The sequence below is a fragment of the Loxodonta africana genome, chromosome 2, assembly GCF_030014295.1.
Source record: "Loxodonta africana isolate mLoxAfr1 chromosome 2, mLoxAfr1.hap2, whole genome shotgun sequence".
NCBI classification, from domain to species: Eukaryota; Metazoa; Chordata; class Mammalia; order Proboscidea; family Elephantidae; genus Loxodonta; species Loxodonta africana.
In genome coordinates this window covers 194,612,415-194,684,503 of record NC_087343.1, presented here as the reverse complement: position 1 = coordinate 194,684,503, position 72,089 = coordinate 194,612,415, and the positions used below count along the sequence as shown (strand labels likewise).

General features: G+C 41.6%; 1 protein-coding gene across 6 annotated transcripts; it reads right to left on the bottom strand.

Moving 5' to 3' along the window:
* Positions 1-21,102: 21,102 nt before the first annotated feature.
* On the bottom strand, positions 21,103-71,428 carry SFXN1 (sideroflexin 1). Of its 6 annotated transcripts, none has more exons than XM_023551524.2 (11): positions 71,295-71,428; positions 60,119-60,291; positions 54,079-54,249; positions 52,708-52,806; positions 49,387-49,462; positions 48,054-48,139; positions 46,657-46,784; positions 41,670-41,719; positions 28,824-28,873; positions 27,989-28,036; positions 21,103-23,059 (listed from the first exon to the last, which is right to left on the bottom strand). In XM_023551524.2, the coding sequence occupies exons 2-11, from the start codon at positions 60,280-60,282 to the stop codon at positions 22,963-22,965; spliced, it is 969 nt and encodes a 322-aa protein (XP_023407292.1). In that variant the 5' UTR covers positions 60,283-60,291; positions 71,295-71,428; the 3' UTR covers positions 21,103-22,962. The 6 variants fall into 6 exon arrangements, with proteins under 6 accessions (XP_023407292.1, XP_064135229.1, XP_064135228.1 ...); XM_064279159.1 differs by lacking the exon at positions 71,295-71,428 and adding an exon at positions 70,765-71,213; XM_064279158.1 differs by lacking the exon at positions 71,295-71,428 and adding an exon at positions 62,600-62,980.
* Between the last annotated feature and the right edge of the window lie 661 nt (positions 71,429-72,089).

The following is a 72,089-nucleotide window of genomic DNA, read 5'->3' as shown; positions in this document are numbered from 1 at the left end:
CAAGAAATTAGTGCCAGGAGCAGAGCATGTCCTTTGGACCTGAGGTTTCTGCTCAGAGAAGCTCCTAGGCCAAGGGAGGATTGATGACACAGACCTTCCTCTAGAGCTGACAGAGAAAGCCTCCCTCTGGAGCTGATGCCCTGAATTTGGATTTGTAGCCTAATAGACTATGAAAGAATAAATTTTTCTCTTTGTTAAAGTCATCCAGTTGTGGTATTTCTGTTATAGCAGCACTAGATAACCAAGACATATGAAAAGAAAAGAGGCCCTGGATAAGTAAAGTATTATTGAAGAAGAAGGAAACAGAAGGCCTCACATTACCTGATCTCAGAACCTACTATACAGCCAAGGTAATCAAAAGAGCTTGGTACTGGTGGGACAACAGACACATAGACCAATGGAACAGAATTGAGAACCCCAATGTAAATCCATCTACCAATGGACAGTTGATCTTTGACAAAGGGCCAAAGTCTATTAAACGGGGAAGAGACAGTCTCTTTAACAAATGGTGCTGGCATAACTGGATGTCTATTTGTAGAAAAATGAAACAGGATTCATGCCTCACACCATACACAAAAACTAACTCAAAAATGGATCAAAGATCTAAACCTAAAACTATAGAGATCATGGAAGAAAAAACAGGCACAATGCTGAGGACCTTAATATATGGCATAAATAAACATAACTAAAAATATACAAAAAACAGATGATGAACTAGATAAATGGGACTTTCTAAAAATTAAACACTTTATGTTCACCAAAATACTTTTCCAAGAGATTAAAAAAAGAAACCTACAGACTGGGAAAATTTTTTTGGCTATGACATCTGAAAAACGTCTAATCTCTAAAATTTATGGAAAGCTTCAACACCTCAACAACAAAAAGACAAACAATACAATTAAAAAATGGGCAAAGGATATGAACAGGCGCTTCACCAAAGAAGACATTCAGGCTGCTAACAAACACATGAAGAAATGCTCGCAATCATTAGCCATTAAAAACAAACAAATCCACTGCCCTCAATTCGATTCCAACTCATAGTGACCCTATAGGACAGAGTAGAACTGCCCCATAGGGTTTCCAAGGAGCGTCTGGTGGATTTGAACTGCGAACCTTTGGGTTAGCAGTCATAGCTCTTAACCACTATGCCACCAGGGTTTCCTAGCATTAGCCAATTAAAAAAAAAAAAAAAACACAAAAACCAGTGCCGTTGAGTAGATTCCGACCCATAACGATCCTATAGGACAGAGTAGAACTGCCCCATAGAGTTTCCAAGGAGCACCTGGTAGATTTGAACTGCTGACCCTTTGGTTAGCTGCCATAGCACTTAACTACTACACCACCAGGGTTTCCATTAGCCAATTAGAGAGCTGAAAATCAAAACTACAATGAAGTACCATATCACCCTGGCAATGATGACACTAAAAAATAAAAAAGAACAAATGTTGGCGAGGTTATGGGAAGATTGGAACTCTTATGCAGTGTTGATGGGAATATAAAATTATACACCTGTTATGCAAAACAGTATGATGCTTTTTTAAAAAGCCAGAAATAGAAATACCACATGATCCAGCAATCCCACTCCTAGGAATATATCCTAGAGAAATAAGAGTCATCACACTAATAGACATACGCACAGCCATGTTCAATGCAGCATTGTTCACAAGAGCAAAAAGATGGAAACGATTTAAGTACCCCATCAATGGATGAATGTATTAAAAAAACTGGGGTATATACACACAACGAAATACTACGCAATGATAAAGAATAATGACAAATCTGCAAAACATCTCACAACATAGATAACTTTGGAGGACATTATGCTCAGTGAAATAAGTCAACAACAAAAGGACAAATATTGAGGCCACTATTATAAAAAAAATAAAAGATTTACACACAAGAAAAAAAACTCTTTGATGGTTACCAGTAATGGGAGGAGGAAGGAGGGAAAATTACTAACTAGATAGAAGACATATGTTAATATTTGTAAAGAAAAGGCAATATGCAATATGGGAGAAGTCAGCACAACATGACCAGGGCAAAGGAGGACACTGACAGGAATGAAAGTATAAAGTGCAACTACAGTAATTACTATAACATGGACAATCCTGCAACAATAGTATTAACAAACAATAATTTGTGGGTACATAGGGGAATGCAATCAAGGTCATGCAGCCACTTTATGGACAAACTATTGAATGGTAAACTAGTTTGCTCTGTAAACTTTCACCTAAGCACAGTAAAAAATAAAATAAAAGTTGGAATCCACTCAAAGGCAACTGAGTGGTAGTTGGGTAGATTTAAAAGAGAGAGTATATTTAAATGTGAATGCTAGCATTCGAAGCATCACTGTAGTGCATTAAAAAAACATCGTTCAGCACCACAAGGTCATTAATGTATTTCAAAGCAATACTGAATCTCTAGAACACCAGCTCTCAATCCTGGTTGCATCTGAATCCTGGGGAGCATAAAATGCTGATTTCCAGGCATCTCTCAGATATTCAGATGCAACCCCTGAGCAATGGCTTTTTTTTTTTTTTTTAATGCTCCCCAGGTGATCAAGCCAGGGATGAGAAACCCTGCTCTAGGTGAAAAAGGGGGTGCAAACTCCATGCTCAGCCAGCTTTTAAAGGTGGTGTCTCCCTGTCTTAGTTATCTAGTGCTGCTATAACAGAAATACAAGTGAATGGACTTATCAGAAAGAAATATATTCTCTCACAGTCTAGGAGACTAGAGGTCTGAATTCAGGGTGCCAACTCCCGGGGAAGGCTTTCTCTCCCTGTCTGCTCTGGGGGAAGCTCGTTGTCATCAATCTTTCCCTGGTCTAGGAGTTTCTCAGCACAGGGACCCCGGGTCCAAAGGACACACTCTGTCCCCAGTGCTTCATTTTTGGTGGTATGAGGTCCTTTTCTTCTTTGCTAGTTTCTTTTTTTATCTCAGAAGAGACTGAATCAAGATACAACCTAATCCTGTAGATTGTGTCCTGTCTAATTTTGCCTCTTTAATATCTTAGAAGTTAGGATTTACGACACATAGGTAATTACACCAGATCACAAAATGGAAGACAACCACACAATACTGGGAATCATGGCCTAGCCAAGTTGACACACATTTTTGGGGGATGCAATTCAATCCATAACACTCCCCCTCTACCCCCTCAACCCAAAACCAAGCCACAGCAGTTACTGTTAAGTTGACTCTGGCTCATGAAAACCCCATGTGTGTCAGAGTAGAACTGTGCTCTGTAGCATTTTTAATGGCTGATTTTTCAGAAGTAGACCTCCAGGCCTTTCTTGAAAGGTGCCTTTGGGTGAATTTGAACCGCCAACCCTTCTGTTAGCAGCCAAGGGCATTAATTGTTTGCACCACCCAGAGTTCACCCAACCAAGCCCTTTCTTGCTCACCCTCAACTCCCAGACTTAGAAATTTGCTGATGACACTCTGTCCAGGCAGCTTTCTGTCCATGTCCTTTTCTTACTCCCTCAGCTCTTTACTGTGACGGTCTATTTAGCTGCTTGGGAGCCCTTTGTTTTTCCTCCATTTCCCAGATTTTGCTTCGTAAAGGAGCGCTGGGAAACTGAGGTTCGCTGGGAAGTGGGATGCAGTCCCAGTTTCTCTCTGGGTTACAGCATCTTCTTCCTCCTCATGCGATCAGCCTGGCTGGGTTTCCTGATGTGACTCATCGCCTGAGTTAGAGGCTGGTTGGAGGAAAAAGTTCTGCTTAGGGAAGCATTGTTCTCCATTCTGAGGCTGTGCCCATGGGATGTGGGTCTTGATACAGTGCTTCCTGTCCTTCCTGCATCTGTCCTTCCTGTGTCTGTCTTTCCTGCAGTCTGTTTGTTCCCAGAGCCTGTCTGTCCCACTGTCTCACTCAGAAAGCCACCCAACGTCTAGACCCTCCTCCACCTTCTCCTGACACAGCTCTGCTTGGGAAATGGGTTCCCATCATCCTTCCTCCTACATTCTGGACCAAAATTATTATTCAGCACTCGTGTCATGAGATTGTGTCTTTTCGTATTTCGATGGAGTTGACATTTTCTTCTCTATTTTTAAAGTTGTTGTTTTTAAAATTGTTCTCTTTTGCTACCATCTCTCCTGGAGATTGCACATATTATTTCTATAATCAGGATAAAATACACTTTTTTTTTTAAAGAGGAACTAAGAGGGCAGACCTTGTTCATGATTGCAATTGAACATGATAAAAATGATCTCCGGCTCCTGGAAACCAACTGGGAGGATTCTCCTGGACTACTAATTTTTGCCAAGCTGACTGTGCAGCCATACGGGGAAATGGCCTGCTTCGCTGTCTTTTCAATTTGAATATTATTGCAAAGAAATAAAAGGACAAGGGAAGGAAAGTCAAGTGTATTGGACACTGACTTAGTGTACCCCATTTTCTCCTTTTTAAACTGCACAAGAAGACTGCAAAGGTAGGTTTCATTGGTCCATTTTACAGATGAGGAAATTGAGGCTCAGAGAGGAAAACTGGCTTGTCTCATATCATACAAATAGTTAAGTGGCAGAGGTAGGATTTGCCTACTGTTTCCCCCCTGCACAAAACTCTTCAAATTAGCTCAGCTTTCAGGATGAAGTCCATGATCCTTTGCTGGATCCTGAAGGGCCCTCACAACTTGACACCCTGCCAACCTGGCAGTGTCTTCCTGCACTGCCCCTTTCCTGCATACTATATTCAGTGGCACCTTTCCTGGCCTCCAAGTCTCTGCATGGGCTGTTCCCTCTACCTGGAAGCCCTGGTTTCCTTCTTGCCTGTTTTCTCCTTCCAGTGAGTAATTCTGGTGTCAACTGAGGTGTCACTTCTAAAGCCCTCACAATTTCCCACTACCTTTCCCCCATAGGTTCAGAACTCATCTCTGGGTTCTGGGCTCTGGAAGCACCTAATATCATTGACTGGTGTCATAGTACTGATTGCACTGAGCAGTAGGGCTGGGTCTGGTCCGCCAAAATTCTGTGTTCTGCCCCTCCCACCTCTCCCATCCCTGAACCAGGTGCCCTCTATGATGCCCCCCCCAAAAATGCATATGGAAATGATAAATCCATTCCTGCTTGTCTGACGCCCAACCAGGGCATCTTTCCAATTTGCTGCAGCTGGAGAGACCACATCTTTCTCATGGCTTCCTTCAGCCCCTTCCAGACTTTGCTAGGAAATCCAGAGATCCACATTCATATGCCACAGTCTATAACCTTGGGCCGCCTGCCAAGGACTCCCAGGAGCGCAGAGCTCCAGCCTCGCGATCTTGCAGGCAATGCTGCACCCTGGCGTTGCTTCTCAGCACTGCGCCTCTTTCCTGGCCCAGAGCTCAGGAACCACAGAGCAGGGCTTACATCTGACAATCAGTATTACTTCCATGGCTTCCAGGTGGGGAGGTGGGCTCTACAGGGGGCTGATGATGGCTCAGGAACCCAGGCGTGTGAGTGGGGGAGCTGGGCTTCGGCCAGGACTGCCTGCTCCCATGCCTGAGCAGAGAACACCGCTCATACACTTCTGGGGAGGAGTACCCGGTGGGTCAGCTGCAACATTAAGAAACAACACTGAACTTGACTTTGTTCTGATTATAAAACAAATGCAGGTGTATTCCAGAGACTCTGAGAGACAGAAAGCTGCGAAGAAAATAAAGGTTATCTGTAAACACACAAAAAAAAAAAAACCTAAAGACACCAATTATTAACAATTATGGTTCATATCCTCCTAATACGGCTTTTATACATATCAACACATGTATTATTATAAAATTGGGATTATAATGTATACAGTTTTTAAAAATAGCATTTATTATGCCCTGAGTTCAGAAGCAGAAGACAATCTGGAAAATCAGAAAAGCATAAAAGAGAAAATTAAAAAACTGTAATCTCATCATCTAGACACAGCCTTTCTTTCCAGTTTAATTTACATCTGTCATGATCAACTGTTATTTATATATACATCTATTTCACAAGACATCACCAGGCCTTTCTTCTGAGTTGCCTCTGGGTGGATTCAAACCTCTAATCTTCCAGGTAGCAGTTGAGTGTATTAACTATTTATAACACCCAGGGACTTATTAATACTCATTCAATCCTCATGATAACCCAACAAGGGAAGTAGTATTATCTTCATTTTACAGATGAGGAAACAGAGCTTTAGACAGATTAAAAAAAAAAACAAAAAAAAAACCCATTGCCAGCCAGTTGGTCCTGGCTCATTGCAACCCTATGTGTGTCAGAGTAGAACTGTGCTCCATAGAGTTTTCAATATCTGAGTTTTTGGAAGTGATTGTCAGGCCTTTCTTCTTCAGCACCACTGGGAGTATTTGAACCTCCAACCTTTTGGTTAGTAACAGAGTGGAAACCATTTGCACCATCCTGGGACCTTAAGAGACATTAACCTACTCAATTTAAAAAACTGAGCTGAATTCAAGCCCAGAGGTCCATCTCCAGCATTCAGCCTCCTAACCAGTGGTTCTCAAATTTGGATGTTCATCAGAATCAGATGACTTGTTAAAAGTTGCCTGGGCCCCCCTCCATGGCTTCTGATGCAGTAAGCCTGGGGTGGCCCTCAGAATTTGCATTTCTAAGTTCCCAGTGATGCCGATGCTGCTGGTCCAGTACTACCTGTGGAGAACCGTTGTTCCTAGTACTCTAATGTGGGGCCCTACCTGGTACCTTTGACCTTTGTTGGGTCTTCATTTTAACTATATGTGGCCTACAAACTTTGTGTATGTGTGTTGGGGGCGTAGTTGATTAGAACCTTTTCATAATCCTTTGAACGCCCCAAGTAAGATACGTGGCTCTGCCAAATGATCTTTGAGATTCAGTTTCTCCACCTTTTTGATGGAGATGATGCTCAGTGAACCCTTGGGGGGTTACAAGGCATAATGTATGCACAAAATACTTTGCAAGTTATAAAATGCCATATAAAAGTGAGTCACAGTTACTCCTACTGATTGAGAAGTTGTGGGTTCAGTGGAAAGCACTTTGAAGTTGGACAGGCCTGAACTGAGGTTGTGGTTTGGACACCACAGGACATAAGACAAATCCATTCACTTCTCAGAGTCTCAAATTTCTTTTCTTAAAAAATGGAGAGGAAGTGGGGCCAAGAAGGTGGAGTAGTTCGTTGCTTCCTGTGGTCCCTCTTACAACAAGACCTGAAAAAACAAATGAATTGATTATATGTGGCTATCTAGGAGGCCTGAACATCAAAAACAAAGTTAAGAAAATTGGACCGAGCAGCAGGGGAGGGAGAGACAGTTCAGAAGCAGTGAGGAGTTTCCAGGCCTGACCTGGCTGGCACTAGCACCCTGCAGGTTGGATCAGCTGGTGCATGCAGGGCGAGGCAAGTAGCGGTGCTCTGTATGCATTCTCCACATCGAGAGAAACCAAGTGGTAGAGAGTCTGCTCAAGCCTTCAGAACCAGCAAGAAGTGGCACTCAATTGGTGAAGGATAAGTGCAGGCATCTAACCTACTGTGTGGATCAAAGCCTCCCTTTTGGGAAGTACCTCTCCCCCTTTTACCTGCCCTCTCCCTGCTCTGTTCTGGGTCCTGGTCCAGCTTCAGTGATTGCTGCACACCCTGGGCTGGAAGGAGGACCTGTCCTGCACCCTGAGCCATTCTTCCAGCTTTGGAGAGAGAACAAATTAACAAACAGGAAAAAATAATCTGCCAGCTCTCCTGAGGTGGGAACTCAGGGCAGGCACAGCCCCTTTGCCTACACGTAGGCATAAGGGGTTCATGGACTCTGAATGCCTTTCACCCCTGCACAAAACTGTGTGGGCCCATTTCAACAGCGTAGGCCCTCATTAGCACAGTACAACAGGGTATATATCTGAAGCCTATTTTCAATTACATCAGCTGTAAGGGGGAGTGGCTGATTCATGACATTTGACACTGCCCAGCCCATTAAGCAAAGGCCTCTCCTACCCACATCAGGGGCCTGACGACTGGTGGCTTCACACACTCCACCTGGACACCCACAACAGGGGTCCAAGAATAAGTGGTGCCTCCCAGTCTTTTTCCCAGTCCTTACAGCCAACAGCATTGGGTGCCCATAGTCCAGCTACAAAACCCACCCATCTACCCACTATAGGGAACAGGGACACACCTTCCAGACACTCAGGAGCAACCACGAGCCCCCTGCCTTGCTCAGCGCATAACCCCCTACTGCAGCCAGAGACCTGTACCTACTCCAATCACCCTTGCCCATCTAAGACTGGAGGTGAGAGCCTGCACCACACACTCTGTGACCAACAACATGGACATCTGAAATGAATTCACATAAGAAAAGTAAATGGACTCCTGGCTCACATGCCTAGTAATAGCTCTAGCCACCTGGTGATAGGAAGTAAGAGCTTCAAAGACACCAATAATCAAATCAGCTTACACAAACAGCCTATTTGGGCATATCAAAACAAAACAAAACAAGAAGCTAGGACACAGTAAGCAAACATAAAATAAATAAATATAATAACTTATTGATGGCTCAGAGACAACAGTCAATATCAAATCATATAAAAAGGCAGATCATGATGGCCTCAGCAAGCTATCAAAGAATCAAGAAACCTTCTGGAGGAAGATAATTTCTTGGAATTACTGGAGGTAGAATTCAAAAGATTAATATACAGAGCTCTTCGTCAGATCAGGAACGAGATCAGGAAAAATGCATAACAAGCCAAGGAACACACAGACAACGCAATAGAGGAACTTAAGAAGGTTATACAAGAGCATAAGGACAAATTTAACAGGCTGCAAAAATCCATAGAGGGACAGCAAAAAGAAATCCAAAAGATTAACAATGAAATTTCAGAATTAGACAACTCAATAGAAAGTCATAGGAGCAGAACTGAGGCAATAGAAGTCAGAATTAGTAAGACTGAAGCAAAGCACTTGACACCACCATATTTGAGGAAAAATCAGTTAAAAGAATTAAAAAAAAAAAGAAACCCTAGGAATAATGTGGGACTCTATCAAAATGGAACACCCTACGAGTGACTGCATTACCAGAACAGAGGGGGATAACAGAAAATACAGAAAGAATTGTTGAAGATTTGTTGGTAGAAAACTTCCCTGATACTGTGAAAGATAAGAAGATATCTATCCAGGAAGCTCATCGAACCCCACACAAGGTAGATCCCCAAAGAGAGTCACCAAGAAATATAATCAAACTTGCCAAAACCAAAGATAAAGAGAGAATTTTAAGAGCAGCCTAGGGATAAACAAAAAGTCATCTATAAAGGACAGCCAATAAGACTAAACTCTGACTACTAAGCAGAAATCATGCCGGCAAGAAGGCAGTGAGATTACATACATAAAGCCTTGAAGGAAAAAAAAATGCCAGCCAAGAATTATATATCCAGCAAAACTGTCTCTCAAATATGATGGCGAAATTAGGGCATTTCGAGATAAACAGAAGTTTAGGGAATTTGTAAAAACAAAACCAAAATTACAAGAAATTCTAAAGAGAGTTCTCCGGTTAGAAAATCAATAATATCAGATAACAACCCAAGACTAGAACACAGGACAGAACAACGAGATATCAACACAGATAGGGAAGTCACAAAAATAAATCAAAGCTAAAACCCTGAAAATAAGGAAACAGAGATGCCAGTATGCAAAAGATGACAACATTGGAACAAAAAAGAGGGACTAATTTTTTAAAAAATGTAGTCATAGATATTTCCTTTGGAGAAGAAGCCAAGGTGATATCAAGAGAAAAAAGACTGGTTTAAACTTAGAAAAAATAGAGGTAAATATTAAGGTAACGAGAAAGGAAACTAATAATCCTCCACACCAAAATAAAACACAAGAAAAATATAAAGACTCAGCAAATACAAAATCAACAACAACGAAAAAGATGAAAAGAAAATACATAATGAAAAAGAACTCAGCACAGGAAATTAAGTGGAACAAAGAAACTGTCAACAACACATGCAAAAAATACACCAAAATGACAGCACTAAACTCATAAAAAAAAATAATTATGCTGAATGTAAATGGACTAAACGTACCAATACAGAGAAAGAGAGTGGCAGAATGTATTAAAAAAAAAAAAAAAAACTATAAGCTGTCTACAAGAGACACACCTTAGACTCAAAGAAACTAAAATCCAAAGGATGGGAAAAAATATATCAAGCAAACAACAATCAAAACAGAGCAAGAATAGCAATATTAATCTCTTACAAAATAGACTTTAAAGCAAAATCTACCACAAAGGATAAGGAAGGACACTATGTAATCATTAAAGGGTCAATACACCGGAAGGACATGACCATAATAAATATTTACCCACCCAATGACAGTGCTCCAAAAATACATAAAGCAAACTCTAACAGCATTGAAAAAAGAAATAGACAGCTCCACAATAATAGTAGATAACTTCAAAATACAACTTTCAGTGAAGGCCAGAACATCCAGAAAGAACCTCAGTAAAGACACGGAAGGTTTAAATACCACAATAAACCAACGTGACATCATAGACATATACAGAACACTCTACCCAACAGCAGCCAAGAAAACTTTCTTTTCCAATGCACATGGAACATTCTCCGGAATAGAGCACATATTAGGACACAAAGCCAACTTGAAAAGAATCCAAAACATCAAAATATTACAAAGCATCTTTTCTGACCCTAAAGTCATAAAAGTAGAAATCAGTAACAAAACTATCAAGGAAAAAAAAATCAAATACACAAAATGGAAAAAAATCTAGCTCAGAAACTACTGGGTTATAGAAAAAATTAAGGATGGAATAAAAAATTCCACAAAACCAAGTGTGAATGAAAACACATCCTACCAGAACTTTTCCCCCACGAGTCTGTCAGTTTGTAGTACTGTGCGTGCTTGTGTGTTGCTGTGATGCTGGTAGCTATGCCACCAGTGTTCAGATACATGCCACCAGTGTTCAGATACCAGCAGGGTCACCCATGGCAGACAGGTTTCAGCTGAGCTTCCAGACTAAGATGGACTAAGAAGAAGGAACCGGCAGTCTACTTCAGAAAAGCATTAGCCAGTGAAAACCTTATGAATAGCAGCAGAACATTGTCTGATATAGTGCTGGAAGATGAGCTCCCCAGGTTGGAAGGCACTCAAAAGATGACTGGGGAAGAGCTGCCTCCTCAAAGTAGAGTCGACCTTACTGACGTGGATGGAGTAAAGCTTTTGGGACCTTCATTTGCTGATGTGGCACGACTCAAAATGAGAAGAAACAGCTGCAAACATCCATTAACAATTGGAACCTGGAATGTATGAAGTATGAATCTAGGAAAATTGGAAATCATCAAAAATGAAATGGAATGCATAAACATCAATATCCTAGGCATTAGTGAGCTGAAATGGACTGGTATTCGCCATTTTCAATTGGACAATCATATAGTCTACTATGCTGGGAATGACAACTCGAAGAGGAATGGTGTTGCATTCATCGTCAAAAAGAACATTTCAAGGTCCATCCTGAAGTACAAAGCTGTCAGTGATAGGATAATATCCATATGCCTACAAGGAAGACCAGTTAATACAACTGTTATTCAAATTTAAACACCAACCACTAGGGCCAAAGATGAAGAAATAGAAGATTTTTGTCAGCTGCTGCAGTCTGAAATCGATAGAACATGCAATCAAGATGCATTGATAATTACTGGTGATTGGAAGGAGAAAGTTGGAAACAAAGAAGAAGGATCAGTAGTTGCAAAATATGGCCTTGGTGATAGAGACAATGCTGGAGATCGAATGATAGAATTTTGCAAGACTAATGACTTTTTTTTTTTTTAATGACTTATTCATTGCAAATACCTTCTTTCACCATCATAAATGGGGAGTATACACATGGACCTCGCCAGATGGAACACACAGAAATCAAATTGACTACATGTGTGGAAAGAGACGATGGAAAAGCTCAATATCATCAGTCAGAACAAGGCCAGGGGCCAACTGTGGAACAGACCATCAATTGCTCATATGCAAGTTCAAGCTGAAACTGAAGAAAATCAGAGCAAGTCCATGAGAGCCAAAATATGACCTTAAGTACATTCCACCTGAATTTAGAGACCATCTGAAGAATAGATTTGATGCATTGAACACTAGTGACCGAAGACCAGACGAGTTGTGGAATGACATCAGGACATCATACATGAAGAAAGCAAGAGGTGATTGAAAAGACAGGAAAGAAAGAAAAGGCCAAGATGGATGTCAGAGGAAACTCTGAAACTTGCTGTCAAACTTCAAGCAGCTAAGCAAAAGGAAGAATTGATGAAGTAAAAGAACTGAACAGAAGATTTCAAAAGGCATCTCGAGAAGACAAAGTAAAGTATTATAATGACATGTGCAAAGAGCTGGAAATGCAAAACCAAAAGGGAAGAACACCCTTGGCATTTCTCAAGCTGAAGGAACTGAGGAAAAAATTTAAGCCTTAAGTTGCAATAGTAAAGGATCTATGGGGAAAATATTAAATGATGCAGGAGGCATCAAAAGAAGATGGAAGGAATACACAGAGTCATTATACCAAAAAGAATTAGTCAATATTCAACCATTTCAAGAGGTAGCATATGATCAGGAACCAATGGTGCTGAAGGAAGAAGTCCAAGCTGCTCTGAAGGCACTGGCGAAAAACAAGGCTCCAGGAATTGATGGAATATCAATTGAGATGTTTCAACAAACAGATGCAGTGCTGGAGGTGCTCACTCATCTATGCCAAGAAATATGGGAGACAGTTTCCTGGCCAACTGACTGGAAGAGATCCATATTTATGCCGATTCCCAACAGAGGTGAACCAAACGAATGTGGAAATTATAGAACAATATCATTAATATCACATGCAAGCAAAATTCTGCTGAAGATCATTCAAAAATGGCTGCAGCAGTATATTGACAGGGAACTGCCAGAAATTCAGGCCAGTTTCAGAAGAGGACGTGGAACCAGGGATATCACTGCTGATGTCAGATGGATCCTGGCTGAAAACAGAGAATACCAGAAGGATGTTTACCTGTGTATTATTGACTATGCAAAGGCATTCAACTGTGTGGATCATAACAAATTATGGATAACATTGCAAAGAATAGGAATTCCAGAACACTTAATTGTGCTCATGAGAAAACTTTACATAGATCAAGAGGCAGTTGTTTGGACAGAACAAGGGGGTACTGATTGTTTTAAAGTCAGGAAAGGTGTGTGTCAGGGTTGTATTCTTTCACCATACCTATTCAATCTGTATGCTGAGTAAATAATCCGAGAAGGTGGACCATATGAAGAAGAACGGGGCATCAGAACTGGAGGAAGACTCATTAACAATCTGCGTTATGCAGATGACACAACCTTGCTTGCTGAAAGTGAAGAGGACTTGAAGCACTTACTAATGAAGATCAAAGACCACAGCCTTCAGTATGGATTGCACCTCAACATAAAGAAAACAAACATCCTCACAACTGGACCAATGAGCAACATCATGATAAACGGAGAAAAGATCGAAGTTGTCAAGGATTTCATTTTACTTGGATCCACAATCAACAGGCATGGAAGTGGCAGTCAAGAAATCAAAAGACACATTGCATTGGGTAAATCTGCTGCAACGACCTCTTTAAAGTGTTGACAAGATGTTACCTTGAGGACTAAGGTGTGCCTGACCCAAGCCATGGTATTTTCAGTCACGTCATATGCATGTGAAAGCTGGACAATGAATAAGGAAGACCGAAGAAGAATTGACGCCTTTGAATTGTGGTGTTGGCTAACAATGTTGAATATACCATGGACTACCAAAAGAACGAACAAATACATCTTAAAAGAAGTACAACCTGAATGCCCCTTAGAAGCACGGATGGTAAGACTGCGCCTTATATACTTTGAACATGTTGCTATGAGGGATCAGTTCCTGGAGAAGAACATCATGCTTGGCAGAGTACAGGGTCAGCGGAAAAGAGGAAGACCCTCAGCGAGGTGGATTGACCCAGTGGCTGCTGCAATGAGCTCAAGCATAACAACGATTGTAAGGATGGCTCAGGACTGGCCAGTGTTTCGTTCTGTTGTGCATAGGGTCACTATGAGTTGGAACCTACTTGACGACACCTATCAACAACAACAACAACCAGAACTTTTGGTACACAGCAAAAGCAGTGCTCAGAGATCAATTTATAGCAATAAATGTACACATCCAAAAGGAATAGAGGGCCAAAACCAAAACATTAACCCTACGATTTGAACAAATAGAAAGACAGCAGCAAAAGAAGCCCTTGGGCACCCGAGGAAAGCAAATAATAAAAGTTAGAGCATAATTAAGAGAAATAGAAAAACAATTGAAAGAGTTAATAAGACCAAAAGGTATTTCTTTGGAAAGATCAACAAAATCAATAAACCACTGGCCGAACTGACAAAAGAAAAACAATAGGGAAGCAAATAACCTGAACAAGAAATGAGGTGGGTGATATCACAACACACCCAACTGAAAGTAAAAGAATCATAACAGAATACTACAAAATTTGTACTGTAACAAATTTGAAAACCTAGAGGAGATGGACAAATTTCTAGAAACATATCACCTACCTAAACTAACACAAACAGAGGTAGAACAACTAAATAAACTCATAACAAAAGAAGAGATTGAAAAGATAATTTAAAAACTGCTAACAACAACAACAAAAAGTCCCTGGCCCTGACGGCTTCACTGGAGAATTCTACCAAACTTTCAGAGAAGAGTTAACACCACTACTACTAATGGTCTTTCAGAGCATAGAAAAGGATGGAATATTCCCAAACTCATTCTATGAAGCCAGCATAACCCTGACACTAAAACTAGGTAAAGACACCACAATAAAAGAAAATAACAGACTGAAATCCCTCAAGAACTTAGATGCAAAATCCTCAACAAAATTCTAGCCAATAGAATTCAACACGTATCAAAAAAATAATTCACCACGACCAAGTGGAATTCGTATCAGGTATGCAGGGATGGTTCGACATTAGAAAAACAATCAATGTAATCTACCACATAAATAAGACAAAAGACAAGAACCACATGATCTTATCAATTGATGCAGAAAAGGCATTTGACAAAGTCCAACACCCTATTAATGAAAAAAACTCTCAGCAAAATATGAATAGAAAGGAAATTCCTCAACATAATGAAGGACATTTATACAAAGCCAACAGCCAACATCATCCTAAATGGAAGGGGTGTGAAAGCATTCCCCTTGAGATTGGGAACCAGACAAGGATGCCCTTTATTTCCACTCTTACTCAACATTATGCTGGAGATTCTAGCCAGAGCAATTAGGCAAGAAAAAGAAATAAAGGGGTAAGGAAGAAGTACAAGTACCCCTATTTGTGCATGGTATGATCTTATACATAGAAAATCCCAAAGAATCCACAAGAAAACTACTGGAACTAATAGAAGAGTTTAGCAAAGCATCACGATACAAGATAAATATACAAAAATCAGCTGGATTCCTCTGCACCAACAAAGAGAATGTCGAAGAGGAAATCACCAAATCAATACCATTTGTGATAACCCCCAAGAATGTAAAATACTTAGGAGTAAATCTAACCAGAGGAGTAAAAGTCCTACACAAAGAAAACTACAAGACACTACTGCAAGAAACCAAAAGAAGCCTACATAAGTGGAAAAACATACCTTGCTCATGGATAGGAAGACTCAACATTGTGAAAATGTCAATTTTACCCAAAGCAATCTACAGATATAATGCAATCCTGATCCAAATTCCTATGACATTTTTTAAGGAGATGGAGAAAAAAATCACCAACTTCATATGGAAATTGAAGAGGCCCTGGAAAAGTAAAGCTTTACTGAAAAAGAAGAACACAGTGGGAGGCCTCACACTATCTGATTTTAGAACTTATACCTCCATGGTAGTCAAAACGGCCTGGCATTCATACAACAGACACATAGACCAGTGGAACAGAATTGAGCATCCCAATGTAATTTCATCCACCTATGAGCAGCTGATATTTGACAAACGCCCAAATTCCTTTAAATGGGGAAAAGACAGTTTCTTTAACAATTGATGCTGGCATAACTGGATATCCATCTGCAAAAAAATGAAACAAGGCCCATACCTCACACCATGTACAAAAACTAACTCAAAATGGATCAAAGACATAAATATTAAATCTAAAACAATAAAGATCATGGTAAAAAAATGTAGGGACAATGCTAGGAGCCCTAATACATGGCATAAACAGAATACAAACCATAATTAACAATGCACAAACGACAGAAGAGAAACCAGATAACTAGGAGCTCCTAAAATTAAAACATTTATGCTCATCAAAAGACTTTAACAAAAGACAACCTAAAGACCGGAAAAAACTTTTTATTACAACATATCCAATCAGCGTCCAATCTCTAAAATCTACAAGATACTGCTAAACTTCAACAACAAAAAGACAAATAACTCAATTAAAAAATGGGCGAAGGATATGAACAGGCACTTCACTAAACAGGCATTCGGATGGCTAACAGATACATGAGGAAATGCTCACGATCATTAGCCTTTAGAGAAATAGAAATTGAGACTACAATCAGATAACATCTCACCCCAACAAGGCTGGCACTAATACAAAAAACACAAAATAATAAATGTTGGCGAGGTCGAGGAGAAACTGGAACACTTATTCACTACTGGTGGGAATGTAAAAAAGTTCAACTAATTTGAAAATCGATTTGACACTTCCTTAAAAAGCTAGAAATAGAAGTACCATACGATACAGCAATCCCACTTCTCGGAATATATCCTAGAGAAGTAAGAGCCATCACACAAATGGATATATCCAGACCCATGTTCATTGCAGCACTGTTCACAACTGCAAAACGATGGAAACAACCTAGGTGCCCATCAAAGGATGAATGAATAAAAAAATTGTGGCATATTCACACAATGGAATACTACCCAACAATAAAGAACAAAGACCTCATAACATGGATGAATCTGGAAGTCGTTATGTTGAGTGAAATTAGTTGCAAAAGGACAATTATTGTATGAGACCACTATTATAAGAACTCAAGAAAAGGTCTAAGCACAGAAGAAAACATTCTTTGATGGTTACAAGGGTGGGGATTCAGGGAGAGGGGAATTCACTAACTAGATAATAGACAAGAATTATCTTAGGTGAAGGGAAGGAAAACATACAGTACAAGAGAAGTCAGCACAACTGGACTAAACCAAAAGCTAAGAAGTTTCCTGAACATAACTAAATGCTTCGAGGGACAGAGTAGCAGGGGCTGGGGTCTGTGGACCATGGTTTCGGGAGATGTCTAGGTCAATTCACATAACAAAGTTTATTAAGAAAATGTTCTGCATCTCACGGCATCCCAGGGGCGTCTGGGGTCTTAAAAGCTAGCCAGCGTCCAACTAAGATGCATCAGTTGATCCCAACCCACCTGGAGAAAGGAGAATGAAGAACACCAAAGATGCAAGGAAAATATTAGACCAAGAGGCAAAAACTGGCCACATAAATCAGAGACTCCATCAGCCTAAGACCAGAAGAACTAGATGGAGCCCAGCTACCACCAATGACCATCCTGACAAGGAATACAACAGAGAGTCCCTGACAGAGCCGGAGAAAAGTGGGGTGCAGATCTCAAATTCTAGTAAAAAGACCAGACTTAATGGTCTGGCTGAGACTGGAGGAACCCTAGAAGACTCGGCCCCTGGACTCTCTGTTAACCCAGGACTAAAACCATTTCTGAAGCCAACTCTTCAGACAAAATTTAGACTGGACCTATAAGACATAAAATGACACTTGTGAAAAGTCTGCTTCTTAGTCCAAGTAGGTACACAAGACTAAATGGGCGGCTCCCATCTGGGGGCTAGATAAGAAGGCAAAAAAGGGATAGGAGCTGGTTGAATGGACACGGGAAATCCAGGGTGGAAAGGGGGAGTGTGCTGTCACATTATAGGGATAGCACCTAGGGTCACATGAAAATGTGTGTATAAATTTTCTTATGAGAAACTAATTAAAAAATTTTTTTTTTTTTAACTAATTAGAGCTGTAAATTTTACCTAAAGCACAGTAAGAGAGCAAAAACAAAACAAAACAAAAAAAGGGAATATTACAGTTTCCTTGAGGGCAATTGTGGTTCAGTTGGTAGAATTTTTGCCTTACATGTGGGAGAGCCCCGAGTCACCTGTGCTGTCACATGAATGGATTCACTGCCAATGCACCTCATGTGCAGCCACCACCCATCTGTCAGTGGAGGTTTTCATTTTGCTATGAAGGTGAACAGGTTTCAGTGGAGCTTCTGGACTAAGACTAGGAAGAAAGGCCTGGGGATCTACTTTAGAAAATCAGCCAATGAAAACCTTATGGATCACAACAGTCTGATTCAAATCAATTGTGGGGATGGCACAGGTGGGCAGCACTTCGTTCTGTTGTGCGTGGAGTCGCTATGAGTGGGGACCAATTCAAGGGCAGCTAACAACGATGGCTCTTTGAAGTTTAAACAAAACCCTACGTGTATTGTCCCTAGCCCTCTTTCCGCTCTAGAAGCTCCCGAAGCCCTGGTATCCTTAGTGAGGAAAGGACAATGCTTACTACTTGGTTGCTCACTGCCATTTCCCCTCCAGATTCCCAGAGTAATGGTCATTCCCAGCTGTGTTCCCAGGAAAACTTCATATTCTCTGTTCTTTCCAGATCTGGGTGAGGTCTTCTCCGAGACAAAAAATGGGTTCTTTTCTACAACTAGATAGAATGTGAGGACATTTTTCAGATTTGTAAACAGAGTCCAATTTGAACCCAGTGGCCACATGGATGATTAGCTAAGGGAAGCTGTTCTAGATGCTGGAGATAGGGCAACAGGCAGAAGTCAGTAAACTTTTTGATAATGTGTTTCCAAGGATGTCAGAACTTGACCCTGATGCTTTCTTCGAATCTGAGGAGGAGTAAGTACTCATATTTGTAGAAAATCACAAGTGGACCTCACATTGACCCAATGAAGCTCCCTGACCACTGGGAACACCTAGGTGTGGTTATACGTGGCACTTCTCAAGCTCTGATGGGTGCAGAGGTCACCTGGGGCTCTTGTTGCTATAAAGATTCTGGTTCAGTGGGTCTGGGTTGGGGTCCAAGAATTTCTGTTTCTAAGAAGCTTGGATGCTGCTAGTCCTGGACCACACTTTGAGGATCTAGGGTTTAGGCGATGCCTATATCATTACCCCAACACCCGTCTGTCAGTTTGTTGTACTGTGATGGCTTGTGTGTTGCTATGATGCTGGAAGCTATGGCACCGGTATTTCAAATACCAGCAGGGTAACCCATGAGACAGATTTTAGCAGAGCTTCTGGACTAAGACAGACTAGAAAGAAAGGCCTGATAATCTACTTCTGAAAATCAGCCAGTGAAAACCTTTTGGATCACAGAACATTGTCTACTTGCTTCTAATGCCTCAATAGGAAGGATCAATCCCTGGAGGAGAACATCATATTGGGTGAAATAGAGGGCCAGCAAGGGCAAGGGAGACCCTTGGTCAGATGGATTAACATAACAGCTGCAACGGGATGGACTCAAGCATAGTGGCAATTGTGAGGATGGCACAGGACTGGGCAACATTTTGTTCTGTTGTACATAAAGCTGCCATGAGTGAGAGTCAACTCGACATCAGCTCTCCAACGATCTATCTATCTTCTGTCATTTCACTACCAACAAATGTAACCTTATTTTTCCTCTACTTGCCGTGAAACTATGAACATTGTTGTTAGTGGTGTTAAGTTGGCTCTGACTCAGACACTATGACTACACAAGGGAAAAACTGAATTTATTATTCTAGTGGCCCACATTTTGGACAGGCTGCATGTTGAGTGTCGGCTCTGGGGTCTGTGATAGTTTCCAGGTGATCAGGAGCAGCCTTGAGCATGCGCCTCAGTCCTGGAAACCCCAGCTTTTTGATCTGTGAGCAGAGACTTTTCCTGCCTTTGTCTCAGTCAGGGAAATCTTAATTGTTACGGCATTTTTAAGGGATGGATTCAAGTGTCTCCGTTTGACCATTCTGACGTTATTTTTCGTTGTTGTAGGTCACCTCTAGGGAAGTTGCTTGGCTTTGAAATGTTAGCATTAGCGATGACATACTGGCACTTTGCATGTCCTGTGTCCCTAGGCTAAGTATACAGCAGGCAAGCATTTACTGAACGTTTACAATGTGCCAGGCAATATGCTAACTGGTGTACAGGGATCCTCTTGCTTCATGTTGAAAAGTCTATGAGGTAGATTCAATTATTCCCCGCCCCAACACAAACAGAACAGACAAAACCCAAAAAACTGCAGGTTACAGAGAACGTCACTAGCCCAAAGGCATGCATTTTATAAGCGGGTACTGCCAAGGCTGCACCTGGTTCTGACCCCTAAACCCATGCTCTCGAACAGAGTCAAACCATTTAAGTGACTAACAGAGCGGTAGGAGCAAATGGATGCTGAGACCTGACCAAACACTCAGTTCTTTATTAAATCTATTAGTGAGGCATTCCCTAATCTTGGGTTAATTTAGACTTTGTTAACCTCAGCAAATGCTATTTCCGTGTCAGAATCTGATAAACTACACCAAAGCAAACTGAATTCACCCCTGTGAGCAGTGGTGTTCTCAAGATCTGAAGCAGAACCTCCTGTCTTCCCTGTGCTCATACTTACTGTTCCTTGAATGACATTGGTGTGCTGCTGGGGGTGTGAGCCTCTGTGTGTGTTGTGTTCAAGAAGGTGGGTTACTGGTAGCCAAAACTAGAAACGATTCCTGCTGAAGGCATAAAACAAAAGTATTTTTTTATTAGGAGTTACTGATGGTACCCCTGGGTATTAAGTTTGAACGGGAGGGACCATCGACTGCAATATAGAAATTTCATGATTCTTTAAATACAAATAAAAGACAGAATTTAATTTCATTCTGAGTTTATTTAACATTTCATCCAAGTTGACCTGAAACAACACATTGGCTCCAACAGTGGCCAGACATTGTGCTAATACTGAAATAAACACTGCCAGTAAGTACTTACAATCATAATTCTTTATATCCTGTTAAGAGAAATATCAATGACTATTAATCTTTACAAACTTATTGCATTTCATGTGAATTCTTCCCCTGAAAGGTTATGTCTAGATGAGCAAAGGTTGCCAATCTTGGTTCATTTGTTCTTCTTTTTTTTTTTTTTAATTATAAACTGTGATTAAACTATACAGTTAGTATTTCTATATAAAAGCATTGAGAGACTGAAGCTTCAACAAACAACTTTTAAAAAGACACATCTCCATTTTCAGTATCCCTCATAACTATGCTTTGGTCCTATCTTCCTTGTGTGTGTACAGTTTTAGTTAGTTCATCAATCTTTCAATGACGATGGTTACCATTCTGAAATACACCTACAAATTAACTGGTGTAAGGGTTCTGAGATTAGCTGCAGTGAGTAGAGTAGGCAGACACTCAAGTGCTTTGAATGCTGCCTTTTGCTAAAAGCACCTTTTAAGTACCTCATGGAGATCCGTCTTGAATTCCAGGCCTATATACTACTTTTTAAAGAGAAAAATCTATGGCAACAAAATACACTCAAGGCCAGCATGTCATGGAGAAGCCATTTTGCTTCAAAAGGTTTAAGACAGAAATTCTAAAGGAGAAAATCCTAGTGGCATAAAGGAAGGCTTAAAGTCATCCAAAGCTTCAGATCCATTGATCCTTTCAGAGAAAAGAGAAGCACAGACACAAGGCAAACCATTTTCTCTTTATGAAGAAATTCAGTCTGGTCACATTGTCTGGAAAATCTGCACAAACTAAATTGATTTCTACATTTTTTTTTTCACTTAACTCGTGTCTGAGTTACAATGATCAGCACTCAGTGAAATGACCACCCTGTATTATCACTTTCAACATTAATATACTTGAAACATAATTTCTCCATTATATAAAATATAGTATATGTGGAATCACTAGAGATTCTGTAAACAGTGGTATATGGATTTGTTACTTTCAAACAGGGTGGAATGTAATATACAACATTCAAGTCAAATTCATTTAGTTATTGATTCATAAACACATGGTCTCTGTATCTTCCTGAAACGTAATCTATGAGAATGATAAGAAAAGATATGGAGCTAGCTGAACTATCTAAAAAAATGAGCCAGACCAGTTTCACCCAGATTCAACCCAGTCATACAGGGATGGTGTTGGATGTATTTTTAAAACTTGACATTTGCAAATGTCACTTATTTGATTATCTGAAGTGAATAATTGAGTATAAAATCAATGACTGCAAGGTATAGGGTCCACATCGTCATAAGAGTTTAAAACGGAAGAAAGTTAATAGTCCTCCAAAGAAATTAACCAACAATATGGATGTATTTGGTTGTGGGCAGCAGAGAAGTCCTATTGCCCTGATCTGTTACCATGATTTTGGAAGGTCTAACTAAGAGGGAGCCTGTATGTTACAAATCCAAAAAATTTGTCATCTACTTGGGACCTGCTCACTGCCCAAACTGGAAGCAAACTACTCTCAATATTTAAGGGCAATTTTTACAGTTTGGCCTCAGAACTTTTGTCTTTTCCTAAATCACTTCTGAGATCTCCTTGATTTGAAACAAGAGTGGGATGAACATATAATATTTTAAACAAATTTCCTTTTCACTGATTGATAGTAAATATTTATTGAGCATATACTGAGCACCTACTCTATGCATAGCAGCGCTTTTTGAAATCCTGGGTGAAGGTAAGACATTGTCTTTAAAAAATAATGGCTATAAAATCTAAGGGAAGGGTATTTCTGTAAATTATGTGATTCAACCAGAAGAGCGCAATTGGAAGGACCCACCAGGTGTCGGGTGTCCAGCTGCACCAGGTTCTGTGCTCCAAGTAGCAGCATCCCTCTACAAGGCTAAGGTAGATCTTGGAAATGTTTGGGTAATTAGGAGAACACAGGTCGAACAATGTTTTCCTCGCCACCACGGCTACACCAGGCATGTGGTTGGCAAGATTAGCCTCAGAGGTTCCGTTTCCTACTTTACAATCCCTTGTTAAAGTACACACGTCGTAATTCTGGATGGGCCTCGCGGATCTTGGCTTGCAGATCAGCCTCCAAACTTGTCACAGACATGGAACTGGGAGCAGGGAGAAATGACAAGAGTTATTACTTGGTCAGAGATGGAAACCAGAGCAGGGCACAGGGGGCGGGGGGGGGGCAGGTGAGAGGACCCCAAAGTTGGATGCAGGGAAACAGGGTCCTGTTTGAAATGTGCTTCAGGTGGCTGGAAACTGGATCCCATTCCTTCTAGAAAATGAACTGCTGCTAGTAATCAAAGAAATGCACCTTAAGAAACCAACACCAAGATATCTTTTTTTCACCTCTCATATTATTAAAAGATTAAAAACCACTCATTCCTGTCAGTGGTTGATACTCCTAGACACTGCTGGGGTGGGGAAAGCAATCTGTGGCAATACCACTCCCCCCAAAAATAAAAATTGTTCACCACTAATAAAAAAAGAAAATGACATATATGCTCAAGGGAATTTATATACATAACACCAAAAATGTGTTTACAGTAAAGCCTCCCTTTTTATTGTATTATACACACTTACTATAAAACTTTTGTGCAATATTAAGATGTATGAGAAAAACAGCACTCATAGTCCTATCACTAATACCAAAAAAAAAAAAACACAAAAGACAAAAAACACCAAACCATTGTCATGGAGTTGATTTCAAGTCATGGTGACCCCACGTGTGCCAGAGGAGGTCTTCACTCCATAGGGTTTTCGATGCCCAATTTTTTGGAAGTAGATCACCGGGCCTTTCTTCCAAGGCATCTGTGGGTGGACTCAAACCACCAACCTTTCAGTTAGCAGCCAACGCGTTAACCACGTGCACCACAATCTTTGCACATGCATTTAAACAGTGTATTTGAAAGTATTGTACGAGTACCTCTGGAAGCTTTTTTTAAAAATATTATTATAAATACATACTTGCTTTATAAAAACTATAAAGGAAAATTGTCCAGAATCCCTACACAAAAAATTGTTTACACTTTGCTATGTAATTAGTTTTTCCAAATATTTGGTTTTTAATATAGTTGAGATGTGGTAAAACGTGAAGTAAAAAAAAGTCAGATTGTAAATTTGCATAAGAACTATGTAAAACAAAAGAAAAATTACAAATCTAGAAAAAAATACTATATTGCTAACAGGTCCTATTTTCCATGTAGTAGGTCTTTGGGTAATTTTGAAAGGGTGACAGTGATCCTGCTGCTGCTGATACAATAATGTTATGATGTATTGATCATTCATTGGGCCAGACATCATGCATTTTAATCCTTATAAAAACCCTGAAAGCCAGGTATTATCCTCACTTTACAGATAAGGAAACCTGAAGTGTAACCAGAATTTGAAGCCAGGTCTTTCTCAGTCCAAAAGCAATGCTGTGTTTAACTGCCAAGCTATACTGCTTTTTGGTTTTTCTGTTGGTATATACATGTCTATAATAACTATTATTATTTTCTAAAGGCCAAGTCTGATTTTGGAATTAAAGTTATTCCCATCTCAATGGGAGGCGGAGAGCTTTCTCTTTTTATCTTCAAGCAGAGTTTGTTTAAAATGGAAATAATCTGTTTGACAGTTGGGTAAAATCCATCTGTAAAACCACCTAGTTCTTGTGTTTTCTCTGTGGGAGGAAGTTGAAATAATGCTTCAACTTCTCTAAGCCTATTCAGACTTACTAATTTTTCAGTGTTGCTAACATTTTTCTAGGAATCTGTACATTTCACCTGTTTTCAGATCTATGGGTATAATGATTCTGAAAATATTCTCTTAATATCCTTTTAATCCCTGCTGAATCTATAATAATGCCTCCTTCTTCATTCATAGTATTATTTATTTGTGCCTTCTGTCTTTTTGTTTGATTCATCTCACCAGACAATCACCTATTTTGTTGCTATTTTTTCAAAGAACCAACTTCTGATTTTGTCAATCCTTTATTTTTATTATCTTTTTTTTTTTTTTTCCTGCTCTTATCTTAATATCTCCATGCTTCTGCTTTTTTTTCCTGGAGTTTATTCTTTTGTTCTTTTTTTTTTTTTTCCTTAACTAAGGTTGGACATTTAATGCATTGATTTTCAGCCATTCTTCCTTTCTACTATAAGCATTTAAAGCTATAAATTTCTCTCACAGCAACACTTTTGTTGCTTCCTGGATAGTTGTGATAAGGAGTGTTTTCATTATCGCTCATTCATGCCGGAGAATGGATAATTATGGTGTATTCATGCCATGGGCTGTTACACAGCAGTATGAATGAAAGCGCTGTAGCTATAAGCAACAATGCCGACGAATCGTGATTATATGACATTGAGTAAAAAGAGCAAGTGCCAGAAAACTATATATAATATCATACCCTTTTCTGAAAAGTTCTAAAAGAAACAAAACTAAACAACAACAACGTGTTAGACACACATATGTGATAAAAACTTTGAAATGCAATAGCATGATAAACAGAAAATTCAGAGTCATCATTAAGTCTGCAAGGGAGGCATGGAGAAAGGATGGGAGGAGTCCATAAGTAGATGTAGTTCATAGGTATAATTTTTCTCATGGATTAAGCAGTGGATTCATGGATGTTCACCACAGCATTAAAATAAAATAAAAATAATTAAAAATTAAAAAAAATAATAAAATAAGATCATGTTCGGACCAATGAGGAGAGTGTGCTATGAATCAAGGAATATGATTAATCTTATTCCCTGCAATTGAGAAGCAAGAAAAAAACAAAGACTGCAAGAAAAACAAACATACAAACACACAGATAAACAAAAGGAAAACAGACTAATGAGCTTCATTTTTAAACAGAGAAAGAAAAGAGGATTCTTGGTCTCCTAAATGTAAAAGCATGTATTCTTTAAGGCTACTTGACTTCATGACATTTCCAGTGACAGAAAGCTTTTAGTTTCCATACCTACAGTTAAAATCACCATAAAAATAAATGCTGAAAGGAAGATATTGTTTTTCTCAAACAAAATCTTTAAGCGAAACCAAGGCCTAAGCAGGGAGGTTCTTTACTGATTTTCAAATCTGAAAGTCTTTTAATTTCAAAATAACAACAGCGACATTTAGTAAAGTTTACTTAGCATCAGGTACTCTACTCAGCATTTTACAAACACTGTTTCTAAACCACAGAGTGCAAGACCAACTGCTGGGCCCTGGGGTTCAATAGTTACTCACTAAAAATTCCCTTAGCTTAAGCGCCAGATTCTGGGGTTTGCACAATTAAATAGGGATCATTTCTCCAGTCTACAGATGGGCTTAGAGAATAGATTCTGAAGGTACTGCCCTCTTCATGGGCTCGTCTGTAGGCATTAGGGTTATGAAGAACTCTCTTTCCCTGATATGTGAATTCCTATTCAAGGGTGAAACCAGTCACCAATGAGTCAACTCCGACATATGGCAACCCCATGTGTGTCAGAGTAGCACTGTGCTCCATAGGGTTTTCATGACTGACCTTTGGGAAGAAGATTTCCAGGCCTTTCTTCCAAGGTGCTCTGGGTAGGCTCTAACCTCCAAGCCCATGGCTGTTGCATCAACTCCAATTCATAGCGACCCTATAGGACAGAGTAGAACTGCCCCATAGGGTTTCTAATGATGGAATCTTTACAGAAGCAGACTGCCACATCTATCTCCCATGGAGTAGCTGGTGGGTTCTAACCACTGACCTTTTACTTAGCAGCCGAGCACTTAACCACTTTGCAACCAGGGCTCCTTGTACCACCCAGGGACTCCTTATTCAAGAACAAAAACCCACTCCCATTTAGTTGATTCTGACTCACAGTGACCCTATAGGACAGAGTAGAACTGCCCCCAAAGGGTTTCCAAAGCTGTAATCTGTACAGAAGCAGACTGCCACATTTTTCTGCCATGGAGTGGCTGGTGGGTTTGAACCATCAATCTTTTGGCTAGCAGCCAAGCCCTTTAACCACTGTACCACCAGGGTTCTATTCAAAAACAAACCAAAACCAAACCAAACTCACTGCTGATGAGTCAATTCCAATTCATAGAGACCCCTTAGGTTTTCCAAGGCTGTAAATCTCTACGGAAGCAGACTGCCACATCTTTCTCCCGAAGAGCCACTGGTGGTTTCAAACCACCAACCTTTTGGTTAGAGTTCAAGTGCTTATCAGGGCTCCTTTTCATTCAAGAACAGTGGGGGTCAAAGACAGAAATAGAAAAGCAGATGAAAGGTAGGGTTCTTTATCAGGGAGAGAAAACTGATAAAGTTAGTTGTGGAATAGAACACCTCATCTCAAACCTACTTGGAAAGCCTAGGGCGTTAAAGATTGTATGTTTGGGACCATTTGGCCCATGAAGGAAAAGATATTACAAAGGCTGGAGCCTGGTAGCATTAAAAAAGAAAGAAAGAAAAAACCAACAACAACAAAAACAAGAAGACGCTGCTTCTCCGGTGCCTTCATGCTGGATTAGGAGGAAGCAGACGACCTAGATTTACATAATGCTGATTTAATGCCTGTCAATCCAATTTTCACATCAGAGGCAGGATTCAAGGGCAGCTTGTGATAAAAGACATGTGCGCATTCAGGCTTTTAACACTAAAAAATGAAGTAGGAAGAAGGGAGGCAAATATACCAACTACCTAAACTAAGTGCATATAATTGCCATCCCTGGGGGCAAAAATTAAATTCTAATATATCTGCATTACAGACGCATTTGCCAAAGGATTGGACCACAGTGAGCTATATTTAAATTTTTATAAGAGCAAATTTGCACCAGAATTAACCTGGCTCTTACTAAAGAGTAAAGCATTTTCCAATTCAACAGTAAGGAGTAGAAACAAGCTGGTAAGGTGTTTTGAAATTAGACAGACTTGGGTTTGATTTCTCCCTCTACCTTTCCTTTAGAGACCTTGGCTTTGTTGATCATCTTTTTTAGTCTCAACTTCCCTATCAGTGGCATGAAATAATAGCTCCTGCTGTTATCTGATTGATCTTTAGGATTAAAAATCATGATCACTCTGAAGAGGAACATATACGTACCTTTTCTGGGGAAACAGAGCACAACAGAGAGGTGTGGCAAATACCAAACTTAAAAAAGGAAAGAAAAAGACAAGTCAGAGCATCTTAGAAAAGGTTGACTTTTCAGGGTTTTTTTTCCCCCCACTTTATTAATGTAATAATTCCCTTTCTTTCTTTAGAGGCTCATATTCCCTCGCACGAATATGTCCTGTTTGTATAATTTTATTACCTAGGACTGCCAAAATGATGAGGGGAAAAAAAAAAAAAGAACGAGATAATGGGAATTTAAAAAAGGCCCTCAGAAATAGCAGTCCCAAATGTTGTAGGTTTTTCTAAAGACAGCATGGTGTTGTTAGCTGTTGTTGAGTTGGCCCCTGACTCAGGGTGATCCCACGCACAGTGGAACAAAATGCTGCTTGGTCCTGCGCCATCCCCGTGATCGGTTACCAACCCAACCGTTGCGATCCATGGAATTTTCATTGGATGATTTTTGGAAGTAGATCACCAGGCTTTTCTTCTTAGTACATCTTTGGAAGCTCCAATGAGACCTGTTCAGCATCATAGCAACATGCAAGCCTCCACTGAGAGACAGGTGCCGGCTGTGCATGAGTTGCAGTGGCTGGGATTTGAACCAGGTCTCCCTTATGGAAGGCGAGGATTCTACCACCGAACCACCAGTGCTCTCAAAGACAATCTACTTATATCTAATTACTGGGACCAGGAATTCCAAATTGTTCTGGGCCAGTCTCATTTTCAAAACTCATGTCCCATATTATCTATCCCTTCCCTTACTTTTCATATGCTGCATATTTATCTTTTAAAAAAGCAATTAATGATATAAAAGTAAACTACTCACCAGAAGCCAACCAATCCAACTTGAATGGGCGCGCTCATCCAGGGGAACCTCTGTGTTAAGACATACGTTACTTTGAATACGTTTTATACAGACTTTTAGAGGCAATTTTTTCTGCCAATAAACCAAAAGAAAACACTCCCCATCACAATATCCAGATGCAATGTGATTAGTAAAATTTTGGGGTAACATTGCACAAGCACGTTAGTCTTGACCTCCCTTAATGCTTCGTGATGAGTAAGTGAACAGACATGCAATGATCAAGTTCCTTGAGAAATTTTTTCCCATTGCACATATAAGCTTAGTGACGTCTGGCTATATAGAGGAGGTGGAGAAATAGCTTTCATTTAATTATAAGTTGACTCCCAGCTGGGGAAGCAGTATGGCCTGGTGCCAAGATTTTTTTTTTTTAACTGCGCTTTAAGTGAAAGTTTACAGTTCAAGTTAATTTCTCATACAAAAATTTGTACACACATTGTTATGTGACCCTAGTTGCTCTCCCTATGAGACAGCACACTCCTCCTTTCCACCCTGGATTTCCCATGTCCATTCAACCACCTCCTGTCCCTTTTTGCCTTCTCATCTCACCTCTGGATAGGAGCTGCCCATTTAGTCTCATGTATCTAATACTTGAGCTAAGAAGCACTCTTTTCACAAGTTATCATTTTATGTCTCATAGTCCAGTCTAATTTTTGTCTGAAGAGTTGGCTTCTGAAATGGTTTTAGTTCTGGGCTAACAGAGAGTCCAGGGCCATGTCTTCTGGGGTCCCTCCAGTCTGTCAGGCCATTAAGTCTGGTCTTTTTGCTAGAATTTGAGCTCTGCATCCCACTTTTCTCCTGTTCCGTCAGGGACTCTCTGTTCTGTTCCCTGTCAGGGCCATCACTGGTGCTAGCTGGGCACCATCTATTTCTTCCGGTCTCAGGCTGATGGAGTCTCTGGTTTATGTGCCGTATGGCCCGGTGCCAAGACTCAAAGTCAAATCAAAACCAGTTTCCGTGGAATTGACTCTGACTTAGATGTGACAGAGTAGAACTGTGCTCCATAGAGTTTTCAGTGGCTGATTTTTTGGAAGTAAATCACCAGGCCTTTCTTCTAAGATGCCTGTGGGTGGACTCAAACTTCCAACCTTTTGGTTAGCAGCTGAGTGTGTAAACCATTTGTACTACCCAAGGGCTCTGAAGTCAAATCAACTTGCATTTCAATCTTTGCCCTTCCAGCCAGTTCCCTGCTGTGGAGAGAGGGAACGCAGAGCCTAAGTTCTCCAAGCTTTGGCTCCCTTATCTTTAAAATGGGGATGAAAACAGCTTCCTAAAGGTGTGTGGGTGAAGATATACCAAATAACATTCATAAAACAGTAGTACAGTGCCTGGAACAGAGCAGAAATCTAACAAATTTTTCATTCCCTATTCCCTTCCTTTCTTGGTTACAGTCATTTGTTAGCATGGTTGAAACTATTTCTGGCATAAAACATTTTTGGTAGTCGCATTTTCTTTTTAATGAAAATGAGTGAGTTGGTTAGTCTTTTTTAATAAAAACCAACCAGTTGCCGTTGAGCCAATCTGACTCAAGGTGACCCCATGTGCCTCAGAATACAGCCCCACGCTCCGTAGGGTTTTCAGTGGCTGTGATCTTTCAGAGAGAAGCCCTGGTGGTGCAGTGGTTAAGCACTTGGCTGCTAACTGAAAGGTCGGCCGTGCGAATCCACTAGCTGCTCTGTGGGAGAATGATGTGGTGGTCTGCTTCTGGATAGATTTACAGCCTTGGAAACCCTATGAGGCAGTTCTGCTCTGTCCTGTAGGGTCACTAAGAGTCAGAATGGACTCAATGGCGATGGATTTTTTTTTTTGGCTTTAGATCTTTCAAAATTAACCCAGGACTTTCTTCTGAGGTGCCTTTGGGTGGAATCAAACCACCAACTTTTTGGTTAGTAGCCAAGCACTTAGTCATTCGTACCACCCAAGAACTTCTATCATATAAATAAGGCCACAGAAATAGCTATGATCAAGTTGTGAACTGGTTGTAATGAAGTCAGCCAAGTTAGTTAAGAGTCAACACAAGCTGTTCAGTGATAACGATCACAATGAGGCTTTCATGAGAGGCATACTCTTCTGGCAAAAAGGCATATCACAAGGGTCAGTGTGGGGCGAGAGTGGCACAGACTAGGGGGGAAGGGAGAAAAGACGTCAAGAGGAGACGGATCCATGAGGTGAGGCAGAGGGGCTCCATCCCTCAAAGCACAGAAAGGAAAGGAAAATGTTTTATCTTGGGCAACCGGCTCTGATGATGATGAAGAATTTTCTTAAGGAAAAGGTCGATTGTTGCCCTAGGTTTCTCCCAGGTATTGCTGGGGGTGGCAAGGGAAACTAAATGCTGTATGAAATCCTGTAGGGCGATGAGCTTGTACAGGTGAGAGTAGCTTCCTCTTTCAAGAGGACACTTGTCCACAGCAACAGGGCTAACTTGGTATCCCAAAGGGAAGAGCTGCATGTAATCTCAAAGACAGATGTCTACAGACACAGTGTGGACTCTGGCTCATTCAGAGGGTTCTGATGGAAAACCTCCACATTCCTCATCTCTGGTAATGAAAAGGATCCTGGAGAATTCCAGTGTAACGTGCAAAGCCTAGCCTGGCTGTCATCCCTTCGCCTGACTCCTTCTCTAGCTCTCTCTCCTGCCTAATTCATCCCTCATTTTTATGCTCCTACACACTTTAAAACCAATAAAACAAAAATAAAAACCGCTGCCCTCAGTCAGTTCTGACTCATGGTGCCCCCATGTGTGTCAGAGTGGAACCGTGCTCCATTGTGTTTCCAACAGCTGGTTTTCGAAAATAGATAGCCAGGCCTTTCTTCTATGGTGCCTCTAGGTGGACTCAAATGTCAGACCTTTCAGTTAGCAGCTGAGCTTGTTAACTGTTCACATCACCAAGGGCTCCATGCTATAAAACTGGTATTTCTTAGGTAGAACTGAGTCCGAGACTAAATTGGTGAGCTGTATGTTTTATCTTCCACTATAAACTGACAAAATTCCTCAGGGTAGGGACAGGCTTTGCTTAGCACAGAACTGTGCAAAAAAAGATGTTTCAAATAAAAATTAAAGACTCTGATTACAAGTTTAGAAAATATATATTCAGTGAATTCACTGAATTCAATATTCAATGACGTAAAAAGATGAAAGAGTTGGTATTACTCAACGCTTTTTCTCCTCATGATCTTCAATGACACACAATAAAATGCATATAATTCAAGCGTACATCTTTTGATAGATGTCTACACCTGTGAAACCATTACCAAAATTAAGATAATGAACATACCTATCACCCCTAAAATTTTCCTTGCCGATGCCCCAGAGCAGTCCCTCCCCATCCCCTAAGCCTCCTACCTCATTCCCTGGCAACCAGTGATCTGCTTTCTATCACTAGAAATTAGTTTCTACTTTCTAGAGTTTTACATATGGTATCTACTATATTGTATAATTAGTTTGAGATTCGTTCCTGTTGTTGTGCGTATCACTCTTTTTTCTTGCTGAGTTAAGTCTTCCATTGTGTGGGAAAAAAACCAACGGATGTACCACAATTTATTTATCTGTTCTTCTACTGAAGAGCATTTTTTTCCTCCCCAATTTTTAGCTATTACAAATAAAGCTGCTATGAACACGCAGGTGTTTTTTATGGACATAAGCTTTCATTTTTCTTAAATAAATACCTAGAAGTGGAATGGCTGGATCATATGGTAGGCATATGTTTAATTTATTAAGAAACTGCCAAACTATTTTCTAAAGGGGATAAATCATTCAACATTCCCACCAGCAGGATATGAGAGTTCCAGTCCTCCATATCCTCGCCAACACTTGTTATGCTCAGTCTTTAATTTCAGCCATTCCAATATGAGGCTGGGTCATAAAGTATTGCTACAAAATCATAGCAACTTTTATTAAACAAAAAGATCAAAATGTGAAGCCATTGTTTCTTGACACATCCTCCATCGAGGTCTACACACTTCTGAAGGCAGTGTTTCCATCTCTCTAACCCTTCCCTGAAGAGTTCTGTATCCTTGAGGGACTCAAATAATGCTACTTTGAGTTTTGGGAACAAAAAGAAGTCTGAAGGGACGAGATCAGGGCTGTAAGGTGGATGGGGTAAGGTTTCCCAATGCAATTCTCATAGGGCAGCCTTTAGTACCCTCAAAGAATGAGCAGCGCATTGTCATGATGGAAAAAAATTCCTTGGCGCAACTTTCCTGGCCTTTTTCTCACCAATGCAGTTTTTAATTTTCTTAAAACTTCTTCACAGTAAGCGTCAATCAAGATTGCCCCTTGGGAATCCCCAAAACACGGTCACCATAACCTTCAGAGCCATCTTCCCCCTCTTGGCTCATCTTCGAGGTCTTCCCCAGCTTCCTTAAAATACTTGATCAATCTAAAAACCGTTGTTTTATTTGGGGCAGCATTCCCATAAACTTGTTGTAAAGCTTCCATGATTTGAGAAAACATCCACTTGAGTTTCGTTAAAAATTTGATATTAGCCCTGACCTCAAAATTGTTTTTTTCCGTGGCACAAAAAGTATCCTTTTTTTTTGAAGGCACCCTAATGAGACTAAAACCTAGTTTACTGCTGAGAGAGCTTGTTTGCAGCTCTGATCACAGAGACACCCTTAAACACGTTTTCTTTGGAATAAACCAGGGTATGTATGAACTGGAAGCCTAGGAGCAATACCTTCTAACTTATCCTCATGGGTATGTAGTGGCAGCTCATTGCAGTTTTAATTTCAATTTCCCTAATGGCTAAAGATATTGAGCATCTTCTCCTATGCTTATTTGACATCTGTATATCTTCTTTGGTAAAGTATCCTTTTGACCATTTTTAAAAGTACATTGTTTTATGAATGAGTGCTGAGGATTCTGGATACAAGGCAGAATGTATACATCAGATATATGCTTTGCAATTTTTTTTCCCCCAGTCTGCAGCTTGTCTTTTCACTCTCCTCCTAGAGTCTTTCGGTGAACATATACTTTTAACTTTGATGAAGTCCAATGTATCGATTTTTCTTTTTAGGACTGTGCTTTTGGTAGTGTGGCTAAGAAACATTTGCCAAGGTCTCTAAGATCTTCTGCTATGTTTTCTTCTAGAAGTTTTATAGTTGTAGATTCTTACATTTAGGTCTATGCTTCACTGTGAGTTAATTTTTATACATGGTACAGTCAATTGCCTACACACAGCCTGCATCCCAGCCAACGTAACTATCTGCAAACCCTCCTATAAACCATGCTCTGTGTCCTCTCTGAGCTTCTGCAGAACACGTACCCTCGGTCAGTTCTCTGCAAACCTCTCCCTACCTACCCCCGTTTGGTACGATACCTCCGCTGTGCCCGGTGCTGTAATTAGCACTTATTGTCATCACCTGTTCCTATGTCTCTTTCCCCCCATGCTACATGCTCACTGAAAGTAGGGTGCACACCCTATTTCTGTGACTTTAGGGTCTAGCACATGAGGCCTTGGTGGTTCAGTGGTTCAATTCTCACCTTCTATGTGGGAGACCTGGGTTTGAGTCCCCAACTAATACCCTTCATGGGCAGTCACCACCATTTGTCATTGAAGGATTGTTTGTTGCTATGATGCTGAACAAGTTTCAGAGGAGCTTCCAGAAGAAGACAGACTAGGAAGAAAGGCCTAGAGATCTACTTCTGGAAATCAGCCATTGAAAGCCCTATGGATCACAATGGTTCAATCTGTAACCAGTCATGGGGATGGCACAGGACTGGGCAGCATTCTGCTCCTCTGAGCATGGAGTCCTGTTGTGATGGGGACAGAACCTAATAACAACAACAGGGCCTAGCACACTGCTTGAAAAGCAATACTTCAGCAAAGGACTGCTAAATGAATGAGTAAATAAACGAAAAAAATAAATGCTACCTTCACATTCAGTTAGCAGGCAATCTTGGAAATCCGTTGAGTGGACAGAGAAGGCCACCTTTGTTAACGGGAGTATAAAAGAACTGCAAGTTAAGGAATGTGGCAAATATTATCTGACTGAAACCCTTTCAATTACATTGCCAATAGAAGTGTCAGCAAGAATGACCTAAGGTAAAGAAATCACAGGAACTAGTCTTCAAGAAGAGTTGGATCACCAGAGTTTAGGCAGCGAATTTTTAGTTTACTGCAAAAATTTCCATGAGTCACCTGCCCACAGCTGATGCTTTTTTTCAGCACTTCACTTGGGAAAAGATAAGGCGTAGGGGGAAAGATGAGTCAGGCTGAATGCTCCCCAAGCATCACCCTTAAAAAAGCCCAGAATGTTCAATTAGTTTTGTTTGCTGAGGAGCCTGGTCATTTCCAAGATAAAAGCCCAGATAAGTACATCACAGCAGAGCGCCACCCACTCACAAGGGTACTGTCAGCTGCTAAGGAAAAAATCTTAGGAGCCATTGTGAAAGGGGTACAGTATAGCCTGCCTTTTCAAATGGTATGTGAAAGTGCTTTGAAAATGGAAAGATAGGGGCATTAATATAAGCTTCTGTTGCCTATCTTTTAGCAGTACTTATCCTATTGACAGGCAGCCTGGGTGAAACAAATGGTTAAGCACTTGGCTACTAATACAAAAGTTGGCAGTTCAAATCCACCCAGATGCACCACAGAAGAAAAGCCTGGCAATCTAATTCCATAACATCGCAGTCATTGAAAGCCCTATGGAACACAGTTCTATTCTAACACATGTGGTAGCCATGAGTTGGAATTGATTGGACCACAACTGGTATATTTGGTATATCATATCAATTAAGTCCTAAGGTCCTCATTACCTGGGCAAAATGAAATATCTAAATGTAACAGCAACCCTGAACTTGGGAGTATGAAGAGGGCATGGGTACCTGGACAGTATGTTAACCTAGCTGCCACTGAGTTGTTTCTGACTCATGGTGACCTCATGTGTGTCACAGCAGAATTTTGCTCCATAGGATGTTCAATGGTTGATTTTTCAGAAATAGATATTGCCAGGCCTTTCTTCCAAGGTGCTTCTGGGTGGACCTGAACCCCCAGCTTTTTGGGTAGCAGCCAAGTGCATTAGCTATTTGCACCACCCAGGGACTCCAAACAGTATGTAGCCATTACTTTTCAAAGCAAAATCTTCCATTGGACCCTCTGTAGCTAGTAAGGCTCTCAGGCTGATTGGTCTGCCCTTCCTGAGCTCTGCACAGGGGTGCTGAAGCTGGTGCCCTCTCCTTGCTCCAGGCGAAGCCCTGCCTGCGGGGAGTGGGGTAGGCAGAGGGCTTCTGTGGAGATGGGAAGCATGGCAGTTCACTTCCAAGTTATTACAGAAGGCCACAATACTAAGCAAAGCTAAGAGAGGGGAGGAAAACTCAATGCTTATTCATTTTACTCTTCTGAAAAAGCCTGGAGTAGTGTGGCAGTGATGGGCTAAACAACAACAACAAAAAAGAACAAAACCATCAAGACAACTCCAAGTCATGGCAACCCCTCCTGTATCAGAGTAGAACTGTGCTCCATAGGGTTTTCAATGGCTGTGATCTTATAGAAGATGGGGCTAACTGCTTGCATCATTTGCCAGTTCCTGCATATGAGAAAATGCCGGGCTACATCTACAGCAATTTCTGTCTGTCATAACAAGACAATTATGTAACATGTCCACAGTCTCCTGTCCAGTGCTTGTCAATGATTGCTGTAACTGTAGCAACACTGCAACCCCAGGAGGAGTTCCAAGGCAGAGAGAAGTTACAATGATAAAGTAACAACTTCATTTTACATGCTTTCAACTCGCATCACAGGTATCCTGACTTTTCAGTATCAATGTAGGCTGAAAAGAGGACTTCCTTATGAACTTCCTGGAATCCCAAGTGGGATCAGGACACATGTTAGTAGAGCAGTGTGCCCGTGTCCACATGCAGGGGCCAGGCTCCATGGAACAATGTACCACCAGCAGTGGAAAGTGGACAGGAGATTCCAGCCTCTGCTCCAGAGCCAGTTGCCAAGATCTTTCTGCGAACTGGGTGTTAGGTGGCATTTGAGAGGCATTGTGAAAGGAACAGGAAAGCTTAAATGCTGGGGATGTTGCCACTGAAGATGAAGTCCAATGCATTTATGGTCACCAGCAAATTTGTGACAATCATAACTTTGTTATACCGTTGGCTGAGTAATCCGCATTTACTACTCCTCTCTTGCAAAACTGTCGTTTTTATATCAGACAAACTAATATAATAAGATGACAATTTCCAAGCCTTGCATCCACCAAGAAATCTGGACTTGCCTTAAAAATCCGATTTTGCTTAAATTCAGCAGAAGGGATGGTTTGGTTTATTAGATGTGTTTCCTGATGCCCCGTTGCTCCCAAAGTTGCCCATGCCAAAACCTTAAGAATTTATAATAGGCAAGAAGTTTGCCAACTACCTGGTATGTCAAAAAGTGGCTTGGATCAACACATACCCTAGGGGAATACTATAAACCTAATGACTTTTTTTTTTTTTTAATGACTTAGCAGAGCAAGAGTCAGCAGAGACTAATACAGGCATCGGCTCAATGTCTGTAAAGTCACAGATCCACAAGATTGGCCACTTATTACCAGGGTTATGGAGAAGGATGTTGATGGTTCCCATTCTAAACTTATATAAGTCTCCCTCAAAGTCTAAATCACCTTCTGTAAGTCAAGCAGGGAAGGACACAGAAAGGCCATGAATTTTTTTTTTTTCAGTTTACCTGTAAATCACTGCAATATAAAGTTGGTGAATTCAAGATCATGACATACTCTGGTAATTTTAAGGTATAGTCACTGTTGCAGCACATATGCTAATCCTTTAGAAACTTTAAATGGTTAACAGTCTTTTCTCAAAACCAGAAAGAGACTTTGACAAAACTTTTTTATGAGTCCTCAAACCGAGAGTGTATTTAAGTAGGCAAAATGACAAATGAAGCCACAATTAGATTCTGGCCCACACTAACTTTACTGCTTAAATACAAGTATCTGCTTTGTATTCCCAAAAGGTATGTTTGGTTTAATCCTATGATTAAGACTGCAGAAACACACAAAGAAGGTACATGGGGAATCAGAAGGTTTTCAAGGACATGGCTTCCTGGAGTGGCACAAGGCTCTGCAGATTTCCCCAGAACCCCCTCGCCCCTCCCAAAGAGCAAAGGAACTAATCAGTCCCTACAGAGCCACCAGGACACTCTTTCCCACATTTCACATTGACATGTCAGATTGCTAGAGGCAGCAGTTCCAAAAACTAAAGCTCGGGGAATATAATTCCTCCACCTCTCCAAAGGTTCAAAGAAAGAAGTTGAAAGGGGGTGTAATGTAGTATAAAATAATGCAATAAAAATAACATAATGGATAGGAGAAAGAATGTCCCCTTTTCCCCATAGTGGTTTGGGCACTGATATATAACAACCTGGACACATCCTTCAAATGAGGTTCTCAATATTACTGCCTCTTAATAGCATACTTATATCTTAGTTATCTAGTCCTGCTATAACAGAACTACCACAAGTGGACGGCTTTAACAAAGAGAAGATTATTTTTTCACAGTAAAGTAGGCTGAAAGTCCAAATTCAGGGTGTCAGCTCCAGGGAGAGGCTTTCTCTGTCAGTTTTCTCATCAACATTTCCCTAGACTAGGAGCTTCTTTGTACAGGGATCCCGGGTCCAAAGGATCCGTTCTGCTCCCAGCTTTCTTTCTTTTTAAAATTTTTTTATTGAACTTTAGATGAAGGTTTACAGAACAAACTAGTTTCTCATCGGATAGTTAGTACACACATTGTTCTATGACATTGGTTAACATGTCATACACTCTCCCTTCTCAACCCTGGGTTCCCTGTTACAGCTTTACTGCTCCCTCCTGCCTTTCAGTCCCTGCCTCAGGGCTGGTGCGCCCCTTTAGTCTTGTTTTGTTCCAAGGGCCTGTTCAATCTTTGGCTGAAGGGTGAACTTCAGGGGTGGGCTCATTACTGAGCTCAAAGGGTGTCTGGCGGCCACGCTCTCAGGGTTTCTCCAGTCTCTGTCAGACCAGCAAGTCCAGTCTTTCTTTTTGAGGTAGGATTTTGTTCTACATTTTTCTCCAGCTTTGTCTGGGACCCTCTATTGTGATCCCTGTTGTTCTGGACTCAGTTTGGCGGAGGCCGTGGTAGATGTGGTCCATTAGTCCTTTGGACTAATCTTTCCCTTGTATCTTTAGTTTTCTTTATTCTTCCTTGTTCCTGGAGGGTGAGACCAGTGGAGTATCCTAGATGGCTGCTCACCATCTTTTAAGACCCCAGATGCTACTCACCAAAGTAGAATGTAGAATATTTTTCTTTCTAAACTCTGTTATGCCAATTGAGCTAGATGTTCCCTGAGACCATGGTCCCCACAGCCCTCAGCCCAACAATTGGGTCCCTCAGGGAGTTTGGATGTGTCTATGGAGCTACCATAGCCGTCCCTTGTACAGGTTGTCCTGGCTTCCCCAGCATTGCCAGCACTGCTTTCTTGGTGTTATGATGTCCCCTGTCTCTCTGTTCGCTTCTCTCTTTTATATCTCAAGAGATTGCCTCAAGACACAATCCAGTTTTGTAGATTGAGTCCTGCCTCACTAACACAACTGCCGCCCATCCTCCCTCATTAACATCAGAGGCAGGATTTACAACATATAGGAAAATCACACAATACTGGGAATCATGGCCCAAATTGATACGCACAGTTTTGGGGGGACATAATTCAATCCATGACAACTTGCTTAACTTATTTTTCTAAGAATATAGCTTCATTGAAAGGGCTGACAAGGTGCTCACTTAGCATTTACCTTAGTTTTCCGATTTAGGACCCATAGACAGTATGTTGTTGTTGTTACTGTTGCTGAGTTGGCCCCTGACTCACGGTGACCCCACGCACGATGAAACCAAACACTGCCTGGTGCTGCACCATCCCCACGACTGGTCGCTGATTAGACCCTGTGGTCCACAGGTTTTCTTTGGCTGATTTTCAGATGTAGCTCACCAAGCCTTTCTCCCTAGTTCATCTTAGTCTAGACGCTCCCCTGAAGCCTGTTCAAGCATCACAGCAATACGCAAAGCCTCCACCTGACAGATGGGTGGTAGCTAAGCATGAGGTGCATTGGTTGGGAATCAAACCCGGGTCTCCGTGTGACAGGTGAGAATTCTACCACTGAACCACCAATGTCCCCATAAGAAGTATACAGGTCAATAAACAATTAGAATTTGACATTTAGAATTCTAATAACTGAAATCGTCCAAGAAGTGCTTTGTCTGTAAACTATGTCCTCTTTTCAAAGCTGTAGAGTGTCTCCTCATTGTTACAGTTCTGTTTCTAAGACCTCAAACAATTTACCCCAAAGAGCTGCCCTCATCACCATGACGCACCTGCTCCTACTGAGGGGAACCTGATCCCTTTCTCCTGTCAGGTTCCAAACACAGCACGAGCCAAAAGAGTCACCCGAGCCCACTGTCTCCTGCTTGTTATAAAAATCGGAAAACTAAGGTTAAGCAAAAAATAATATGGCATTAAATCATGGATTCTACAAAAAACAATGTAAAAAGAATGTATATGGTGCCATGAGATTTCTTGGTTAAAATTTCATCCTCTAATATTTTCACACCCCGAATGGAAGTGACTGGTAGATTAATGAAGTATTAGATATGATCATCAAATATGGGAAGAAATATTGTTTAGGAAGCACTGAGTTTTACTTATGGGGCTGGAAAATTTGGCAGAGGATATTGGTGATGGTTGCACAACATGATTGATGTAACTGATTGTATACGCAAAAAATGTTGAATTGGCTAATGCTGTGTTATCTATGGAGTCCTGATTGTGTAGTGTTTAAGAGCTCGGCTGTTAACCAGAAGGCTGGCAGTTCAAATCTACCAGCCACTCCTTGGAAACCCTATGGAGCAGTTCTACTCTCTCCTATAGGGTCGTTATGAGTTGAAATCAACTCCACAGCAATGGGTTTGGGTGTTGGTAATATTTTTACAACGATTAGAAAAAAAAAACTGGGGTACTAATTCAATATTCCATGAAGCTACTATTATTTCTATCCATATATAAACTCACTGCTGTCGAGTCGATTCCGACTCATAGCTACCCTATAGGACAGAGTAGAACTGCCCCATCGAGTTTCCAAGGAGTGCCTGGTGGATTCAAACTGCCGACCTCTTCGTTAACAGCTGCAGCACTTAAGCACTACGACACCAGGGTTTCCATCTAGTATGGATAAATTATTATTTCTATCCATAAGTCTTATGGATAAACCCCAAAATCAAACCCATTGCCGATGAGTCCAATTCCGACTCCTAGCATCCCTATAGGACAGAGGAGAACGGCCCCATAGGGTTTACAAGGCTGTAGATTTTTACGGAAGTAGACTACTGCATGTCTCTCCTGCAGAGCAGCTGGTCGGTTCGAACCACCGACCTTTTGGTTAGTAGGCGAGCACTTAACCACTGTGCCACCAGGGCTCCTATAAGGAACTATAGTATGGATTAAAAAAAAAAGAATAGTGACCTATAAAAACTTCATACACATAGTGATTTCTAATCACAGAAACACATTATTCCAAATTCACACCATTTCCTCATTTTTACCTTGGTAGGTGTCCAACTGATGATGAAGACAAGTGTATAACCTAGTTAAACACAAGGGGGCAGCAGTCTTCATTTGTGAAAGCTTTTTCAAATATCTGAGATTAGAAATAAAATGTTCCCGGAAACATGTTTTTTACTTAGTGTCTGAGAAAGACTGGCCTTCAAATTTGTCACTCACTATTTATGTAGAGAATATTCTGTATAGTTGAAAGCCTAAAAAAGGAATCGAGAGGATTGAAACGATGACAAATAGAACTGGGACTTACCTTTAAGAAGGCTTTCTTTTCCAAAGTGTTCATGATAAATGGAGGGATTGCTGGAAGCAAAGAGAGATCCACTTAAATCTTTATTTAGTGTCTGTTTTCAGCTCACATCCCCCCTCCCCAATAATTTGATTAAAGACTTATTCTGCTTCTAAGCTGCTTTTGCACTAGCAGAGTAAAAAGTATTTGCAATATTCTTTAAAATACTTAAAAAAAAAAAAAGAAAAGAAAAGAAAAACTCTGTTCCCATTTCCTAGATTTTTGAAAAATAAGGTGTTATGGATTGAATTGCATTGTCAATCCTAACCCCTATATCTGTGGTACAGCCCTGATGGTGTAGTGGTTAAAACCTCTTCTGCTAACCAAAAGGTCAACTGTTCAAATCTACCGGCTGCTCCTTGGAAACCTCATGGGGCAGTTCTACTGTGCTCCACAGGGTCCCTATGAGTTGGAATTGACTCAACAGCAATGGGTTTTTGTTTGTGTGTGTGTGTGTGTACTTGTGATTGGAATCCTGGTGGTGCAGTGGTTAAGAGCTTGGGTGCTAACAAAAAGGTCGGCAGTTTGAATCCACCAGCCACTCCTGGGAAACTTATGGGGTGGTTCTACTCTGTCCTATAGGGTTGCTATGAGTTGGAATGGATTTGATTTGTTTTTGTTTTGGATACCTGTGGTTATAATTCCATTTGGGAATGGGTTTTCTTTGATATGTTAATAAGGCAGTATTAGTGTAGGGTGTGGTTTTAAGTCATCTCTTCCGAGATATAAAAGAAGCAGATTCAGCAAGCAGAGATGGGGGAAGACAGATGTCATGCCACATGAAGATCACCAAAGAACCTAGGCAGAGAAGCTGAAGAGACAAGGACATTCCCTCAGAGCCAACAGAGAGAGAAAGTTCTCCCCACAACCAGCACTCTGAATTCAGACTTTCATCCTATTAAACTGTGAGAAAATGTATTTCTGTTTGTTAAAGCCACCTACCTGTGGTATTTCTGTTATAGCCGCACTGGATAACTAAGACATAAGGTAATGCCTTTTGCCAGCCAGAAAGCTTTAGAATCTTGAAGAGAATTTTACATTTAGCTTTAAACATGCAGTAGTACAAGCATCAGGAACTTTTCCCTTCCATATTAAATAAGCAAATGCAAACTTCCCTGATGTTATGGGTTGAATTGTATCCCCCAAAAGTCATTTTGAAGTTCTATTCTTGTACCTGTAAATATGACCCTGTTTGGAAATAGGGTTTTTTGTTATGGTAATGAAGTTGTATCAGAGCAGGTGGGTCCTAAATCTAATCCTTTCTGAGTGGTACCTTATTAAAAGGGAAAAGAGACACAGAGACAGACAGATACACGGGAAGACCAATGCCATGTGATGACAGAGGCAGATACATGTGTAAGCAGCAAAGGAACCCCAAGGACTGGTGGCAACTACCAGAAACTAGGAGAGGGGCCCACAGAAGAAAGGGACATGGTTAGATCACTTGCTAACTGGGTGATCCTGGAAAAGTCCCCTAGCTTCTCTGAGCCTCAGTCTTCTGTTTTCCTCATCCACAAAATGAGGGGAACTGCATCAAACTTGCTGTTAAGAGAGGGCTAGAGCCATTTTCCTAAAATCGTTGTCTCCTCAGGACAGCCCCTCAACCACCCCATTTCCGGAAGCTGTTTTTCTCCTCAGAACTTCTTGGAAAAGAAACAGCCACTGGCTAGCTGGAACTGTCATAAACAGGTCCTGCCCTCCATCTTGGCACTCCAGATAACCTTTAGCTCGTTAACTGCCTCATGCATGGTAAATTCTCTACCCCTGGGTGGGGAGCTAACATGCTAATGAACAAAAATAATTAATTTCCTGCTTGGGGAATCAAACCGAGGCCCTAGGAAAATGTTTACTCATTTTGGAATGCTCTGCACCTGTGAGCATGCCATTTTGTATTTTGTAACTGATCTTGCCTATATAAACCAGTCTCAGTAAGCTGCCTACAAGCAGTCTCAGAAGGCCCTTAGCTCCAAATGTCTCCTTGCTTGGCCAAAAAATAAAGTTGCCTTTCATTTTCCCCAACTTGATCTCTGTCTTTTTGGCCCCAGACCCAGTTGTGCCAAGCAGAAGCCAGAGTTTCCGGCAACACTGTGATGACTAAATGCGGTTACACACATAAACTGTCTGATATGTGGTGGGCTGTGTTAGTTCATGTACTCACAACTTTTATCAAGCTAAACGGTTATCAACTATTCTAGTAATTCAATTACTTTTATAAATTTCACTAGAACTAGAAGATTATGTTTTTTCTCTGGAAACTAAACAGTGTTTAAAATAACTGAGTTACTGGAAAGTGATCTGTTGTACTGGGTGAACCCCAACAAGAGCCAGGACTTTAAAACTGGAAAAAGACAAAACCAAGAGCAAACCCAGGATAGGAGCTAGAACTGCTGCCTCAACATGAGAACTGCCGTTCCCAGAAAAATGTGGGCTCAGCAGCCACGACTGTGGGGAATTCCACATCTCCTCTATCATAGGTTAGGGACAAGCTGTTACATCAATGAGCCTCTGTGTACTGACTGGCCCTAGGCTGTTTACTTCTTCACAGAAGGCTGGGGTGTACTAGCCAAAAAAGCCCACTAGTGCCAAATTCAAATTTTTACATATCCAGTTGCTTTAAAAAATAGCCTCAGAAGCAGATTTTCGCCATTTAGAGCCTGTCTGCATACTCTGCAAAACTGTGCCCAGCCAGCATCAAAACTGTGCCCAACATAGGCAAAGACAAGATAAAGCCCTGCAGTTAGAAAGACCCCAAACTGGTGCTGTCCCTTGGAGCTCTCTGATCCAGAGATTTCCCATTGTGCTGCTGAGTGACATCACCTAGACATGTCCCCCGGGAGTCCTCTTCTCTTTCTCTTCTGGTGCTTTACCCAACTCTGTACCATCTCCTTTTGGAATGTGTTGTGAGGAATCTCCCTCCCCACCCCATGCAAAACCTATTGACAGGTTGGCCCCAATAAATAGCTTTGCAACACTGCCATCTTGTGGTCATATCTTTTTCCTTGTTTAGCTCTGACGTCCTTCAAACACTATACAAGCTGGTCCTGGACTCAGAAGACTATATCCAAGACTGCTTCATAGCCACTCCACAGTGCACACCGGGAGGGGCTCCTTTGTTAAGTCAGATAGTGGGAGTCTTTCCCTAGTAGCAGGAATGCCAGCATAATGTGCCTCCAGGTGTCCTTCATGCATTTTTCTCCAACTTTTGGTGCTAACTCCCACTAACATGCACTCACTGTGACAAAAAACTTAAAAACAGCAAACAGGGCTAGAGGGAAAACTTGTCGATGGTTGATTCAGTGTGCTTCATTTGAAAGCTTAGTTTTAATTGGCAAATGCTATTTTCATTCAGTTTATATGATTAAATTAAACACACTATTTTTTTTTTTTTTCTAACTCCCAGGTACTCTGATTTCTGAATAACTCTGAGAACCTTCTCTAGGCCCCTGGTCTGAAGGCAGTTCTAAGGAGCCTTAGGGGTGGGACCAGAGCTTCTCAGTGGAACTAAAAACAATGTAGATTTTCTCCTTTTGTTCACAATGACTCCAAGCCCTATGGACAAAACCAAGTAGTAGCTTGGTACTCATTAATACCTGCTCTAATCATTCCAGCTTGGTCTGTGTTCCAAGGATTTACAACGGGTACAAATAAATCTTCAATAGAAATTACTCCAATCCAAGGGCTTTTTGAAGTTTCTTTTCAAGATTTATGAAGATCAAATTCTCTCCCTTCAAATTTTTGCCACCTTCTGGGCTACCGCCTTGGTTGGCCCAACCCATCATCAGCTCTTGCCCGGAGTACTGCAACCCGTCTCCTCCCAAACACTCTCGTCCTCCAGTCTATGCTCATCACAGGAGCTGGAGTCATGCAGTTAAAACGAAAATTGGATTAGGTCGCTCCCCTCTTCAGAGCCCTCCATGACTTCTTACCCCTTAGATTAAAAGACTGCAGGACATCCACATTCTGCCTTCTGGGGTTTCACTGACTCCCTTCCTGCTGTTCCCCACCTTGCTCTCTCCACTCCACCTGCCCCCTTGCACTGCTTCAAAGGCAAGGCAAGCCCCACCTCTCTTGCTGTTCCTTCCGTCCAGAACATTCATCCCCTGATAGCCACTTGGCTCATTCTCTCCCCTCCATCCTGGCCATCCTATCTACTTCCACCCCAACATTCCTTATCCCTTTTTTCCTCCTTAGCCCTTGTTATGGATTGAATTATGTTCCCCCACCCCCCAAATACGTGTTGGAACCCTAATCCCAATACCTGTGGATGTTAACCCTGTTTGGCGATAGGTTGGCTTTATTATGTTAATGAGGCCGTATCAGTGCAGGCTATTTCTTAAACCTAATCACTTCTGAGTTATAAAAAGAGCAGATTAGACACAAAAGGAAGCACAAATGGAGGAAGACAGACTCTATCTAATGAAGAAGGATGAATCTCCAAGTCCAGGAACTCCAAGGATTGGAGCCTGGTGGTGCAGTGGTTAAGAGCTTGGCTGCTAACCAAGGGTCAGCAGTTTGAATCCACTGGCTGCTCCCTAGGAACCCTGTGGGACAGTTCTGCTCTGTCCTATAGGATGGCTATGAGTCAGAATCGACTCGACGGCAACAAGTTCTGTTCGATTCAGAAGCTGAAATAGACAAAGAAGGCCCTCTCCCTACAGTCTCACTCTGAATTCAGGCGTCCAGCCCCCTGAACTGTGAGAAGATAAATTTCTGTTCATTAAAGCCAGCCACTTGTGGTATTTCCATTACAGCAGTACTCGGAGACTAAGACAGCCCTCGTCATCATCTTACATGCTATATGTCTTACTTATTTATTTTGTTTGTTTTCTGCCTCTCCCAGTGGAATGTAAGTTCCACCAGGGAAGTGATTCTTTGTTGTCGTTCACTGATGCATAAAGGCTGTCTGACATCTATGTATGGAATAAGCGAATAATGACAAGGTTCCACTGACCCATGCCAGGGGCTGCCATGAGAATCCTGGAGACAACGACTTGGGCGATGGCTTGTTTTGCAGCATTTGCCGACTCTCCCAAGCGGTTCCCATTTTCATCTGTGACGGGAATACCAACTTTGAGTTCCCTGCAGAGCAAAACACATGTAAAGAAGCTCACAAATGTCTTCATGAAACAGCTTGAGATATTACTGTTAGGAAGGATCAAAACAAACAAACAAAAAAACAAACCCGTTGCTGTAGTGTCAATTCCGACTCATAGCGACCCTAAAGGAATGATCAAGTCCCTACTTAATCAAACTTCCCCTGAAGTGTTGGTTTTTGGCATTGACAAGCCTATTTTTTAATACCATGAGCATTTTGTGATAGACACAAAAGTAAGATAACACTAGTAAATGTTTAAAAAAAGGTGGAATTTTTCCAATAACAATATGATTTAAAGAGTGAATATACTAACTTAAAGATAAGGCTAATTCCTATGTTCGTGTGGAACTTTGAGCAACTTTCCAAATGAGAAATGGCATTGTAAGTAAACTAAGTATGCTGACATAGAGGGAGTCACTAGTACACGGCACTGTTGTATATTCATGAACCATAGTTACTAACACTGTAACTCCTATCTTTACTCTGTTTTTTGGTAACCAATCCAAAACCGCTTCTTGTTCTTTCTTCTCCTTTAACTTTTCCAGTTCTAAAAAGACTCCCAAAGATATTGATTAATACTACTTGAAACCCAAAAAGAAAATTCTAGGGAATGTAAAAGAACCTATTTTAGAGAATAAGCTTTCTTTGCACAGATCTTCTTTGCCTAGTCCTACACAACTACATAGAAGAATTAAACTATATTTTTAAAGCTTTTTATTATACAGAAGTAAAGATCAAACTAAACTCCCTGGTACCTATCACCCCGCTTCAAGAATTAGCAGCTCATGGCTAATCTTGTTTCATCTATGGACCCATCCCATTCCTCACCACCAAAAAAACAAAAAATGCCAAACCTGTCATTGTCGAGTTGATTCCAACTCATGACAACCCCATGTGTTACAGAGTAGAACTGTGCTCCATAGGGTTTTCTTGGCTGCAATTCTTATGGAAGAAGATTGCCAGGTCTTTCTTCCATGATGCCCCGAGTAGGTTGAAAGTTGCCAAGCGCAAACCATTTATGCCATCCAGAGACCCTTCTCCATCCCCAACCAAAAAACCCAAACCTGTTGCTCTCGAGTCAATTCTGACTCATAGCAATCCCCACATTATTTTGAAGCAAATTCCATATTTCATATAATTTCATTTGTAAATATTAACATAAAAATTTTAAATGCATTCGACAGAGTTAATTATTATAAAAGAGACTCTACGATCAAGCACAAGTCCTTTCTCAGAGTGTAAATTAATCTCACCTTTGCCTCATTAATGGAATATTAATGCAATTAGCAGCAGCCACGGCAGCAAAGGGGACAAAGCGTCCTATCAGGGGTGAGACATGCTGCAGAAAAGATAATTACAAAACATTATCTTACTTTTCCTGTATTACAGAATGGAGACACTTATTTATGTTCATGAAAACTGATAAGATTTCAGAATGTTATCTGTGTAGCCACCACCCACCTGTCAGCTTGTTGTACTGTGGTGGCTTGTGTGTTGCTATGATGCTGGAAGCTATGACATTGGTATTTCAAATACCAGCAGAGTTACCCATGGTGGACAGGTTTCAGAGGAGCTTCCAGACTGGGACAAACTAGGAAAAAAAGGTCTGGGGATCTACTTCCAAAAAACAAACCAATAAAAACCGTATGGATCACAATACAACATTGTCTAACTTGCTTTGGACACATCATCAGGAGGGAACAAGTGCTGGAGGAGGACATCATGTCTGGTGATGTAGAGGGCCAAGGAGGGCAAGGGAGACCCTTGGTGAGACGGACTGGCACAACGGCCGCAACGGTGGACTTGAAAATGCTGGATATTTTGAGGATCATGAGGACCGGGCAATGTTTTACTCTGTTGTATGTGGGATTGCCATGAGTCGGAGCTGACTTCACGGCAGCTATCAATCCATCTCTATTCAGAGACTGGTTACTGTCAAAACTTGTGTCCTAGGGCTATTTTTATATTTCTAGCATGGTCATACTGGGATAATGCAGACTTATAAGACATTTTTACAGCTCAGTGTGGCTCAGAGAGTATGGACTTTGGGATCTCATAGTTCTGGGCTCAGATGCTGGCTCCTCCATCTCTTCAGATGCACGACCTGAGACTACACAGCCTCAGAGGGGCTCTGAGGCTGGGTGAGCATTTAGCACTTAATACCCAATGTCAGGCACTGACCAGGGTCTTGGTCAATGTTACTGGTCATAACCCTTCGCAAGCTTAGAGGAAGATACAATTAAAAATATGTACCTTAATAACTATTTACCTCCGAGTCGATTCCAACTTATGGTGACCCCATGTGTGTTAGAGTAGAACCATGCTCCACAGGGTTTTTCATGGCAGATTTTTTGGAAGCAGACCACCAGGCCTTTCTTCTGAGATGCCTCTAAGTAGACTCAAATCTCCAACCTTTTGGTTGGCAGCCAAGCATCTTAACCATTTGTACCACCCAGGGACTCTAATAACTATAAGAAGATAGCTATATTATGACTGGAGCCATGTTTATAAATAACAGACGGATTTAGAGCCAGGCAGGTGAGAACAAAATAAGAAGCTTCACCATGGAAATAAAAATCAGCCTACCTTGGTTAGCGCATTAAGTCCTAGAGCTGTTGCTACAGCACCAGTTGTTGCAGAAACATAGGCTGTTCCCAATTCTCTGAAAAGAAAAAGAACACTATGTAAACCGAACGTGTAGATGAGGAAACTTCGGGACAACAGCTCTGAAGAGAGGAAGGAGGAAATGTAAACGACCTCAACTAAGAATGGAGAGTCCACAAAAACACATTCATTATCACTCAATATGTACAGACATCTAGGGAAAAAGCAAGTGTACCCATAAAAAATGTGATTCTTCACATATAACCTCGATACAGCCTAACAGAGGTAGACATATAGAATACGTGTGCATGGGGTGGAGATAGGAGCGGAGCTGTGGGAATGTAGGCACCTACGAACGTAGAAATATGCCTATTGGGTAGACGTTTGTAGCATATTTACTTAAATTAAAAAAAAAATACTTCTCAAAATATTAATATACATACTGAAAGTAAAAATACAACACTGCCAATTCTAAAATTATATCTCACTGTATAAAAATACAGGAAACCCTGAGGGCATAGTGGTTAAGTGCTACGGCTGCTAACCGAAGGGTCGGCAGTTCGAATCTGCCAGGCAGTCCTTGGAAACTCTGTGGGGCAGTTCTACTCAGTCCTATAGAGTCGCTATGAGTCAGAATCGACTCAACGGCACTGGGCTTTTTATAAAAATACTAGAAGTCTCATCTTCAAAATGCAATTAAGCAAACCCAACTATCTTTTAAGAAAAGTTAAGATTCAAGGTCTGGAGGAAATGAAGGTGTGATAAAAACTGCTAGGTGGCAGATTTCAATATCCTTAGTCTCACATGATGATAGCCAAAGAACATGGATTATCAAAAGAAATTTTAAGTGAGAAAACAAACTCTTCTTTCAAGTGACATGTAAGTTATGCTATGATTTTGGTTAACTAATCTCTCTAGCCTATCTAAAATATTCTTACAGGACCCAAATTTTAAAGCCATTTATACTTTTTCACTATTCACAATAGTAAAAAGATGAAAACAACCTAAGTGCCCATCAATGGATGAATGGATAAGTACAATGTGGAACACACATATAATGGAATACTACTCAGTGATTAAGAAAAATGAGTTCCCAAAACACCTTGGAACACGGATGAACCTGGAGGACATCATGTTGAGCAAAATAAGTCAATCAAAAAAAAAATATTCTAATTTCTCATTTTTATGAAATGATATGAACAAGTAAACACACAGAAACTAATGTTCATTAGTGGTTACAAGGAATCAGGATAGAGGCGGATTTATAGTAGTACACAGTAGACACTTGTTATTTTTGGTGAAGGGAAAGGTAATACCGAACAAGGGTGAAGTGTACACAGCTTGACGAAGGTAAACAATGTCACTAAAAAATACACAAGAGAAAAGGACCTGTTGGTAATTGCTGTGGCATATATAATTTTGAAACAACAGCAAAACAACCAAAAAATATATATGTGGGTATGTATGTATTATGTAGGCATATATGTATACAGGTATGTGTATATGTATGTGTATATACAGGCATATGCATACATGTATGCACCCATATGACTGGATGCATATATATTCATATACATATAATAAAGCACATCGGGGGCACAGTTATGAGTATTTCTTAGATATAAACAAACACCTTGCGGGACTGGATTTCTGGGTTTAAAAGATTAGTGCCATAGTCTCATGGGACATTTTGGTCAACTGGCATAATATAGTTCATAAAGTTATGTTCTACATCCTAGTTTGGTATTGTCTGGGGTCTTGAAAGCTTGTTGAGCGGCCATCTAAGATACGACTATCAGTCTCTATTTGTCTGGAGTAAAAGAGAAAGAAGGAACCCAAAGACTCAAAGAAGAAACTAGTCTATAGGACAGTCTACATGAACCACGGCCTCATCTACCCTGAGTCCAGAAAATCTAAATGGTGCCTGGCTATCACTACCGACCATTCTATTCAAGGCCACAATAGATGGACCCTGATAGAATGGGAGAAAAATGTGGAACAGAACCTCAAATTCCTACAACAGAACAAAACAAAAACAAAAACAAGCCTACTGGACTGATTGAGACTAGAGGACTCCCTGAGACTACTGCCCTGAGTCACTCCTTGAACCTTGAACCAAAACTTAACCGCTGAGACTACCTTGTAGCTAAATAATAAATTGGTTCAAAAAAATAATGAATATCATCTGTAAGTACTGTGCTCCTTTAAAAAATCACCTATATGAGACCAAATAGCCAACATTTACTTTAAAACAAAGATGAGAATGTAAGGGGGCTGGGAAACTAGATTAATGGAACCGAAGCAATGAGAATGGAAATGAAAATGTTTACACATTGTGAATAATGTAACCAATGTCACTGAACAACTTGTGTAGAAATTGTTGAATGGGAACCTAAACTGCTGTGTAAACCCTCATTGACAACACAATAAAAATACTATTAAAAAACAACAACAACAGCAAAACCATTTATACTTTCCTTTTGACTCCGCAGATTATCTGTTTAAAAAACAAAAGTAATAGTCATGCTGCCAAGGTCTCCCCTTAATTTCTGCAGTACCCTCACTGTGCTGACCCGGCTGCATTTGTGTTTACTGTTGTCAAGATATATACATCACAGCATTTGCCAATTTAATGTTTTTTTCACATGTACAATTTAGTGACATCAATTACATTAACCATATGGTACAACCATCACCAATATCCATTGCCAAATTTTCTATCACCATAAACAGAAACTCAATGCTTTCCTTCCCTGCCACCCCTGGTAAAAACTAATACATTTTGGTTGACCCAGCTACTTTTGATGTTGGTGGCTGTCACGTGCTCAAGGTCGATGGGGATACGGCTTGTCATGTCCCATAGGCCATGGCTGAGCTGCCTGCTGTGTGCTCTGCAGGGGGAGTGAGCTTGAGGGTGTGGGAGACGGATCAATCTATCACCACCACTTCAATCCTGTGAGTAATGCCAGAGAAAAACAAAAGGACCCAAAAAACCAAACTCAATTTCCACTCATGGTGACCCCACGTGTGTTGAGTAGAACTGCACTCCTTATGGTTTTCCATGGCCTTTCTTCCATGGCACCTGCCCAAGTTGGAATCTGATGTCTGAGAAGGCAGGCTGAAAAAACAGCTATCTTAATAGAAAAGGAAGAAAAGAAACACTTGATTCAAAAAGATGCTACAGAATATTCTGAACAATATAAACAATTTGTACAAATATGCTTTTTTAAACAGGAGAATGTCAGCACTTAATCCCACGCAAGATGGAGAGCTGAAGGAAACGGCTGAACCCTGAAGTCTTACTTTACACTGAGAGGGGCGTCTCCGCTTCTGTTGGTGTAATTGACAACTGCATTGAAGGACTGGTTGACCCACTGCCAGAAGAACACTGCCGGTGTAGACCTAAAACAGAACAACTCGTCACATCACCAGTATCACTTGTGACCTCACGGCCATCCAGAACAGAACAGGTGAATATCAGCAACCAAAGAGGAGACGTGCTGGAGAAGGGAGAATGCTGGGCAAATGACTGCATTCAGGTTCCTGACTGAGGGTATCGTGGCTGAGCAGATTTCTGTCCTCTGAGCCTATGTCCTCGTTCACTGGATATGGGCAACACCAAGCTCAGAGGGTGGCTCTGAGGATGAAGTGAGATAGCATTTGTAGACAGCCTGGCACAGAGTAAAACAAAAAACAAAAAAAATACAATTGATGTTGACTCCAGCTCACAGCAACCCCACGTGTGTGCAGAGGAGAACTGTTTCACGGGGTTTTTGTTGCTGTGATTTTTTTGAAAGCAGATCACCAGGCCTTTCTTCTGAGGTTCCTCTGGGTAGGTTCAAACCACTAACCTTTCAGTTGGTAGCCAAACATTTAACTGTCTGCATCATACGGGCACAAAGTAGGCACTCAATAAATATCAGATCCCTTCTTTTGGGGGAAAAAACAAAAAAAAGACATTTGTAGGCTAAACGGTCCTGATTCTTCCTAACTGTAATCATCTCTGTCTATGCCTATTTGAATAAATTAAAAAGAATTGCTTAATGAGTCTTTGTTTTCTCTCCTATCTCATTTTCTTTTGGGTTTAAGATTTCGGGAAAACTTTAACCTTCTTTCGAACAATAAAAAACCAGCTGCCACCAAGTTCATTCTGATTTATGGGGACCCTATGTGTGTCTGGGAAACCCTGGTGGGGTTTCCTGGTTAGGTGCTACGGCTGCTAACGAAAGGGTCGGCAGTTCAAATCCACCAGGCGCTCCTTGGAAACTCTATGGGGCAGTTCTACTCTGTCCTGTAGGGTCGCTATGAGTCAGAATCGACTCGACAGCACTGGGTTTGGTTTTTTGGTTTTATGTGTGTCTGAGTAGAACTGTGCACAATAGGGATTTCAATGGCTGAGTTTTTAGAAGTAGGATGCCAGGATTTTCTTCCAAGGTGCCTCTGGGTGGACTTGAGCTGTTAACTTTTTGGTTAGCAACCAAGCTCGTTAATTGCACCACCTGGGGCCTCCCTGAGTAACAAAGAGAATGCAGAGGGAAAAATTAAAGCAGATCCCTAGGATTGCAACCTTTATATAAAACAGAGCTAAAAATGAAGTGACATATTATCTCAATAAAATTATACATGTATAAAATGTACCGGAAGCTTCTGTAGTATGAAGTGAACACAACTTACTTATAAAACGTCATCATGCAGCCTGTGATGGTCATGTTCATTGGAACCTGAGCTGACATTCTTCCTATCAAAATCATTTTTTCACCAGTGTCAGGATGAAAAGCTGAATCATAGATGTACTTTGCTCTCCACAGCTCATTTTCTGTAAGACCTGGTGGCACAATTCCTTGTCTGGGAAAAAAAAAAAAAAAAATAACATGGCAACTGTTCATTTTAAATATCTCACAGTGTCCTAGACGCAGGTAGCCGCTGTGTTTTTATAAGCTTACACATCTCTGAAACAACTGTGCCTGGATGGGGTAACACGAATCTGACTAGTACGTGTAGTCAGTAAAATCTTAGTAACACAAAAGCCAACAAATTCTTAAAATGAACATTTCAAACCCATTCGGAAATTACGTGTGATTTGGAAGAACACTTGCCCTGTGTGAGAAAGAAGTACCCAACTCTGAAACAGTCTTTTTTTTTTTTTGAATTACATAGTTAAAAATCTCTTTTGAACTCTGTGAACTCTAAAATATTTTTAACCAATAAGACAAGTTATGGCCATCAAGAATATGAATTCCTTTTTAACCCAATAGTTTGAAAGCCTAGATTAGATACTTGAGTTAAAAAAAAAAAAAAGTTAGGTTCACGTTTATTATTTTTCACCTTATTAATAAACACATGTTCATTGCTAGAAATTTTTGAAAGTTTTAATTGTCCTAATGCAAAAATGCATGAGAACAACTGAAATCACCCAAGCCTTTACTTCCTCATCACCACTGTTAATGTTCTGGCGAGTGCACGTTCAGTTTCTCTTTTATGTCTCTGTGCCATGTGGTTGTTTACAGGTGTCACACTGTACCTGCTGCTGTATAATCACGTTTTAAACCCAATAATATATTGTGAACACTTCTCTGCGTCATCTTTTAAATGCTGCATTGCATTGTACCATATGATCATAAAATAATATACTCATCCTCTATAGCTGGACATTGTAAATTTTTTTTTTTTTTTTTTTGCATTTGTAAAATATGAGGAGGTAAATACCCTCCTGAGTAAATCTTTGCCCACATCCAAGGTTATTTTGAAAGAAATGAGTATATTTGATAAGACAAATGCTATGTAAAATATGAGAGTAAGTCAAAAAGTATTGCTAGCAGGGTTCTGGTTCACACAGGCACGAGTTTATTCCAAATAAAACGTGTTTAAATATTTCTCTGCGATCGGTGGTGGATGGCTGCAGGCAAGTTCTCTCAGTAATACACTTGTCTTAGTCTCATTAGGTTGCCTTCAATAAAAAGGATACTTTTCGTGCCAAGAAAAAAAATGATTTTGAGGTCAGGGCTAATATTAAATTTTAAACAAAATTCAAGTGGACATCTGCCCAAATCATTGAAGCTTTGCAGGAAGTTTACGGGAATGCTGCCCCACATCAAGCAATAGTTTTTAGATGGATCAAGCATTTTAGAGAAGGTCAGGAAGACATCAAAGACGAGCCAAGAGAGGGAAGACTGCTCAGAAGGTTTTGGTGACTGTTTTTTGGAATTCCAAAGGGGTAATCTTGACAGCTTTTCTTGAAGGACACAGGATGATCACCTGGTCTTATCACAAAGAAGTTTTAAGAAAACTGAAAACTGTATTGGCGAGAAAAAGGCCAGGAAAGTTGTGTTGAGGAACTTTTTTCCATCACGACAAAGCACCTGTCATTCTTCGAGGATAGCAAGGGCTGTTGCACGAGAATTTCACTGGGAAACCTTACCCCATCTACCCTACAGCCCTGGTCTTGCCCCTTCAGACTTCTTTTTGTTCCCAAAACTCAAAGAACATTTAAAAGGAACATGATTAGAGTCCATCTAGGATGCAGAATTCTTTGGGAGGGGTTAGAGAGAGGGACTCACTGCCTTCAGAAATGTATAGATCTAGATGGAGGATATGTCGAGAAACGATAGCTACATATTTTGATCTGTTTGTCTAACAAAGGTTTCTAAGGTTTTGTAGCAATACTTTTTCATTTACCCTCATATTAAGACCTGACTTATGTCTTCTGCTGGTTTTCTCTACTTGAGTGTGTCTTTTTTTTTTTTTCATCAGCAGCATCATTACCTTCATCATTATCAGTTATCACTATTTAAACCAATTCTATGTTCTGGTGCCAACACCCACCACTTTGACAGTCTATTTTAATATTTGGTGGAGCAGTATTCCTCATTCCATTACTCTTCTTTTCCTTCTTTCCTCCCAAGTGCTTAACTCAATTTATTCTTCCAGATAAACCTTAGACTCATTTTGGCAGTTTACAGGCAATCACAACAGTATTTTGACTGGAATTGTATTAGTCTGGAGAGAACTGGCACCTCTACAATGTTGGGACTTTCTATCCAGGGCTGGAGCCCCTGGTGGCACAGTGGTTAAGAACTTGGATGCTAACCAAAGGGTAAGCAGTTCGAATCCACCAGTTGCTCCTTGGAAATCCTATGTGGCAGTTCTACTCTGTCCTTTAGGGTCGCTGTGAGTCGGAATCGACTCGATGGCAATGGGTTATACTTACGGTTATCCAGGACTACTCCTGTCTCTTGTTACTAGAAGGTTCTTTCAATGTTTTGCAGTGGGTTTGTAGCTGCCATACACTTCTGGGTAAGTTTACTCCAACGTATTTAACATTTTTATTGTTTTTATGAATACAGTTATGAATACAATTTAAAAACACTGTCTAATTGTTGCTGGTTGGTAGGAAACTACTGATTTTCTGTGTGTCTAATAAGCAGCCACTTTATGGTATTCTCTTATTAGCTCTATTGTTTTTTCAATTGATGGTTGAGACTGTCATCATTTACAAGTAATAAAAATACTGCCTTATCTTTTCAATATATTTATTTTTCTATGTCTTACTGAATTGGTTAGGTCTTCTGGAACAATGCTATATAATAGTGAAGATTAAAGCATCTCTGACTTGCTCCTTCCTTAATGAGAATGGCTCATAATGCAACAATTCCAGGGGAACGTTTCCTTGGATGTTCACAGAGGTTACAGGGAAAAAACAAAGGGCCCGTGTTCAAGTTTGGAAAAATGAATTAAACAGGGTGGTGTTTCCTCGCTTGAGGAAAATTTCTCTGTTATATATTTTAAATTGCCTCTTTTGCATTTTTTTTCTTGTTTCTACTTTAGGAGTATCAATTAATTATATATTCACTCTCCATTCTCTCTTCCCCTTACATATAGTCTTTTTCATACCTTTCTTCTTTTCACCTGTATCAAAGGTTGGCAAATTACAGCCCACAGTCTGTTTCTGAGTAGTCTGTGTGCTAAGAATGGTTTTACACCTTTAAAGGGTTATAAAACAAGCTGGAGTCTCTGAGTGGTACAGGTGGTTTACATACTCAGCTGCTAACAGAAAGGCTGGAGGTTCAAGTCCACCCAGAGACACCTCAGAAGAAAGGCCTGGCAATCTGCTTCTGAAGAATCACGCACTGAAAACCCTATGGAGCACAGTTCTGCTTTGACACACGTAGGGTCACCATGAGTCAGAGTCAACTTGAGCGCAACTTGTATTAAACAAGCAAACACAGAAGAATATGTGACAATGACCTTATGTGGCCAGTAAAGCCTAAAATATTTGCCATCTGGTCCTTTACAGAAAAAGGTGCCCCGGTGGCACAACAGTTAAGTGCTCAGCTGCTAACCGAAAGGTTGGTGGTTCCAACCCACCAGGTATTATACAGGAGAAAAGACCTGGTGATCTGCTCTCATAAAGATTACGGCCTAGGAAACCCTGTGGGGCAGTTCTACCCTGTCATATAGGGTCGCTATGAGTTGAAATCGACTTGAAGGCCACAACAACCTTTACAGAAAAAGTTTGCTGACCTCTGATCTACATCCTTGGGGAGCTTCTTAGGTTTATTCTCTGCATCTCTGTTTCTACTTTTGCACTGTGCCAACTCTGCTGTTTAGTTCTATACCAATCTCCAATGAAGAATTTCATTTTGCTCTTACATTCTTAGGTTCTTTGCAATTCTTCCTTATGTCATCATCTTTTTACAACTCATCTAGCTGTCCTTTCATCTCAACTTCTCTTTTTATGGCTTTTCGTTCCAGATACACAAAGAACATTCATTTTCCTTAATTCCTGAAAACATGCTCCTGCTGAGTCTTCCTTCTCCTTGTTCTTCAGTACTTTTTCGTAAGGCTCCAGGACGCTCTGTTGTCTGTATGTGCCCTCTTTGTTTACATCGGCACAGGGTAATAGCTGGCCTGACTCAGTGATTGGCAACAATGTTTATAGGTTGTCCTTGGTTGTCCCTCCAATCGCCTACACAACAGTGAAGTACCCCTTTCAGGTGTATTTCTAACAGGTACATTTAACTCGTTGCTGCGGAGTCCATTCCGGCTCACAGTGACAGTATAGTACAGAGCAGAATTGTCCCATAGGGTTTCCAAGGAGCAGCTGGTGAATTCAAACTGCTGACTTTTTGGTAAAAACCAAGAAACCAAACTCGTTGCTGTCGAGTCAGTTCTGACTCATGGCAACCCCATGGGTGACAGAGTAGAACTGCTCCATAGGGGTTTTTTTTTGCCTGTAATCTTTACAGAAGCAGATCGCCAGGGTTTTCTTCCATGGCACCACTGGGTGGGTTCAAACCACCAACCTTTCAATTAGTATTTGAAGAAAGTGCAAACTGTTTGCACCACCCAGGACTCCCATTAACCTAATTTCCACCTTCTAGCTGACCTTCCCCTAGAACAGAAGTCAGCAAACTACTGTCTATGGTCTGTATGTTCTGCTACCTAAGAGTGTTTTTTTTTTTTTTTTTACAGTTTTTAAAGGGCTGTAAAACAAAACCCACCACCTGAATGCCAGTTTGTTGTATTTGGTGACGGCTTGCATGTTGCTATTAATGCTGGAAGCTATGCCACTGGTATTTCAAATACACAACATGGTCACCCATGGTGGACAGGTTTCGGTGGAGCTTCCAGAACAAGGCAGACTAGGAAGAAAGGTCTCGTGCTCTACTTCTAGAAAGTTCTGATATAGTGCTGGAAGATGCGCTCATTAGGTTGGAAGGCGCTCAAAATACACAGTGGCTGTAACAATGGACTCAAGCATACCAGTGATTGTGAACATGGCATGAGATCAGGCAATGTTTTGTTCTGTTGTACAGTTGGAACTGGCTAAATGGCAACCAACAACAACAAAGTAAAAAGCAAGAGGAATATGCCCTTTATGGCCCACAAAGCCTGAAATATTTATTAAACAGTCCTTTAGAGAAAAAGTTTGCCAACCCCTGACTTAGGGTATATCTATAGCATCTTCCGTTACCTCGTGCCTGGTTCTCTGAACTCATGGAGTGCTCCTCAGACCTATAAATCCGTGCAGGCACTGCCACCAGCATCCTTCCCATCAGAGCTCCTACCTGCAAAGCTTTATGTAAGGGAGCTGTATCTCAGAGACAACCAATCTCCCTTAATTCTTGCCAGCTTTTTTTTTTTTTTTTGCATGACACTGTGTTTGAATATAGAAAGGTGCACAGGGTGGTTGTATTGGGAAGAAGAGACAGGGTGCTGGGAAAGGCAACTTCAGAGATTGGTACCTATGGGTTGGAAGGATGCTTTTCTCTTTTTCAGGTGAACCCTGGATGAAGCCCCTGCATGGTGCAAACAGTTAACATGCTCAGCTGTTAACTGAAAAGTCGGAGGTTCGAGTCCACTCCTAGGTGCCTTGAAAGAAAGGTCTGGTGACCTACATCTGAAAAATCAGCCATTGAAAACTATATGGCACACAGTTCTATTCTGACACACATGGGGTCACCACGAGACAGAGCTGACTCAACAGCAGCTGGTATGAACCCTGGATACCTATGTTAAGGTAAGCAACGTGGAAAGAAAACAGGTGTTCCTTCCTTCTTTCTTTCCTTTCCTTTGCTCTTCTTTCCTTCCTCCCTCCCTTCCTACCTTCTTCTTTCCCTCCCTTTCTTTTTTAAAGGATTCCAATGAAAAAAAAGTTGTAAAATCACTAAGTGAAGGTTTAAAGGCAACAGGTTAACACGATGATCAACGTTACCTGTAATCATGTATTATTTTCCTTGCATTCTCTAGTTGTTTGTTGGTTAACAGGATATTCCTGGGATCAGTTACGGTGAAGAAATGATTGGCTCGTCCAACAAAAGTGCTTTGGTCCCATCGAGGCTCCTTAATATTGATGTTTAGTGGTAGTTCTCCCGACATCGTCTGAGACTGCGGAGGATCAAAAAGGTAAGTTCACTAAAGGTTGCAATGTCACTACACATTATAGGCACGATAATCTTCAAGGGGAAACCCTGGTGACCTAGTGTTTAAAAGCTAGGGCTGCTAACCGAAAGGTCGGCAGTTTGAATTCACCAGGCGCTCCTTGCCATCGAACTGATGCTGATTCATAGAGACCTTACAGGACAGAATAGAACTGCCCCATAGGGTTTCTAAGGCTGTAATCTTTACGGAAGAAGGCTGCCATATCTTTTTCCTGCAGAGTGGCTGGTGGGTTTGAATGCCTGACCCTTCAGTTAGCAGCTGAGTACTTAACCACTGTGCCACTAGGGCTCCTCCTACTAGTATAAGTGACTAATTAGGTAAAGAGGTTTAAATGCTAAACATAATACATTTAAAGAGATTCAGATTCATTCCACCTTGTTCTGGACATTAACTGCCAATCAAAAATTTAAAACTATGTTCTGAACTTACCAGGTACATAGGGACGACTCCATGAACCACACACTCAGGTATAACACAGTAGCATATAATTTCCATCATAAATTTTCTATTTTCTGGCTAAAAGCTATTAGTTTTTTTCCAAAAGTAATTAATTTCTTTTTCTGAGTAATACATACTTATTTTAAAATGCATTGCATTATTGTAAGACATGGTTATTGCAGTATTCTGCAAAATATATGCTTATTATAGAAAATAAGCGATAAAAAACAAAATCACCCATACTCCATCCACTCTGAAATAATCACTGCTACTGTCATGAGGAGAGGTTTGAAGTTGGAACTGGGCTGTGTAGGGCCTTGTATGTCACTATCAGGCCCTTGAATTCTACTCTAAAGTAAATGGGGAGTCACTGGATGGTTCTACTTGGAGGAATAAAATAATTTGACTGAAACTTTAAAAGGATATCTCTGGCTGCCATGTGGAAAACAGACTGTGGGGAGGCAAAGAGTGGAAGCAGAAGGACCAATTGCGAGGTAACTACAGTCATCTAGGCAAGCGGTGATGGTGCTCAGACCTGGGTGGTGGCATGAAAGTGGTGAGAAGTACTGGGCTTGTGGATATTCTATTGATGGAACCAACAAGATTTTCTGATGACTGGAAGTGGGGTGCGAGAGAAAGAAAATGTATGACTCTGGTGGGACAAAGAACTTGGTTTGGCCTATGACTGGTTTCCTGTAAATAACCCTTGGAACCTGCCAGCAATGGAGGTGCCTTGATGTGCAAATGTAGTGGGATCCCTAAGGACCACACCCAAGAAGGAAAGAGGGCATGATGATGCTGTCAACCATGTAAATTCACTGAGTCATACGTATGCACTGAGGGACCCTGGACCTTGGAGCTCTCTTTTCAGCGCTTCCTGGGTTGGTGAGAACATCCATGCATGTGAGAGAGTGGCACGTCTTTGGGGACAGCAGATGACTCGTGCCATGACCTCTCCCAGATCTTGCCGGATGCATCTCTTTGCTTGTATTCTTTCTCGTTATAATAAATGGGTAACTGTAAGCGTAAGTAATAGCCTCCATGAATTTTGTAAGCCATTACACCCTGTCCTCATTTATTGACATGGTTAGGTTCCAAAGACCAGGTTGTTAATGGAAATTGGTGTTATGTGAAAATGGAGGGTGACCACATCAGAGCACAAAATGGAGGATGACTACATCATTACATAATTGCCAAATTACATCTTACATAACTGCCAAGCCACTGAGAATCATGGCCCAGCCAAGTTGACACATAATCTTGACCATTAAAGCCAACATTAACTCTTGCCTCACGCCTTGGTGTTCATTACTGCCAGATGTACATTGCTAATGCACAAAATAGTTGGATGGATAGTAGATTTTTTACTATTGTCGTAAACAGGAAATGTCAGATAACAGGGCAGCCGATAAGTGAGGAGAAGGTGCATAGAGAATTAATGAACCCACAAGAGCAACGGGTCTCTGACTTAGATCGGAGCAGCTAATTTGGACAAAGGCTGTGCAGGCAATAGATTTGTGCGGGCCCAGGTCTGGGTGGCTGGGTGATAGGGAAAGACAGCACAGACTGCTGAGGAAGAAGAGTTGAGTCCTTCTAGCTTGTGACCTAGTCTTAGGGGGCTAGAGAGAGAGACTCTCCAGAGAAAGAGAAGCAAAAACATTTCACGAGGAGCACTCCCTGAAACGCAGGAAGTTGTGCAGAATCCTGAGCCTACGGCTGCTACCCGCCGACCTGACCCACGGGTGGAACCGTTTATTCCTACAAAGCCACTGGCGCAGATTAGTGGTTCTTAACCAAAAGAAGACATCAAAATCACCTGAAGAGCTTTATGCCAGGACGACTGCTATCTCCCTTCTGGAGACTCTGATGCAGTGGGTCTAGCACAAGGTCGGGCAGTGATTCCACCCGGGACTCCTGGCACAGAGCTCCAGCTCTCTCCGCACCAGGCTGTGTCTGCACACGAAGTCATCAGCCATTTCCTTCCCTGCATCTTTCTCTGTCCTGACTGTGCCTTCCTTCAGGCCTAGGCCATCTGGGGGGTTTTTCCGGGGGATGTCTGATGCCTATTTTTTGCTTATAAAATTGAGTACCAAAGTAATAATTCCAAATAATTTTCTTCCTTGTAAAGGATATTTCTCATTGTCACTATTTCTCTTTTATGCTTAACATAAGGGGGAGTGGCTACAAGTTCCATCTTAGGCTTTTACTTTCTTTTTCTGTAAAATGCGCAGGGACTCTGAATCCAACTGTCGATCTTCAGGCTCCATTCAGGCTGAGCCCTCGCTCGGAACCGGACACTGAAAGCCCGTATCAGCTGGCCTTGTAAGCACGGTGGTGGGCAGGATAATGGCTCCCCAGGATGCCCACATCCTAACCCCCGACACTGTGAATATGCTGCCGTACACACACGGCAAAGTACTTTGCAGATGAGATGAAGTTAGGATCTCGAGATGGGGAGATTATCCTGGATTATCTGGATGAGCCCCGTGTAATCACAAGGGACCTAATCAGAGAAAGGGGGAGACAGGAAGGTCAGAGTGAGACACGAGAAGTGATGACGGAAGCCAAGGTCAGCAGCAGGGGTGCGGGCCACAGACAGGGAACGGGGTCACCTATAGAAGCTGGAAAAGGCAAGGATACCGATTCTTCCCTGGAGCCTCCAGAAGGAAAGCAGCCCTGCTGACTCATTTTAGACTCTGACCTCCAGAACTGTAAAAGAATAAATAAGTGTGGGTTGTATTAAGCTATTAAAGCTGTAGTAATTTGTTACGGCAGCACTAGGAAACTCCCATGGAGTGCCTGGTGACCTTTTGGTGATCAGCCGAGTGCTTTAATCACTGCACTGCCAGGGCTCCTTTCACTAGAGCTAAGTCTACTAGAAATGTTGACTAGCTCCATCTTTTCAAGTCATTATTAAAATCTATAGGAATATAAACTCAAACCTAACCCATTTTATAAATTACAAAGTGCTTTTACAGGATCCTCATGAAATACTCCAGTATTCACTTTGCCTTTGTTTAAAGTTGTTCAAATCGCCTGAGATCACAGTCAGCAAGGGCCACCATCCACTGACTCCAAGGCCCTGGAGCACCTCCTACCACACATAAGCCGTCAGGGCAGGGTAAGAGTCTGCTGCAGTTAGACCAGGGCAATCTGGGTAGTTTCCAAAGATGTTCATGGGACTAGCTAGTTAAACTTGAATTCCTGGCTCCAAGCTGTACACCCCTAACCTCAGTGAGCTGCTCTGTAAATTAGAATCTCTGGATGGAGGGTGTATAGGAGAGGTACCATTGGGTAGTGGTGATGAGTATGTGCTTTGGGAGGCAGCAGACCTGAGTTCAAATCCCAGCTCTGCCAACCACTCTGTGTGACTTTGTACACACTATCCAACTACTCCAAGTTTCTTTATCAATAAAATTAGTATATTTCCTAATCACGGCCACTAACATTTAATGATCACTTACTCTAAGATCTTTCCTTATATTATCTCCTCTAATTCTCATAACAATTCTTTGAAAAAGATACAGTTACTGACATGGATTGAATTGTGTCCCCCCAAAATGTGTGTCAACTTGGCTAGGCTGTGACTCCCAGTATTACATGATTGTCCACCATTTTTTCATCTGATGTGATTTTCCTACGTGTTGTAGATCCTACCTCTATGATGTTAATAAGGCAGGATTAGAGGCAGTTACATCAATGAGGCAGGACTCAATCTATAAGATTGGATTGTGTTTTAAGTCAATCTCTTTCGAGATATAAAAGAGAGAAGCCAGCAGAGAGACAGGGGGACCACATACCATGAGGAAAGCAGCGCCAGGAGCACAGTGTATCCTTTGGACTTGGGGTTCCTGTGCTGAGAAGCTCCTAGACCAGGGGAAGATTGATGACAAGAACCGTCCCCCAGAACCACAGACAGAGAGTGCCTACCTCTAGAGCTGATCCCCTGAATTTGGACTGCTAGCCTAGTAGACTGAAAGAATAAATTTCTGTTTGTTAAAGCCATCCACTTGTGGGATTTCTGTTATAGCAGCACTAGATGACTAAGACAGTTACCATTCCTTTTTATAGATGAGGACAGTGAGGCACAGGGCATAACTGTTAACTTGCTCAGGTAAGTGGTAGTGCTAGGATGTGAACCTAGCTAGTCTGGCTCCAGAACCCCTGCTTTTAACCTCTATTCCACAATGTCTCCCTCAAGAGGTGGTGGTGAGCATGTAAAGACTCTCTTTGGAGCCTCTGATTCAGTAGATTTGAGGTGGGGGCTAGGAATCAGATTTTTAGGAAGTATATTAAAATCCTCCTGTGATCAGGTATTTTTGGGAAATGTTATGTTGGACAGAATGTAAATATGTATACATATATACATATATGTGTATGTGTGTGTGTCTGTGTGTGTACACAGATGATCTACTATTAAGGGAAGCTTTTATCCCCATGCCAGAGGCAATATAAATGTTCAGAAGGCTCCATGGCTATTCACTCAGTTTGCTGGACCAAGTATTTCTGGTTGGTTCCTGCAGAAGGAGGCTTCCTGTCCTGAGGCCCATGCTCCTGACAGCTTACCCTGACAACCTCTGGAATGAGAACTGGACTGGAATGAAAACGGTCTGGATTTGAGTACTGATTCTCTCACTTCCTTTCTAGGACCTCAAGTTTTTCATCTATGAAATGGAGACAAGAGTTGGCTCTCAGAGCTGGCAGAATTAGCAAACTGGGGTATATAAAATGCCTCTGTTAATCTTTATTAAAAGGTCCCTGGGTGGCACAAGGAAACCCTGGTGGCATAGTGGTTAAGTGCTACGGCTGCTAACCAAGAGGTTGGCAGTTCGAATCCTCTAGGCATTCCTTGGAAACTCTATCAGGCAGTTCTACTCTGTGCTATAGGGTCGCTAGGAGTCAGAATCAACTTGACTGCAGTGGGTTTGGTTTTTTGGGGTGGCACAAGCAGTCTGCACTCAACTACTAATCTAAAGGCTGGTGGTTCAAACCCAACCAGCAACACTGTGGAAGAAAGACCTGGCGATCTGCTTCTGTGAACATTACAGCCAAGAAAACCCAACTGAACTTTTCTACTCTGTAACCCAAGGAGTTGCCATGAGTCCTAATTGACTTGATGGCAGGTTAGGTCATTATTAATAATTGTAAAGTGCTAAACAAAGGTAGAGACTTTTTTTAGGGGGGCGTATCTGAGGAAATCTTTCTTTTTATTGTGGTAAAAATATATATAACAAAACATTTGCCATTTCAACATTTTTACGTGTTCTATTCAGTGACACTGGAAACCCTGGTGGTGTAGTGGTTAAGTGCTATGGCTGCTAACCAAAAGGTCAGCAGTTCAAATCCACCAGGCACTCCTTGGGAACTCTATGGGGCAGTTCAACTCTGTCCTATAGGGTTGCTATGAGTTAGAATCGACTCGACGGCAATGGGCTTGTTTTTTTTTGGTTTATTCAGTGACATTATGTTCACCATGTTGTACAACCATCACTGTTACCTGTTTTCAATTTTTTTCATCAACAGAAACTCAGTGTCCCTTAAGCAGTAACTTCCCCTGACCCCAACTCATGCCTGGTAGCCACTAGTAAGTTTTGGTGTCTATGCCTTTGGGTAGGAATCCTTTTTAACAAGCCAGTCCTCTACCAGTGGAAGCCCCTGCTGGTCCTCCTTGGCTGAAATCCTGCCCATGAACGCCATTGGTGGTGGTGGTGGTGGTTGGGGGAGATGGGGGAAATGGAGAGCTGAGCTGCCTGGGCTTTCCAAAGAAGACAATCAGAAATGTCTAAGAAACTGGTTCTTTTTTCCTCCAAAATAAACTGTATTTCAAGCTTTTAGCTACATGCTAAGACAATGCTTACCTGCCAGAAAAAAGGATTTTCCAAAATTTCACAGGAAACAGGTTAGCAAGGAATGTGCCTCATCCGGAAATTAGTAACAATGGCCTTTAACCCTGACTAAAATTGACAATAACTAAGTTGTTAAACTGGAAATTTGGTGTTGGGTAAAACTGTTGCATTTGAAAGAGTTACAAAAAGGCTCTAAGTGCCCACTTTGTTTTGTTAGGGCTGGGCAGGTGTTAAGCAACTTCTCAGTGTCACTGCTGTGTACTGGGTGGGTGATGCAGAGGGTTAAGCACTCAACTACTAACTGAAGAGTTGGCAGTTTAAACCTGCCCAGAGGGTCCTTGGAAGAAAGGTCTGGCAATCTGCTTCCAAAAGGCAATCTCCCATTGAAAGCCTTATGGAGCAGTTCTACTCTGACTTGAATGTGGTCATCATGAGTCAGAGCTGACTTGAGGTCAACTATTTTTTTTCTGTTTTTGTTTTGGGGGTGTGTGTGGGGTGCCACTATGTCACAAACACTGGGTTTTTCATGCATTATTAGCTCATTAACCCTGCTAACAGCCTTCCAGGATACTTCCCTCTGTTTTGTAGAGCTACTCAGAGAAATTCAATACCATGCCGAAAGTGACCCAGCAGGGAAGTAAGTCTGTCTGACTTTGGAGCACATCCCTGACCCTTTAAAGGCCGGAGGTGATCTGTCTGCAAAGGACAATCACACTAAGTCAAGGAGCCTATGAAATCTATTTACTAATTTCCATTAGGATTTGGGCTGGTCATCCCCACATAGCATTCCTTTCTTATGGGTGTGGCCACACCAAAGAAACAAACAAACAAACAAACCCATTGCCCTTGAGTCAATTCTGACTCATAGTGACCCTACAGGACAGAGTAGAGCTGCCCCATAGAGTTTCCAAGGAGCGCCTAGTGGATGAGAACTGCTGACCTTTTGGTTAGCAGCCGTAGCACTTAACCGCTACGCCAGCAAGGTTTCTGTGGCCACACAGGAAGTCAGATTACAGATCAGGAAGTTGAATGTGGGCAAAGGGTTAGGCTGTTTCAAAAGGCATTTCCACTCAGCAATGGCTTTCTGTGGCACGTTCTCTGTTCCAGGTTGTGATGGTTAATTTTATTTGTCAGCTCGCCTAGCTTTTTTTGGCACGTTGTTTGGCCAAACACTAGTCTAGCTGCGTTCCATAATGTAATCTAATATAAACTGTAATGTAATTACCTTCCATCATGCAATCTAATGTAATATAACCAGTCAATCAGTTGAGAAGGTTCCCTAGGGTGTGTTCTGTCTCCAGAATATAAATACTTTATATATTTACTTACTTACTCTGAGTTCTTCCCTTTGCCTGACCTATGGCTCTTGGGATGCAAGCTTGTGCGAGTCTTAAGTCTGCTGCCTGACCAATGGATTTTGGATTTGCCAGGCCCCCACCATCTCCTGAGCCACTCCCTTGAAGTAAATCAATCTCAGTCTGTCTCTCCATGTGTGCATGTTGTTGTTGGTTGCCAACCATTCCAACTCATGGCAACCCCATGTGTGTCAGAGTAGAACTACCCTCTATATGGTTTCCAAGGCTGTGACCTTTCAGCAGATTGCCAGGCCTATCTTCTGAGTCACCTCTGGGTGGGTTTGAACTGACAACCTTTTGGTTAGTAGTCAAGGACCTAACCATTTGTGATATATATATATATATATATATATATATATATATATCACTGGTTCTATTTCTCTAGAGAACCCTGACTATAATTCTGTGTGAAGAACTGGGGGCCTGTCTAGAATCAGGAAGACATATGGAGAACTACTGTCTTCTGTCTTTCTCCCCCACTTCCTCCAATACAGATCCACCTTCCTGTTAACTTTAAAACACCCATGTGAAACGACAATCATTGCTCATATTCTAGTCCTCAAGAAGAACTTTGGGCTTAAGTTTCTTAAGCAACACCTTAGGGTGGGTGAAGTTCTTATCCATTTCAAAAAAACATAGCAAAACAAAATCTATTGATTTCCACTTTAGATGGTGGCATCAGCCTGTAAAAATGATAACATTCTATCAAACTGTAATGTTTTGGATGTACTCAGCTGACTATATTACCTCCCACTTGAAAGAATCAACTGACAGATGACACATATCGAAACCTATGGAAATATTTTACAAATTAAGTACTTAACTTAAAAACTTAAAAACTTTGGACTTTGTTATCAGTAAGAGTAGGTTTGATACATATTCTGACTTAATGGCTTTTCATTTTCTAAGACGATAATCATCCTTTTTTTTTTTTTTAATGGTCTACTACAACTGATTTCTTACCTATAACCTCAAGTGCAAGTTTGGTCTCACTCATTATTTCCCCGCTAAACGCATCTCACCACTGCTTGCACAGTAGGGTGTATTTTATTCTAAGGCATTGGAAAGCAAAGAAGTTGCATGGTGGTTCTGTTCTAGGGGTCACTGCTGCCTCTCCAATCCCTCCCAACCTGGTCTTCCCCTCAGCTTTCTTTCCGGAAATTGAGGAAGGCCAAGAGATGTTCCGTCCCAGTTGGTACCTTTCTTTATACATCCCTATGGAATTTCATAAAACTTTCACAGATTATTCAGAGCATTCTAAACATTTTGTCGTCAGATGCCATCAAGTTAATTCCGACTCACAGTAACCCCATGTGACAGAGCAGGACTGCCCCATAGGGTTTTCTTGGCTATAATCTTTATGGAAGCAGATCACCGGGTCTTTCTTCTGTGGAGTCACTAAGCGGGTTCAAACCGCCAACCTTTAGGTTAGCAGCCAAGTGCTTAACCACTGTACCAACAGGGCTCCTTCTGCTTTACTGACTCTGAATTATAATGACCAGTGGCTATACAGGTTGTCTCTCTGACAACTGCAACCATTCATATTGTCCTCTTCTGAAGATCCATAAGATCTAAAAGCCTGTGCACTCAATCTAACTCTCGAATACATATTTAGAGCAATTTTACATTTGAGATGGGTGGGAATTGATAAATCCTCCTCTCCAAACACCATCATTTTTGCAAGCAAGGTGACACCTGCAGATAACTCGAACAGGTTCCAGAACTTCTTGGTAAAGCCTCCACTCATCCTCCCAGTCACTTCTGTCTCATCTTACATATCTTATGTATCAAGTCTTCATCCAGCACCATAAGGGCTGCAAAGTCCCTTATTCCCTGCATACCCCCTGCACCTATTACAATGCCTAGCACATGGAAGAAACTCAGTAAACTGTGAACGGACAAACGGAGATAAAATTCAGAGGCACCCAAGTCAAAATCTAGAAGGCAAGGCAGGATAGGGGATTAGGACTGTGCGAAAAGTACAGACTAAATGCCATGGGGCTCAGAAGACAGTTGCTCATGGAGTAGCTAAGTACACTGGCTCTGAAATTAAACAGAGCCAGGCTTTTTCATTCAGGCACTCAACAAATATTTATTAAAGGCCTACTTTGTGCAGACACTTGCTAGGTGCAGGGGATATGTAGGTGGTGAAGAGACAAACAGTCCCTGCTCACATGAAGAGAATAAAACAAGCAAACAGTTAATGTCAACTGGCAACAAATATTATTAAGGAAAAAACACGAAGTGAGCCTTGGGTGGTGCAAAATGTTAACACACTAGACTGTTATCAGAAAGGCACCTAGAGGCATCTTAGAAGAAAGGTCTGGCAATCTAGCTATTGAACACCCACTGGGGCACAGCTCTATTCTGACACATACCAGGTCACCATTTGTCTTAAGTGGAATCAAAGGGAATTGTTTTGGTTAATGTAACAAAGGATGTGAGCACCAGGGGAGCAATTTTAGACAGCATAGCAGAGAAGGCATCTTTGAGGAGGTAACATTTAAGCCGAGACTCGGATGGCCTTGCTCTGTGGATGGCCAGCTGTGCGATCCTCAGCAACTTAACCTCTGTGTGCCTCAACTTTCTCATCTGGAGTATGGGGATAACATCAAGTACCTGGCAGAACCAAAGAATGGAAAAGTAAATGGAACTACATAGCCTGGGACACATTTAGTAGGCACTGGGGTTATCATTCAGGGAAAGTTAGAGAGCTGAGACACATGGGGAAAGATCTGGAGGACAGCAAGAAAACGAAAGGCCTTGTGATTACTACTCACTTGCCTATCTCTTCCCTATCAGACTTGAAGTTCTAGGCCAGGGGCTGTGACGTCTTCTCTCTGACTTCCAGCCCAGCTCCAGAGTTAAGGAGCTTGAGGCTCCTGGAGAGGTCGGGGACCACCCGGTCACCCCTAGCAATCAATCGCGCTGTGCACACGGTGGCCTTTCCCCGCGGCAGCCATCTTGGGTATCCTCCCCTCGGCGAATTTTGTCACGCTGCCCAAAGGGACAGCATGGCAGAGCGCGCGGGGACGTGGATGGGTTGAACTCTCCTCCCCTCTAAGGACAGGCCCGCCCCGCCTTGGGGCGCAGAGGGAAGGGGGTCTTCAGGGTGCTGGCGGTGGACAGCTGTCAGGCAGCGGGATGGCAGGGGTCCCTAAGGTGTAGAGACTCCGGGTCCGGGGCGCCCCTGGCACCGCGAGGGGGCTTGCGACCTCTGAGCCCGGAGGTCTCCTGGCAGCCCCGCGCATCCGTGAGGCTCACCGCGCATTCCCAGCCCGGCCCTGCCAGCCCTCAACCCGCCACTCACTGCTTCGTTGGGCCGCCGCCAGCGTCTCTCGCAGGTCCAGCTCTGCGCCGCCTCCGCCGCCACCGGAAACGCTTCTCCCGCTACTGCGGCCCCGAGCTGCCACCGCCCCTAGCGCGTCCCCGCGGGTCTCCGCGTGCGCGCGCCCCGGGCCCGGAACCAAGAGGCCTGGCTGCGCCCCGCCTGCGGCCGCGCACAGGATGCCCCGGACCCGCCTCCAGATCTCTGCATCATCACCCAGCCTCGCTGCTGGTTGAGGCCGCATCCAGTAGGGCCCGCGCTGTTGCTTCAGACTCGTCGCCAGGCTCCGCGTCTCCATCCTCAACTCCAAAGTCCATCCTCACAGTCATGTGGAACTCTGTTCAGGCAAATGCCATTGGTTTCCGTTTTGGTTTCCCCTAATGGGCTACTCCTTATTGAATCATTTCTTTATCCAGGGCCTTGCATGGAATCAGCATTCGTTCAGTCACTCATTTATTCACTTAAACCGATGTTTCCCAGAGTGTGGAAACTGGCACCACTGGTGCTGCAAGATGATTTTAGGGGGCAAGTGCCGCGCTCAGATACATGTCTTAAAAAGAACCATTCTGGCCGCTGTGTGGAGAACAGACTGTAGGAGAGACTAGGAGGCCAGTGGTGAGGCTACTGCGGTTAACCAGAGGAGAGTTGATGGTGGCTTGGACCAGGTTGGCAACACTGAAGGTGATGAGAAGCATTGATTCTTGGGTATGTTTTGAAAACAGATTAAATTTCATAAGTGGTGAAACACATCATGTTCATGTATAGGAAGATTCCATT

Bases quoted from the DNA above. Each gene is read 5' to 3' on its own strand.
- SFXN1 (XM_064279157.1), bottom strand. From the start codon at position 63,050: ATGGAGCCTGAAGATCGACAGTTGGATTCAGAGTCCCTGCGCATTTTA. The intron at 48,140-49,386 runs GTAGGCTGATTT...TCTTTTCTGCAG, and splicing joins GACTTAATGCGCTAACCAAG to CATGTCTCACCCCTGATAGG. The intron at 41,720-46,656 runs GTCAGTGGAACC...CTTTGCTTCCAG, and splicing joins CATGGCAGCCCCTGGCATGG to CAATCCCTCCATTTATCATG.